Source organism: Mirounga angustirostris, unplaced genomic scaffold (assembly GCF_029215605.1).
Source record: "Mirounga angustirostris isolate CCGP_5_RB_7025 unplaced genomic scaffold, mMirAng1.0.hap1 SCAF_3, whole genome shotgun sequence".
NCBI classification, from domain to species: domain Eukaryota; kingdom Metazoa; phylum Chordata; class Mammalia; order Carnivora; family Phocidae; genus Mirounga; species Mirounga angustirostris.
This window is the reverse complement of record NW_026991711.1, coordinates 24,091,929-24,164,017: the sequence shown is the minus strand read 5'-3', so window position 1 is coordinate 24,164,017 and position 72,089 is coordinate 24,091,929.

The following is a 72,089-nucleotide window of genomic DNA, read 5'->3' as shown; positions in this document are numbered from 1 at the left end:
CCATAGTATACCATCAGCTTCCACAGGTTATTGTCACAATCTTACTCACTATACTATTTTTATCTTATCTCCCATATCCCCAGAATTGTTATAGAAGGCAAAATAAGTTGGTTGGATTTAATAATCCAGGAAGAAAGAAAACATGAAAAAAATAAATAATGCTAGTATTGATCTAATAAAATGAAAATAATAACTAAACTTTTGTACAACTAATAAGAATAGCAATCATATGTATAATGTTAAAAAAATCAAAATAATTGAATTCTCTATGTGTTGGCCATGCTGGGCATTTATGTAATTTTTTTGTAACAAAAGCTTCATTATAAATCTATTAGGTTTTAAATCTCATCACAAAATTTACACTAGCTTGGCAAGAGAATGCTTTTAATTCATTTTACTGCGATGAGTGTGGTCCAGGTTCTGATACTTCCTATCATCCTTATCATACAAGTTCTACTTTTTTTGTCATTCTTTGTTTACCTCCTTTGTTTCTCATTTCCTCTTTGTTTTATCCTCCTTTTACATCCTATCACTGATGAATCTCAGAGAGGTCAAATTACGAACTCTGATTTTATCATAATAAAAAAATAAAGTCTAAATTTCTATGCTTGGCATTGGCATAAATGGATTAATAAATGTAATCTTGTGACCAATCCTTATTAATGATAATTTATCAGACTAAAAATTTGAATCCATTACATTTTTTTCATATTAGGAGAAGAATTATTAACATATGAGTTAATCATTGGATACGAACTTCAAAATATTCATACAATTATATTTTGAGGATATCAAAGATCTTAAAGATTATTTAGTTCTGCCATTTTGTTGAAGAGGAAAGAGATAGTGGAGACATCTTTGAGTTGTCAAATTATAGATTTTTAGATTTTTTACAGTATACAGAATTTTAGTATAATTATTTTACTCCACAAGAAAGAAACTGAAGACTGGACATGTTAAATATCTTGTTATAGGTTACTCTGCAAATAATGTACAAACTTGGCCTAGAACATTTGGTCTGTTTGACTTCTGACATTTATAGTGGGGTTGTTTTGAGAACAGTTCTTTTATTACATTTTTCGAGAAGACAAATACAGATTATGAAACATTTTTAAAAAAACACAGAAAACAAATATGTAGAATTCTCCAAAATCATCCATTCGGATAGTACCATAGTTCATATTTATAGCATTTTTTTAAACAGTGTCCTGATAAAGACAAACTAAATTTTCCTATCACCTGGGAGAGACAATTTTTTGCATTTCCCTCAGGTTGGGTCATTGGATATAAGACATTTTAGATATTGACTTATTTGGGTCTAGAACTCATATCTTGCTATGTTTTTACCCTGAATTTATGTTGGCTCATATGGCCAATCTCAGGCTGGCAGTCATGAAGCTTACAGAATGTGCAGTATTTTTAAATGGTTGGTACAAAGTAGATAATTAGACCAGGAAAAGAACACTGTTTGGTTGCATTATTATAAGTAAGCAAAATTTAAAACACTTCATTTTAACAAGGATTATATAAGTAGTTCTACAGTAGATGATTCTTTTAAATGTTTGTATTTATTTAAATGACCTTGCTTATGCCATTACAAGTAGTCTGTGTGCTTAGGTGAGCTTGTTAAAAAAGGGTTTATGGACCTCAAGTTTTGGAATTTTAAACTTTAAATCCTGAAAACAAGAATAGATACAGAGGCAGATATAGAGGCAAATATGCAAAGTGCTGTTCATATTTATAGTAATAATAACATATGATAAATGTTGCACCCCACAAACATGGTCTCATAAATTATTTGAAGGTGATGACATAAGCATAATAAATCATGCTATAAATCACCATTTTTCAGACAACATTTGAAATGTTAGTGTGGAGAAAATTTCATGATATCTCTTATCTCATGAGTGATGTCTCATGAATAAGGAATGATTTAGAATGCTAAATCTTAAGTATTTCTTTGTTTTTTTAAAGATTTTATTGGTTTATTTGAGAGAGAGAGAGAGAGAGAGAGAGAGCAGGAGCTGGGGGGAGGGGCAGAGAGAGAAGAAGAAGCAGACCCTCCCCTCCCCCCACTGAGCAGGGAGCCCAACAACATGGGATCATGAACTGACCCAAGGCAGACACTTGACCAACTGAGCCACCCAGGCACCCAATCTTAAGTATTTCTAAAACTAACACATTAATTTACTAATATAAAGTTTAATCTTGTAGCATTAGAAACTTTAGAAAGTATCTTAAATATTTACTGTTTGTGAAATTCATTGATCCCTAATTCACCTGCTGAGATACTATGATTTGTGGATAACTCAGCAAACTCTTAACAAGTAATTGATTTTAAAGGAGATACATTCATTCAACAAAATTTTTGCAACTATCCATATGAACCAGGAGTTAATGCTGCGGCCACAGGAGTACAGGAAAACAATAGACTGTCTTTCCTGTCCTCATTGGACTTTACTGTAGAAAAGGCTGCCTCAGTAGTAACTTAACAGCCACCAACCTCTGTCTTCCCAAGAAATGCTTCTCATAACTAAATCCTCTACCTTTCTATAGTGTGATTATCTACACAGATGAACTTGATATATTTTTGTTGTTAAAATTATTATTATCTTTATGATGTTTGTTATTGATGTTTGCATATCTCTAGGGAGATTTCTAAAATTCAAGTAGGCAGGAGCCAATAAATTCCATAGATTTTTACATTAGGAGATTTATAATAAAAGGATGTTTTTAGGCATTTGCAAAACAAAGCAGAATACTGTTGCCACCTCCATAAATAAAGAACCCAAACAACTACTAGAGTTGCTGGAATGCAGGGAGAAAAATAAAGGAATACTAGAAGGAGAACTATTTTATTTTATTTTATTTTATTTTATTTTATTTATTTTATTTTATTTTAGGGAGAGAGAGTGCACGTGCTTGAGGGAGGGGTTGGGGGTGGGGGGATGAGGGAGAGCAGTGAATGCAGGGTGGGGGAAAGGGAGAAAGAGAATCTTAAGCAGGCTCCATGTCCAACATGGAGCCCCATGTAGGACTTGATCCCATGATCTGAGATCATGATCTGAGCCAAAATCAAGAGTGGGATACTTAACCAGCTGAGCCACCCAGACACATCTAGAAGGTGCACTTTAAACAAAGGTGACATATAGTCTCTTGCATGTGGGTCCAGAAGAACCTGTTACTGTGAGATAAAGGAAGCACTTGATGGTGTCAGACAGCATTTTTTTTTTTTAAAGATTTTATTTATTTGACAGAGAGAGACACAGCGAGAGAGGGAACACAAGCGGGGGGAGCGGGAGAGGGACAAGCAGGCTTCCCGCGGAGCAGGGAGCCCGATGCGGGGCTCGATCCCAGGACCCTGGGATCATGACCTGGGCCGAAGGCAGATGCTTAATGACTGAGCCACCCAGGCGCCCCTGTCAGACAGCATTTAAATCCAAGTGTAGAGATGGACACTTGTAACTGGTAAAAAGTAAAATAAAAATATGTACTATGTTTATTCTAGTTGAAGAAATATTAATATAATAAACTAGTGTATCAATATAGTCTATAATTCAAAGATATATGCCATTAATGCAGTTGAATGATACAAAGGTGGATAATTTAAATTTTATGAGAAAATATTTTAGGTTAAAAAAAAAAAAAGCCAGCAACAATAATGCATACTTTGGGTCTCTTTAAACATAAGTACAACCTTTAACCCATAAATTCATGTGTTACTTTTAGGAACCATAGATAAGGTTAACCGTCATGACTCGAAGTCTCCTTCATTCATTCTGTAACACTCTGTTATTAAGTTACTAAGAGGAAGAGATGTAGAAAAAGGAAAGGAATATTTGTTAGCACAAACTATTTGAGATTTATGCAAATGGAGAGAATATTTAAGAGCATTGTCTTTGAATATTCTTTTAAAAATGCTGTTTACCATATTGGATGACCTAGGTCAAAAAAGGTCAAGAAAGTTCAAATTGAAAAGTTACCCAGAAGGAAACTTGCTTTCTTTTTCTTTCTCATTGTCTTTACTTTCATTTTCAGTCCTATTCCAGAGACTAGTGAAGGAAACTCAGAGAAAAGTCTCAAATGGCAAAACCACACACATCAACAATTATTTATACAATTATCTTATTAGATTATAAAATAAATACTAGGCAATATTTATAGTATTTGGGGAAATATTATATGATTTGAAATACACAACATAGAACCATAGAATTTTAAGCTGATATAGGATAATAAATAATTAATTACAGAATAAATATTGCTTCAATCAGACTCACTTAGGAAACATAAAGGGAATGGGTTAACATTTTGTTACTTTATTTTTTATTTTTTTATTTTTTTAAAGATTTTATTTATTTGACAGAGAAAGACATAACGAGAGAGGAAACACAAGCAGGGGGAGTGAGAGAGGGAGAAGAAGGCTTCCCGCAGAGCAGGGAGCCTGATGTAGGGCTCGATCCCAGGACGCTGGGATCATGACCTGAGCTGAAGGCAGACGCTTAACGACTGAGCCACCCAGGCACCCCAACATTTTGTTACTTTAATAGAATGATTAAACTGGTGAATTTTAATCATGTACTTTTTGTTCTATTTCAGTCTTTAGTAATTAACCATAATAATGGAGGAGAAATTGTGTAATTTAGGTCTTTCTTCCTGAAATGATAGAAAATTAGGACAAAAAGCTTTATGGCCAAGATCATAATGTCTCTCCTGAATGGGATTGCCAAATAAAATAAAGGACATTCAGTTAGATTTGAATTTCAGATAAACAACAATTTCATTTTTTAGTATAAGTATGTCCCAAATATTATATGGAATATTTACAATAAAATCTTATTTGATGTTTATCTCAAATTCCAATTACCTGGGTACCCTGTATTTTTATTTGATAAATTCTAGAATCCTTACTCCTGAAGTCTCTAGGGAATGTTTGTTTCAAATACATGCTTTTCTATTTATATCAAACTAAAATAAATATACTGGCTCAGGATTTATGAATATGCCTTCATAATGGTTTGTCTTTCACTATTCCTAAAATACCAAATTAGAAGTAAAAAGGAGAAGGAATCCCAGGTTTTATCATTAACATGGGAAAGAGGGGTGAAATTATGCCTGAGGTATAAGGATTGGGAGCAATAGGAATATAAAGTAATATAGGAAAAACATCAGCAAATATAAAATAGATAAAGAGGTGCAGCTTTTTACATAGACTGTGTGACATCTTTTCTGTGATCTTAATCAACAGAAAAAATAATTTCAACCACCCCGCTATTTTCTCTCAAAAGAACAAGTTCTATATTATAATGAAATCACATTGGCCCCATGTTCTAATGCATGAAAATGAAAACACACATGCCATCAATGTGACTATTAAGTGAAGGATTTCAGTGGAATTCATTTTGGTTTGTTTGTTTGTTTGTTTGTTATGAGTGAACAAATAGGTCTTTGTGTACTGAATTGGCACAGCCAGAGATGACCACTAAACCTTTTTTGTTTGCAATACATCCATTGTGGGGACTGGAAGCTATAATTTGTTTGCATGTCTTTTTTATTTTGATTTTTTTTTTCCTTTTTCAGGTTACTTCACCACTAACAAGAACAATAATGCCAGAGGAAAAGATAGCTTGAAAGAGGCTGCATGATTGCTTTTCCAACTAAAATGAGTAGAAAATGAAAACACTTTAAATGAAGTGCCTCGGATAAACATTTAATTTAGGATAAGACAGCAACCGCATATATACCACCATATCAAATATTGAAAGAGCATTTATTGAGGAGTTGAAAGACTCATTTGTGGAAAAATAAATGTAGCTCTAAAAGTGAGCAGCTGAGAGTAAATACGTAAAATCACATTTAAGCGGCATGCAATTAACATGAATTTATACTAAAAAAATGAAAAACATGATGAGATTTTGGGGAATTACATATTTGAACAAAAAACTATTTCGTTTATCATCAAACACAAGGCAGCTATGCAATGGATGCTCTTTAATGAGCTATAGATTTCAAACAAACTGGAAGGTTATACATTCATACATTAGGAAAAGTAGATGCATTATTTTCTCAATGTCTTTTATGTCTTTCTATAAATATCCCATTCTTATCTACTCTACATGCTTAAATACCACTCTTTCCAGCCCTTATGATTTTACCCGTCTTGATTCTCCTTTCTACTTTATAATTCCTGCATTTATTGTCTTCCCCTCCACCCTGCCCAATTTTCATGTTTTCTATAATTAATATTTGTTTCTGTTCCTTGTCCTTGTCCATTGTTTCATATCAATCTCACCTCACTTGATCTCCATATTTATTTCTAGCCACATAATTTACTTTTGCCATAATATCTGAGTATTAAAGGATTTGGGTATCTACTCAAGGCTATGACTCTAATAGGGAGACAGAAAATTTTATATTTTTAATATATACAGAAATGGTATTGTTGTAGAGTGCTTTGGTAGAGTGTGTTGTAAATCATAAAGCATTTAAAGAAGTTATATAATAGTTGCTTTTATTAGGAGTATTATTAAAAATATTGATGTCATATCACACATAACTAGAATAACTTTCTAACAGTTACATTATGTAACAAACTATACTTAATTATATATATTATAATTATATGTAAAATGATTTTAGTCACATATGTATACACAAATCAAATTAAAATGCATAATAGTTCCCAAAAAACTAAATAGCGAACACACTAGCGAATGATAAAGTTGTCAAAATGTTAAGCAATTTTTCCTTCTTTTATTAGCACTATTTTTATCAAATAGGGAAGAGGTGATTACCAATATATATATTTATAGAATAAAAATGGAAGCTGTACTGATTGCTTCTAAAGCCAAGACATTAGCAAAACAGAAATTCCAAATGATTTGCATCCATTGCCAACTGTTTTCTTGTCCCATATCGGTTATTTTATTTTCTGCTGATTCAGCATTCAAAAGATCAATTAAAGAAATGGAATTAAAAATGATAAAGTGGCTTTAGTTTTCTTTTTTTTTAAAGATTTTATTTTTTGGGGTGCCTGGGTGGCTCAGTTGGTTAAGCAACTGCCTTCGGCTCAGGTCATGATCCTGGAGTCCGCATCGGGCTCCCTGCTCAGCGGAGAGTCTGCTTCTCCCTCTGGCCCTCCTCCCTCTCCTGCTCTCTCTATCTCATTCTCTCTCTCAAATAAATAAATAAAATATTAAAAAAAAAGATTTTATTTATTTATTTGACAGAGAGAGACACAGCGAAAGAGTGTAACAAGCAGGGGTAGTGGGAGAGGGAGAAGCAGGCTTCTCCCTGAACAGGGAGCACAATCCCAGGACCCTGGGATCATGACCTGAGCCGAAGGCAGACGCTTAATGACTGAGCCACCCAGGCACCCCATAGCTTTAGTTTTCTGATCTGATGTTAAAAAGAGACCTTTAGGGCGCCTTGGTGGCTCAGTTGGTTAAGCGACTGCCTTCGGCTCAGGTCATGATCCTGGAGTCCCAGGATCGAGTCCCGCATCAGGCTCCCTGCTCGGCAGGGAGTCTGCTTCTCCCTCTGCCCCTCCCCCCTCTCATGTGCTCTCTCTCATTCTCTCTCTTTCAAATAAATAAATAAAATCTTAAAAAAAAAAAGAGAGACCTTTAGTTACTTCTTGCCTAGTTTACACAGAGTCCTCAGTCAAAATATGATTTATTTTATTCTTATGTCTTCCTACATAAATTTTTATACTTTGCATCTATATGATTAAAATACCTAAATCTTTTAAATTATCTTTAGATCCATGATCTATTTTCCAGTAGTTTTTTTTTTTTTTAAGATTTTATTTATTTATTCATGAGAGACAGAGAGAGAGAGAGAGAGAGAGAGGCAGAGGGAGAAGCAGGCTCCCAAGGAGCAGGGAGCCCGATGTGGGACTCGATCCCAGGACCCTGGGATCATGACCTGAGCCGAAGGCAGACGCTTAACCATCTGAGCCACCCAGGCGCCCCCTATTTTCCAATAGTTTGCAATGGAAAGCAAATTACCCATTAAAATAATTTTCATTTCTGATGATAAAATATAAATTAAATTCTAATTATGAAGCCTAGATCAAAAGATTATTCTGTCACTTAATTCACTGATTTAGTCTTCATTATTCCCAAACTTTAATCATCTCTGTATCAAGCAATGAAAACATAAACAAATCCTATGGACTGAAGGACATATTAATGGTAATCAGATTATCATAGTACCATACCTTAAAGACCACCTTATTTCACACCATGATATGATCTTTCTACTCTGATTACTTAATTTTACCCAGCTAAATTTTGTTATTGAGTTGTAGCAAATTTCATCTCACTTAAATTTATTAAAAATTGCCTGCTCTATTTAAAACCCCTGCTAGCATACAGAACATCCTTTTCCCCATTGCAAATGTTTGGGAATCTGTGTTGAGGCTCCTTTTATGTTTCTTTGTATTTCAATAGAACTTGTTTTAATAGCACACTTACACATATAACCATATAAATTTAAAAGGCTAGGTTTTCTTTGAAAAGCATAATAATACATTGGAGATCTACTCCCTGATGACCTTAATAACAAAACCAATATAAGCATGAACAAGCAGCATTTAGTTAAATTTAAATCCAAAAACTGTATAGGAAGATCATACTATCCACCGACTTCTAAAGTTCAGTAGAAGTAAATCTGTGTTAGGGATACTCAGAGCTGTGTGATCTGATGATGTCAGAGTTTGGAGAGAAAAAGAATCAAGGACGTACTTTAGTAGACCAGTCCATAGCCTTGCAAGATCTTTCATCCAAATCTAATCACACCAAAAATCATACTGTGGAAAAAGATGGTGATTGTTATGGTCTGAATGCTTGTGACTCCCACCAACTTCATATGTTGAAATTCTAACCCCCAAAGATGATGATGTAGGGAGGCACATTTGAGAGGCGCTTAGGCTATGAAGGTGGAGATTTTGTGTATAGGATCAATGTCCTTAGAAAAGAGCCTCCACAGAGATCCTTTACTCCTTCTGTCATGTCAAACACAGCAAGAAGATGCTGTCTATGAACCAGGAAGAGGATTCCCACCAGAATGAGACCATGCAGGCATCCTGATCCTGGACTTCCAGCATCCAGATCTATGAGAAATGCATATCTGTTGTTTATAAGCTACCCAATCTGTGGTATTTTATTACAGCAACCAAATGGACCAAGACAGTGATCTAGTCACACTTTTCACTATGAAAATGCTTACTCTTCAGAGTTTGTGTATATTCCATTGTGTCACACTTGTTTGCTCTTTCAGTACTTCTTGATACAGATACTCATAAAAGGCAAAACAGCTGATATCATCATTGATATAAATATAAAATAGTACTTTATAACATAAAGTAGATATGTTTCCAGGCTTGGGTCTTACTTTCCCAAGTAGTATCCTCTATACATGGTGCCTGACCAACTGGGAGACATGCTCATGATGGACACACTCTTCTCTCTGCTCTGCTATGGACTTTCCTTTGGCTGTGAAGGTAAATTGCACCTATGTTGCCAGAATTTGACCTCTAAATCTAAGGGTGGAAATAGATTAGGAATCAGTGGCATATAAAGAGATTAGATTCTAATCAGTAGAGACTCTTTGAGCTGCTGTAGTGCCATCCTTAAACCAGAATGTGGCCAAAAGTGAGACTCTATCTGGGATTAAGATTCTCCAGGTATGCCTTCAGATGGACTCTTGAACTCAAACAACCATGGGCCTTGATAGGTCTCATTTTAAGGTACTTTGGGCCAACAGAATATATTATACCGTTATCTACAAATAATTTGATGTATTTCAAAACTAACTTGATGTATTTCAAAACCTTAAGTTGTTAGCACACCTGAATAAAAATAGCACCAAATATACAAACTACCTACTTGCTAGTCATTTTACATACACTGAAGTATGTAAAAAATCACTATAGCACCAGTGATTTCTAATTCACTAGATATGCTGAGCTAGTCAAAGTTGAATCTACCCACAACCTACTTTCATTGGGACATTTTATTTTCCAGAGTATTGGTTTTATAACCAGGTCTGTGACCTGCTAAAAGTCCTGTTCCTTTTTGCAGCAGAAGATAGTGATAACAATATGATAAAGTTAAATCAACTATGTTCTTTTGTGCTAAATCACCTACATATAAACCATCCATAAATCCTTTTGAACACTGCCTTCATGATATATCCAAAATCCTGATACTTACTACCAACTCCAGTGCTCCTAGCCTCATCAGAAACACAGTTGCTTCTTGCCTGTATTACTCTTACAGCCACGTAGCTGCTCTCTGGTTCCATTTTTTGTCATCCTCCATCTTCAGTTCTCAACACAGCAATAGTATTAATTATTTTAAAACTTAAGCCAGATTATACTGCTCTTCTGTTCAAATGCTCCAATGATTCCCATTTTCACTTAGAGTTTAAGCCAAAGAGTTTATAGCTAAATGCCTAAGCAATTCTACACAATCTGGCTTCTGACCTCATTTCCACTTTTCTCACTCTTAATTTTCTGTTCTAGCAACACTCATTGTCTTCTTGCTACTTTAAATATTCTTTCCTTAGATACATTGCTTTCACAATTCCCTTGCCTAAAATCTTCTTCCCTCAGATAGTTGTATGACTAATTGTAGCTCTCTATGTGACAGAATTGTGCTCTAAGGACTGAATTGTGCTCCCTCTCAAATTCATTTGTTGAAGTTCTATCACAGCAATTGTATTTGAAGACAGGGCTTTTAGGAGGTAATTAGGTTAAATTAAGTTTAAATAAGGTCACTATGGGTGGACTCTAATTTGATAGGATTGGTAGTCTTAATGAGAGGAGGAAGAGAATATAATGTCTCTCTCTCTTTCTACCATGTAAGGACACAGTAGAAGGTAGCCATCTGTAACCCAGAAGAGAGCTCTTACCAGAAACCAAACCCTGCCAGCCTTTGATTTTGAATTTTCCAACCTCCAGGACTGAGAGAAAGTAATTTTTTTTGTAAGCCATGCAGTCTGTGGTGGTTTGTTATGGCAGCCTGAGCTAACTAATTCATCAATATGTGCATTGTGTGTGTGTTTGCAAATTTTGAGACGTTGTCACTACCTGATCTTAACTTGGTAGCAGTTTTGGAGCATTGTTTGAGGACTTATATTTGAGATAGAAGAGTATACCAATTTTAGTCTATTATAAGTTAATAAGCCATGATCATTTTAAGTATGCTTTTTTTGAGTCTGGAAATATCATTATACTACCCAAAAGAAACTCATAGAGTCCCCAAGGAAACTCATACAAATGAAAAAGAACACACTAAGGAGAATAGAATGGTTGCCCTGAGGAAAGGAGAGATGGAGGCTATAGTGCTAAAAGGGAATAGATACATAAAATAAAAAAGGCAACTGCACATATCAATAATAGTACAATGTCATGCAATCTAGCTTTGATTATCTCAGTCCTCTTCACCTGACATTAGGCAACATATTTACATTTAGCATATTGTTAAACATAAAGGGTTTGAATAATTTTAAGAAAAATTAAAAGACTTAATCAGTATTCTGATGAGCAGTCATCATGAGCAACACCTATGTGAATCACTTAATTAGTACATGCATTTCTTCACTTACGGTACCAATACTATGTATTTGTGCTTCCTTACTCACTGAAAGTGATAGCATAGGAACATCCTTATGCTGCTCGACTCTTCTCTCGATCCACTCACAATTATGACTTTAATTCTGGTTGGTAATTGTGGAGCCAAATATGGGGTGAGAAAGAAATAAAGTTAAAATCCATTTCACTTCTATTTTTCATCATACAAAGTCACATACCTGCTTTCTCCCGCCTCCCATACTGTATGTTGGAAACATGAACAAAGGTGAAAAGATGAGAAAGTCCTCTTTTTTATTTTCTCTTTTCTTATCCCTTTATGTCCATCCTGTTCTCTACTCCTATCCTAATGAGCTCTCCTGAGCACCAATCTTTCAAGACATAATGAGGGTAAAATGTGGAAACAGTGTAAAAGTATAAGAAGAAAAACAAATAGCAGAGCCGAGTGGGGTTCTGATTAGTTCCAGTCCTGCATGCCAGTTGATTCAAATCGTTTCTTCTCCTTGACCATTATATTAGTTAGGACAATTAATGCATGTTTTGTAATAAATGAGTCAAAAATCTCAGTGGCTTAATAAGATAAAAATTATTTATCATTCAAACAAAGTTCATCTCAGATGTTCCTGGTTGGGAAATTCATGGTTCTACTCTAATAAGTAATTCAGGAATCTAGACTTTTTCTAATTTGTGATATCACCATCTTTTACATGTGGGCCCCAATGATTCAAGAGAAGGTGAAAGTTTTTTGGAACAGTTTCAGAAGAATAGGTATTAATTCTTCTTTAAATGTTTGGTAGAATTCCCCTGGGAAGCCATCTGGCCCTGGGCTCTTGTTTGTTGGGAGATTTTTGATTACTGCTTCAATTTCCTTAGTGGTTATGGGTCTGTTCAGGTTTTCTATTTCTTCCTGGTTCAGTTTTGGTAGTTGATACATCTCTAGGAATGCATCCATTTCTTCCAGATTATCTAATTTGCTGGCATATAGTTGCTCATAATATGTTCTTATAATTATTTGTATTTCTTCAGTGTTGGTTGTGATCTCTCCTCTTTCATTCATGATTTTATTTATTTGGGTCATTTCTCTTTTCTTTTTAGTAAGTCTGTCCAGGGGTTTATCAATCTTGTTAATTCTTTCAAAGAATCTGCTCCTAGTTTCATTGATCTGTTCTACTATTCTTTTGGTTTCTATATCCTTGATTTCTGCTCTGATCTTTATTATTTCTCTACTCCTGCTGGGTTTAGGTTTTATTTGCTGTTCTTTCTCCAGCTCCTTTAGGTGTAGGATTAGGTTGTGTATTTGAGACCTTTCTTGTTTCTAGAGAAAGGCTTGTATTGCTATATAATTTCCCTTTAGGACTGCCTTTGCTGCATCCCTAAGATTTTGAACAGTTGTGTTTTCATTTTCATTGGTTTCCATGAATTTTTTTTAATTCTTCTTTAATTTCCTGGTTGACCCATTGATTCTTTAGTAGGATGCTCTTTAGCCTCCATGTATTTGAGTTCTTTCCGACTTTCCTCTTGTGATTGAGTTCTAGTTTCAAAGCATTGTGGTCTGAAAATAGGCAGGGAATGATCCCAATCTTTTCATACTGGTTGAGACCTGATTTGTGACCTAGGATGTGATCTATTCTGGAGAATGTTCCATGGGTACTAGAGAAGAATGTGTATTCTGTTGCTTTAGGATGGAATGTTCTGAATATATCTGTGAAGTCCATTTGGTCCAGTGTGTCATTTGAAGCCTTTATTTTCTTGTTGATCTTTTGCTTAGATGATCTGTCCTTTTCAGTGAGGGGGGTGTTAAATTCCCCCACTATTACTGTATTGCTGTCAATGTGTTTCTTTGCTTTTGTTATTAATGGACTTATATAATTGGCAGCTCCCATATTAGGGGCATAGATATTTATAATTGTTAGATCTTCTTGTTGGATAGACCCTTTAAGTAGGATATAGTGCCCTTCCTCATCTCTTATTACAGTCTTTGCAGCCACTCTGGAAAACAGTATGGAGGTTCCTCAAAAAGTTGAAAATAAAGCTACCATATGATCCAGCAATTGTACTACTGGGGCTATTTACCCCAAAGATACAAATGTAGGGATCCGAAGGGGTATGTGCACCCCAATGTTTATAGTGGCAATGTTCACAATAGCCAAACTGTGGAAAGAACCAAGATGTCCTTTGGCAAATGAATGGATAAAGAAGATGTGGTATAGCTATACAATGGAATATTATGCAGCCATCAAAAGGAATGAAATCTTGTCATTTGCAATGAGGTGGATGGAACTGGAGGGTATTACGCTGAGCGAAAGAAGTCAATCTGAGAAAGACATGTATCATATGACCTCACTGATATGAGGAATTCTTAATCTCAGGAAACAAACTGAGGGTTGCTGGAGTGGTGGGGGGTGGGAGGGATGGGGTGACCGGGTGATAGACATTGGAGAGGGTATGTGCTACGGTGAGTGCTGTGAATTGTGTAAGACTGTTGAATCACAGACCTGAACCTCTGAAACAAATAATACATTATATGTTAAAAAAAAGGAAGAAGATAGCAGGAGGGGAAGAATGAAGGGAGGGAAATCAGAGGGGGAGACGAACCATGAGAGACTATGGACTCTGAGAAACAAACTGAGGGTTCTAGAGGGGAGGGGTGTGGGAGGATGAGCTAACCTGGTGATGGGTATTAAAGAGGGCACGTTCTGCATGGAGTACTCGATGTTATATGCAAATCATGGAACACTACATCAAAAACTAATGATGTAATGTATGGTGATTAACATAACATAATAATAAAAAAAGAAAAAAGAAAAAGAAAAAAAGCTGCATAGACCAAGAAAATAAAACCAAGAAATTTAAAACATCAGTTTTCAGGTCTCTGAAGCATGAACACATGGGCAACAAAAAATCCAGTCTTTTTTTTTTTTTCTTTTTCATTTGCCCATCCACAACCCGAATAAATCAAAATTACCAGCAAATCCAAAAAAAAAAAAAAAAAAGAGAGAGCAGGTGAAAGTGTATAAGGGAGGTATATTGTGACTAATGTCATTTAACTTTACATTCTATTGTCCAGAGCTGGTCTCATATGAATGTAAAAACACAACCACTGCCCATCAACTGCTTTACAGGCATGTCTAAAGTCTTAGATATCTCACTAGCCCTCTGTCTCTGCCACACACCCCACCAGTGATTAGCATTTATCTCTATGTCAAGTGCTTGTATATTTGTCCATTTGTTCTCAGTCTTTTCATCAACCCACAATTTATAATAAGCTAATAGTTCCTTATGAAACAGTACATGATCTTGAATGTTTGCATTGCATTGAAGAAGTGTATTTGTAAAGTTCCAAGTCAGGCTCTGAACACACTTCTTCAAAGAATTATTGGTGGGTAAAATTATTTGGTTTTATGCTTTTATGAGGACAATAAAATACATCAGGGACATTATGGAACAAACAGGATTTCTTAGAGAGGAATTAGAACTAAATCATCACATATAACAATTATATGGAAAATGTTTCCAATGAACATTTGTATTTAATGTTAAACAAAGTATAAAATTGATGCCTGCACATAATATTTTTTGTAAGAGGATCTAAGTGGAATTATGTAGGGACATGATGATGTTTTTTATTATAGGAGCAAAGTGATGGCTGGGAGAACACATGTTCTTTTATAGTGTGATTTTTTAAAGATAATTTTCTGTTTGTCTATGAATTTCCCTTTGGGAGAACAGACATTAGACCCCCCCCCCAAGACTGCAGTATTTAATCTTGATAATCTCAGGTCATAGCACAGTATATGCCATATCTTTGGAGCCTCAATGCTTACTAATTTCTATTCCACAGTTGAAAGGGGGATTTTAGTTTCTTTCAACTCTGTAGAAAACAGTTAAGAGTTACTGTAGAAAGGTCATTGATATTCATAGTTATAATACAGAAAAGCATTTTGGATCCATTTCTCTGATGGGGTGTACAAACAACATATAGGAAACTCACTCTGAAACCAGTAAAATGACCATAGAGATTATTTTAAGGAAGGTTTTTTAGAGAAGCAAAAAATAAATTTTGCTGGATTCATTTTATCAAGATAAAGTTCGAAATACAAATTCTTGGTTGTTATAGTAATGTTGAAAGCTACCATATACATGTTATAAATAACAACTGGGAATTTATTAGCAGAAAAATATATGAGTTAGACTGCTTTAATATATTTTGGCTTTGGTATTTTTATGTTTATTTCTTCTAATTTTATCTGATTAATTTACTGATAAATGTGTAAATTATTTCTTGTTCTTATAGGAAAAATTTGATTTCATGGTAATCTATGTTTTAAAAAATTCTCTGTAACAATTATTCAGAGCTTGTTTTGTGAAGCATTGGAGACTGAGAGGAAAAAAAAAAAGTAATATTTCCCGGCCTCAAGAATGTAGGGATTAGTAACAGAGGGAAATGAAAAAAAAAAAAAATACAATATGTTAAGAACTTGAACACACATATACCAGTGGAATATAAGAGTTATATTCAACATGGGGAAGACAGAGTAATGTTGGAAAAATGAAAGAAAGTGTTCCAAATGGAGAAAACCACATACAAAGACACTATATCATAACTTAACCATATTATATAGTATATTTGTTATGGTTTATTATTTATCATTCTTAACCAACTGAACTAATTTGGGGTCAACAATATGGCTTATTCATTTATAAAATCCTAGTGCCTCCATGTCTGGCTTTGATTTATATTGTTGCTCAGTAAAAGATTATGGGACTGTTGAACTGGCAAAAAGAAATAATCTGATCTATGTTGATGTCTCCCTTGATCTTCTGGTGGATGCTCTCAGGACTATGGTGCACTGTGTTGGTGAAAGTGTTAAAGAGAAGATATATGTGTCTTGCCAAATGGTAAAGTAAGAAAATAATATAAAGTAGCTTTAGAAAAAAATTAAATAAAATGTATCATTTACTGTGATACTTATTTTATAATAGGACCCATGAGTACAAATAGAATAAGAAATCTGAAAGAAATCAGGACCAAGAATTATAGAGCTACTAAGAGCACTTTTCATTAAAATTTGACCCACATTTGCTTAAAATCATCTCTCTTTTGTACGAGTTTTTCTTCCCTATCTCTTTCTATTTAGGAAAATGTCTTCACCTTCTGTAATGCATGTATATTAGACTGTCTAGCATTTACTGAGGCCAATTTGCTCTCTGACAATCCCACTTCAAATTCTCAAATTTAATGGTCTCATGATTAGTTCAAATGTACTTCCAAAGAACATTTAGTCACTCAGTCATTAGAGAATAAGGTCACACAGTACAAATATTGCTGGTGTGGAAATACCCTACTATATGGAGGAAGCAGTACTCAGAAAATCAGAACCTAGTGATAAAAAACATTTTCATGATATTATATCCCTTGACTAGTCAGTGTACAGATATTTTCTCCCAAATACATAATTCTAATGATAAAATATTTTATCAAAATATAACCACTTTAAGTAAAATGTCAAGAATATTCCCCCCCTCCATTTTTGGGAAGCAGCTTAAAATCTGATCAAGCTATTGCATTCACAGTCATGATATGAAGCCCCTCTTCTTTGAGTCCATGACACTAAGGTGACTTCCATATTTCCATTAGTGTATTCTCATTTTAATACAAGTGTGACATTTTTATTCTGCAGAATATAGATTCTTCGAATAATCCCAATATAATCGTTAAAATATATTAAAGGGATGCCTGGCTGGCTCAGTGAGAAGAGCATGTGACTTTTGGTTTCCAGGTTGTGAGTTTGAGCCCCATGTTGGGTGTAGAGATTATGTAAAAACAAAACCTTAACAAATAAAGAAATAAAATGTAGCTTCCATTTAGAACTGAGAATGTACTGAGAAATAAATTTCATATTATAGATTGATCAGTGATCTAAAACATGTAATATTTCCTGTATTAGATGGAAAATGATATGCATGATAACATCAAGTATCAGCGTGTTTGACTCCTTTGGACTGCCACTCTGGCTGTTACAGTATGTTTCTCATTTTCCTTTGGATGATCTCCCTGGCCCAGGAGTTTTTAAGGCCACCAGTGAGAAAGTAATTGGGGATAAATTCTGTGTGTGTGTGTGTGTGTGTAGCACATGTAGGGTGTGATATGGTTAGTGTCTTTATCTTGCTTTGAATCAGATGTCAAAAAGCTCTGAGCTGTGCTGGTTTTGATAATGGTTTGTTTTATTTTTCACTCCAATTTTTCTTTTGTTTGGTTGTTTCTCCCCATTTTGGACTAACTTAAATTGTGATTAATTATAAGAGAATTTTCTTTGGAAGTAGAGGTCAATTTGCTAAAAGCCAATAAAACTGCAATCACATGTAGACACTAACCACGGTTCATCCACCCAATTTTCAGGTTACTGAAAGCAGAATCTGATTGGCCTAGCTTAGGTCAGCTGCCCATCCATTTTTTTCCATCAGCTATTTTTAGGAAGGCAGATTTGACATCACCACTGTGGTTGTTAGGGACCTAACATATAAGCCAGTTGGATGCTTTCCATTAAAGAATGAATGGGCAGAAATTTCAGTATATAAATCCACTCAAAATTTCATTACTTTATCCACCAAACCAGTATAACTATTGATTAAATGTGCGATTGAAAGATGTAACTCTGGGGCTCCTGGGTGGCTCAGATGGTTAAGCGTCTGCCTTCGGCTCAGGTCCTGATCTCAGGGTCCTAGGATCAAGTCCCGCATTGGGCTCCCTGCTCCTTGGGAGCCTGCTTCTCCCTCTGCCTTTCTCTCTCGCTCTGTCTCTCATGAATAAAAAAAAAAAAAAAAAAAAAAAAAATCTTAAAAAAAAAAAAGATGTAACTCTGCATTTCCAATGAAGAATTTAGCAAGAAAACTACAACTTTTTATTTGATGGTACAATTTTCTACTTTTTCATGTAAACAAGAAAAATCATTGGGAAATTACTGAGCACTCTGAAATATTACTGATAGTCTCAAAAGGGACTTTCAGTGTTCTTTATGGAATCAAAGGAAAAATGGAAGAACCAAATTGATGGAGATGCTGACAGTAGGATTGAATTAAAAAGAAATCATGTCTGTTTGGGGACAACAGAGAAGAAAAAGTGTGGTAGAAGATTCTGAGAAAACTATCAAAAATATCAATGTGATGTATTCTGCGTCCTTAGGACTTTTAAAGTTCAATATTTGAAGTAAGCAAAACTATTTATCTTTTTTCTTACTCTTTTGTCATCTCCTCTCCTCTCTATTTTTTCTCTTGTCAAGAAAAAAGTACTTCTGTTTATTGACAATATAGAGTTTAAACTATCTGAACCCAAAGTGCCCATTGTGGAAAGCTTTATGTCTGACAGCTATATTTTAGCCAATGAAATAAAAATCAAATAATGGTTTTGCTTCCCCCTTTTTGCTTCTTTGATGACCATGCACACTAAAGACTGAACAAAAACCCACCATACTTGCCATCATTAAGTACAGTTACTTGGTGCTAACTTTCACTATCCTTTGGTCATCTTTCCAGTTATATATCAGGATAGTAATATTAATTATATGTACTCTCCTACTTAATAAATGATGGCACAATGAGATAATGGAATTGTATAAGACTACTAAAAACACTGAAACAGTTCTGGGGTGTCTCGGTGGTTCAGTGGGTTAAAGCATATGACTCTTGATTTAGGCTCAGGTCATGATCAAAGGGTGGTGAAATCAAGCCCCATGTGGGGCTCTGCACTGGGCAATGAGCCAGCTTAATATTCTCTCTCTCCCTCTCCCTCTGCCCCTCCCCACTCCTCTCTCTCTCTCTCTCAAAAAAAAAAAAAATGTAAAAAATATTGAGACAGGGGCGCCTGGGTGGCTCAGTCGTTAAGCATCTGCCTTCGGCTCAGGTCATGATCCCAGGACACTGGGATCAAGCCCCGCATTGGGCTCCCTGCTCAGCGGGAAGCCTGCTTCTCCCTCTCCCACTCCCCCTGCTTGTGTTCCCTCTCTCGCTGTGTCTCTCTCTGTCAAATAAATAAAGAAAATCTTTAAAAAAAAAAAATTGAGACAGTTCTATAGATACTAACAAGAAAAAACTTCCAGGATATACTGTCCAATGAGAAAAAATATAGTATGCTGTAATTTTTTGTACATATACATTTAGGGTGCTTTTTGCACATTAATATACATAGAATTATATATCATATTTAAACACATGTCTCTGGGTGATAAGATGACACAATACTTTTACAATCCTGCTTTATATGTGATTCTCTTTCTCTCTGTATTTATATGTAAATGAAGTCTTTTACTGTTGTAGTTATTTTACTCTGAGTGGGTTATGCTTTTTGAATCCAAAAAATAATTTTTAAAAACCCAACTAGTTATAATTTTTGTAAAAGTTGTGCAACTTTTCTGCAAAATATATTGGTAAAGGTACAGTGGTATTGTTATATATGGGCAATAAAAATACAAAAAATTAAAAGTAGATGTTTAATGATACAAAATTTTCATTATATTCATATGCTTAAGTTTATAGTATTATAGAATCACAGTCCAGTCTGAATGAAATTCTTAAAAACATAGCTACATAATTAATTTAGCACCATTTGATGAATTGCAATATAAAATATTTCAAAAGATATTATGAATAAAATACAACTTTAAGAATATAAAATCATCATAAAAATCATCTTTATGTGAATTGTTTCCCATTAATATTTTGGTTCATCCTTCCAGAATAAAAAACACATTAGGCTGTATATTTAGCTATTTCTCATTTTCTTTAGTGAGAACGTGAGAACTTCACCTATTACCTTGTTACTTGGGAATATAGACTATGTCATTTGGAATAAAACCGGTGATTTATCTAGTCTGGCATTCTCTGTTCTAAAAATAATTTTGAAGATCATTCTCCCCTCTGCGCTTGTGAAGACAACATGGTTTAGAATTTACAAAAAAAGTTAGAGATTTATCTTAGGCAAGAGTATGCCAATTGCATATGACATTTATCCTCTCAAGCCAGATGGCAGTGGGATGGAATTTGGGTCTTTCGTTTTCCTTTATATATTATTCACAAGCTAATTCAATGTTCAGATGATAAAATCAGCAGCAAACCTGAGCAATTCCATTGTGTAATCAACCAGCTCTTTTAATGAAAGGAAGAAAAGTTTCTATTGATTATTATTAGTACATTATATTTTGTTTAATAGCTTTAATAGCATTAATAATCAAAACTTGAAAATATATAATTTATATATTATACATGTATACACATATAATGTAAAATGTATAGCTCATAAACAAATTTCCCATGAGCTGTTATATGAAATTAATATTGTTTAACTAAGGATCTTTGAATCTGCTGATCACTTTCCTTCCTTTCTGCCCCTTTTCTAAAGAAAAATAACCTTTTACTTCTGGATGTTTTGAAGTATTCCAGAAATGATGTGACTAACTGTAGAGACCGTTCTGACCTAGGAGTAATATCACTGAGACTAGAGATATACAGAAGCAATAAAGAATGTGGCATCCTTAAAATTGAAATTGACCTAGAATATATGAAAACCAGCATGAGCTAAGTAAACTGTCAGCACAATTTTCCTGAGAAATCTATATTTTTTGCCATAATTATTTAGAGAACTCAAATGATTGGTTAATATAAAAACATCTACTCTGCAAAAAAAACACCAAAAACAAAACACTTTAAATTCCTCTTTTAAAAATAAAGATTTGGTAATAATACTTTAGAATAATAACAAACACTTGCACAGTTCTTAATATTGCCAGGCACATACTAACTTTTTCAATATTCAGTGACTCTATGAAATAAAGACTGGAATTATCTCCCCATTTTAAAGAAGAGTTTAAAAAACTTCCTCAGGGACACTTATCTAGTTATTTGAAGAGTCAGGTTTGAAATCCAGCATATCGGGTCAGCATTTGTATTCTCACTGGTTATGTATTGTAGTTTTTCAGTGATGAAAGTACATTAGCTCCTGTTTATCCATAGGGAATAAGCTCTAAGGCTCCCAGTGGATGCTTGAAATTGCAGATAATACCAAACTCTATAAATACTATGATTTTTCTGTACATATATACCTATGATAAAGTGTAATTTTTAAATTAAGCACAGTAAGAAAGACAATAACTAATAATAAAATACAAACTTTATAACTATATACTGCAATAAGTTATGTGAATATGATCTTTCTCTCAAAATATCTTACTATACTTACTCAACCTTCTGATGATGATGATGTGATATGATACAATGCTAACATGATGAGACAAAGCGAGGTGAATGACGTAGGTTCTGTGACATAGTGTTAGGCTATTAGTGACCTGATGATTCATCAGGAGGATCATCTGCTTCTAGATCACAGCTGACCTGACCATAGGTAACAAAACCGCAGAATACAAAACCTCTGATAAGGCAGGACTACTGTATTTCTTTAAGGAAAATACATTTTCAAAAGTAGAAGGCATTATCATTAGTTAATTGTGCCTTTAGGGAAATCAGAGGACACTTGAGAGTTAAATGGCCCCTTAGATACTAAAGAAAAGTATTAACTTGTTTAGACAAGATCAAATTCCAACAAAGCTAACCTGTAACACTGTATATATTGTGATATCTAAAATGAAAGAGTCACTTCAAGAGAATAAAGTACTTCTAGAAAATTAGAAAGGTACAATGGGGAGGGAGAAGTAAGAGGTAAGTGAAGGTGTATATGATCTAGTTTTCTACTCTGGGAGATGTGATCAGACAAATTAGAGAAACTTCTACCTGTGATTCTCTGCCTACAGAAACTCAACATTTTAGATTGGATATTTGACAGAGGTCTTAGTCCTTTGAGGAAGTAAGTCAATTGTTGGTATATTATGGAGAGACAAATTCCATTAAAATTCATTTTCATAACAGTTAACAGTTTTGAATATTATGTTCTTTTTACTTGATTGAATATATTTTATGTATGTATGTATGTATTTATTTTGATTGAATACATTTTAATCATTCACATGATAGGCCATGGTCAGGCCAATGTATTAGAGAAACTGAAAGGATATGTGTGTATTAAACCTAGAACTTTTCATGTTATGGAAAGTCTACCCTTGCCTTGTTCATTTCTTCACCCACATAAAATGTCTATATTCTTTACCTCATCTTCCACATTTAGTTGCTCTAGACCTTAATTTCTTCCTTTAATTTTTTACCAACAGCAATAGCTTCCTAAAATGGCATAACTGAGTATATCTCAATTCTAAGAATAGCCTCCTCTATACTTTGGTAATCATTCCTATTGGGAAAGATCAAGGAAGCTATTTATTGGTTAAGAAAAACCCTTCATTTTAATTAACTGCTGAATTATATTATGTCAGCCTTTCCTACATAAACTGTGAATTTGCCTGACTTTGAAATTCTAAAATTTCTTAGCTTTGTGACTATTCCTATAACAGCCTTGATTCCATTGGTCTCAATGTCATGTATAACCTCTGGATTAGATGCTTTAAGGATTATAAACAAAAATAAATACAGTAGGATAAACATTAAAGGATGAAATTAATTTTAAGTGTATAAGATTGACCTGTTTATGAGACAACTGTGTAGAAAAGTTACTTAGTAGAAATGCAGTTTTAGAAAAGATATAATGGCAAGAAAAATATAAATCAAAATCATCAGCCTAAAGATTTTGTCCCAAGTTAGAGAATTTACATGATTATCTAAAGCTCACATCATATGTTTCTTTCCTTTCTTTCTTTTGAGGGACCAGTAAATGCACTCCTTTTCCCTATTCAAGTTATGAATAAATTTAGAAATAAAACAGCACACTCACCACATAAGACAACAAAAGATAATTTTTATGACTGGTAAAGCTAGATTGGAAGACACAGTTTGATTTTAGTGTCAAGTGGACCTGAGGTCTCCCTAATTATACCAAACTCTACACAAGATACCCCAGTCAAAGGGAATGCAGTGTCTGCCAAAAAAAAAAAAAAAAAAGATGCACTTCAATGTTTTCTGTTGATTTTGTTTGAGGGACAAGAAAAGAATGGGCTGAATTCCCTGTGCATTGTTGTGTTCCTATATTAGCTCATTTCAGAAATGTAAACCCATTGCTGTTATTTTTTCACGCAGTAATAATTAACCTCCTTTATAATAGTTAGAAAAAGAGATGGGCAACAAACAAGGAGGAAACCAGAAACTTATGGTAAGTAGTGTAGGATTTATAGCCAGAAATCTCTCTAATGGGTCAGAGTAGTGACTCATTTAATTAAGTACACTCCGAAATCACACATTACTCCAGATTGAAAGTTTCTCAAATAATTTGTAGTCAAATTGTCCAATATGGTCTATGAAAATTCTGCAATTAAATCAAGTAACATAATGAGAAGTACTGTTTTGTTTTTTTTTTTAAATGCTTGTTCACATATTCATACTGTATATTAAGACATTTCTTGGAGGGAAAATAAATATCCACAAACAAAACTGTCTTGCAGGTTTAAGTTAAAAATATTAAGTATAAGTATTTTTCAAGTTAAGTCTGGCATAAATTTATCTTATATTTGTTTGTCAAAAATCTCAAAATTTGAAATCATCCCGATTTCTTATACAGATTAGTTTTAGTCAAAAAGATTTTTCAAATTTAGATAGAATTAGGGATCATTCAATAGTTTTAGCCTTTGTGTTTCTCACCCAAAAGTTGTACTTCCTTTAGGAATTCACAAATTGAATTAGTCTGGTGTCTGATCTTTTATTTCTGTCACATCAAATAGTTCAAAGAGTTGATAGAACACTCAAGATTTTTTTCAATGTTGGTTCCTCTAAATCATTTAAATCACCCTCTAAATCATTTATTCTAGGCAAAATTATATTTTCAGAACATAGTATTATTAAAAAAAATCTATTTCTTTCAATTTCTAACTGAAAACTGGCCAATTCTTCCCTGGGATCATTTCTTTTGTGTAAGTAACCAAAGGCAATCAACACACCAAGAAACACTGTTTCAGTTTTCTAACCTTCTCCCCCAGAGCTTCTGGCTAAGAGGACTTGTAAGAAGCATTTTGAGTTACTAAAAGCTATAGTTTCAACAAAGACTTTGCCTCCACTTCCAACTTCTTGAGGTTTTGTTATGGCAGAAACCTGCTTTGAGTTATAATTCATAATAATTCATCAGTATGTTAAGAATAATCTCAACAAACTATTCTGTATTGAGATGGAGATGACCTTGAAAATTGGATGGAATTGTATTTAAGGAATTTGTGTTTCTGGGCTTTTTCTTTTATCTATTTTGAAACTATCCTATTAAAATCTACAAGTTTGTTATTTCTTTTTCTTCCTGATGAATTGAAAGTTTTAACAGGAAAATGGTGACTCTATCTCTAGTAATATTTTCATTTTAAAACTTATTTTATTTATTATCAAGTGACCTTTATGAACTTTGATTTGTATCATTATTATCTTGGTATAATTCTTTTCCTGTTTTTTATGGTTAAACTCTTTGTGTCCTTATAATTTAAGTAGCTTTGCTATAGACAGCATATAATTTTGGTTTTCAATTCAGCTGGCGTCCTCATCTTTTATTTCAAAAATCAGGGGCGCCTGGGTGGCTCAGTCAGTTAAGCATCTGCCTTCTGCTCAGGTCATGATCCCAGCGTCCCAGGATCAAGCCCCAGGCCTTGGGCTCTCTGCTCTGCGGGGAGCCTGCTTCTCCTTCTGCCTGCCCCTCCCCCTGCTTATGAGCTCTCTCAATCCCTCTCTGTCAAATAAATAAATAAAAATCTTTAAAATATAAACTTAAAAAAATCCTCAACTTTATATGATGTTGGTTTCTCTGAAATTGCTTATGTTCAAGAGAATATCATAGATTCTCTGTTAGAGTTAGGTCAATTCTCTCTTGAAAACAGCCAGATGATTTTATTTTTCCCTCAGTTCCTGCCCTTCTTAGTTATAGTTTAAACTAAAGACTAAGATTAACTTCTTTGGGTATTCAGACAATACTATATCATACTGTATTATAATCATCAAACTTGCTAACAGATTAGAACTTAATTACTCCAACCACTAAAAGGAAAAGAAAAGGGTAATTATGTAACATGACAGAGGTGCAAATTATTACTAAAATGACAATCATATTACAGTATCAAACTAACACTTGTACACCTTAAATGTCTATAATGTTACATGTCAAATATATTTCAATGTTAAATGTACACAATGTTACATGTCAAATATATTTCAACTAAAACAAACAAAAAAGCCCAGAATTTTTTGTTCAGTGAGTCACTGGTTTTAGATGGGAGACTATGGGTTACTTTTAATCTTAGTTTTAGTGCCAAAACTGTTTTAACATTATTTCTTTTACTTTCCTGTCATCTTTTAGATGGATTACAAAATTTTATTCTATTTTTTCTTTAATTAATTTGGAATTTATGTTTCTACATTTCTAATGATTCCTTCAGAAATGTGAATACACATGTTAAAAGTCTAAATTTGGTGCATATTTTATCTTATAATTAGCATTTTATTAAAGATATGCTCTGCTATTATTGTTCAGAAAATTAGGACTGATTTAATTTATTTTATTTTGGTCTATTTGTTGTCCTCATCACTTATCAGGGTCTCAAATTCTCTATATTTACTTATTTATTTTGTCTCCACTATTAAAATATTTACTACATTAAGGTAGGATTTTGTCTATTTTATATTTTCTCCTTAGTACTTAGAACAATGCCTGAATCATAATAGGCACTCAAAAATACTTGAATAATTGAATAAATGAATGAGTAAATTAGTTGTCAAGTTGCCTCTATATAGAATTATGTCTGGGAATAAGACTCATCAAAATTTTGAAGAAAGATTACCATCTTCTAACTTACAGTATTGGGTAAAGTAGAATGTGTCTTTTTTTCCCATTCTTTGGATGATGTGAGGACTCTCTTCTAAAATTTGGATGATTTAGGGCTTTAATCCTAGTGTTCTAATGTTTTGTATCCAGTGTGGGTTTTCTTTGTTTATCCATTGCTTGCCACTTAGCAGAGGACAATTTCAATCAAGAAACAAATGTCTTTTTTTTTTTTTTAAAGATTTTCTTTATTTATTTGACAGAGAGAGACACAGCGAGAGAGGGAACACAAGCAGGGGGAGTGGGAGAGGGAGAAGCAGGCTTCCCGCTGAGCAGGGAGCCCGATGCGGGGCTCAATCCCAGGACCCTGGGATCATGACCTGAGCTGAAGGCAGATGCTTAACGACTGAGCCACCCAGGCGCCCCCTAAGAAACAAATGTCTTAATTCTGGTAAGTAAAATACAATCCCTTGAAAGTCATTTCCTCTACTCCCTGTTTCTGGAACTCTTATTAACCATATGGTATAACATGCCCTGGTTCTCTAATTTTATCTCTTTTCTCCTGTTTTCAGTGTTGATGTAGTTTTGTTCTCTAATATGGAATATTTTCTTAACTTTATGTTTCAATACTTATCTTAATTTTTTTTCATTACTGACATCATATTTATTTTCAATGATGTCTTTAAGTGTTCTCTGAATATTTTACTTTATACAGCCTTTAGAATAGGCAGGATATCATTGCACTTTTTTTAAGAATACCAAATATACAGCAGTTGGATGTTTTTTAAAAGATCTTTTCTATCCCATGCATAGTCTGTTTCCAGAGTGTTTCTTCATTATATTAATTAATCTTTCATATCAGGAAATTTTCTCAATTGTCTAATGATTCCTGATTCTCTGCCCATGGTCAAGAATAAAGAACAGTAGAGTCCAACAAAATCTCTGTGCGACTAGGCATGGTTATAGATTGGAACATATCTATAGACTGAGCTGGCTAGGCCTCTGACTAAAAATATTTATAATTTATTACCCCTGATTAATTTCTTAAAGAGGAATTTTTTATTGCCTTTCCTGTGGGTAAGAACAGGGGTATCTAAACCTCCTAGGGGGAGCTAAGCACATACTTGCTAGCCCTTTCAACTTTCAATTGTGCAAGTTGCTACCTATCTCTGTTTTCAGCATGTGTTACTGCCAAAAGCTGTGTTTAGTGCCTCCGTGACACATGTTGTTCAAACCTTCCAGAGAGTAAACCTGCAGTCTAACACACCAACTTAAGTCTAAGCTTTTTCTTGTCTGATAGATCAGTTACCACTTGCGCATTCACACCCAGCGTCTAGGATTTTATGTTCTTCTTTCTCCTGTTTCTTTGGCTTTGTGAATTTCATCCCCCTACTGGCCCCCCTGCTTTTCTCTTACATTACTGGGATTTCAGGAGACAGTAGATAAAATCTATGTATTAATTGGCTACATTTTACCAATAGTTTGTATCACTGATAATCAGGAGACAAAATGCTTATTTCCTTCCTTCATGCCCAAAAGAAAGCAGTGATCATATGGAAGAAAATAGGTTAGTCAGAAGTTATATTTTTAAATCTGAGTTCAAAGAATTAAAGTTGTATATTAATATATATTGTTTTACTTGAACAAATAACCCTTTTTTTCTTTCTCAGGCATTATGGTAAATTTATATAAATATTTTATATTTTCTTTAGTCAAGTGCAATAACAACAACAGCAACAATCAATATAACATGCAAACAAATGAAAAATGTTTTGCTTGGGTTAGTGTTAATAACATAATATAAAAACACAGAAGCTGATAGTTTAAAAAAATAATTCTAGAAAACATTTTTTTATTTGTTCCCATAACAAACTGTGGGCCTTCATTATAGATTTTAGATTTTCAAGTGATTCTCTTTCTTCTATATGCAGAGTGAATTAAAGTCCCCTTTATAGCACATTTTGTTATGGTATTACCTTAGATAGCATGTCTTTGTGTAGATTGACTTTAATTTTGGGAATCAATCCCATTAATTCATTAATGACTAGGCAGAATTCAAAATTTAATTCAGTACCAAATATTCTGACTGTGTTAAATACAAGTTGGCAAATAATGTTGTTTGTATATTGAGAACAGTTTTTAAAGTTAAATATGAAGGTCCTTAGGTAACTGTTTAAGAGTTCATGCTCTAAATAAGATCTGAAATTTGTTAACAAGGATAAGAACTTGCTTATCAATGTCATCAGGAAAAATTATATCCTTTAACATCTATAGGACATAAGTGCCAAATTGTATTTTTCAATATAGTAGTCCAGTTTACTATATGTGACCTTAAGACACAATAACATTATTATGAACTAAGAAGCCAATGGAAGAAATAAAGAAAAAAGGAAGGAGGTAAAGAAGGAAGGAAAATGAAAAGCTCCAATTTCATAGTTTTTATGAATTTTTATTTATCCTGAAGATAAGACAGCTTATTTCAAAGTTCACTGACATGAAGTCATTTTTTTTTTTTTTGGCTTTAAAACAAGACTCAATAGTTGGCAGAATATTTAGAATATGTCCTAGTTTATAGAAAAATAAAATGTATTTTATTTATTTATAAAAATGAATCACATTAGTCTAAGGTTATATGAGAAAACATGGCTAACTCCTATTAGAGTCAAATTTTTTTAATCGATTAGTCTTTTTTTTTTTTAGTAATCTGTGAACAACCCTTATTACATATTTTAATGTGGATAAAATACATAAAGGATAAGGTATGCTTTTAGAACCTTGAATATTCTCCAACTTCCTAAATATCCACACTTACATGCTTAGCAGTTTGGTTTTTAACTTTATCAGCTTTAGTCACCAGTATATCAAGCATTTAAAACAGGGAATGTTTTGATGTTTCAGAGAAGGTAGAATTTTAATCAAAATTTCATTGAATCATACTGTAAGTTTCCTTCTCAGATCATCTATCTGCCTTATTGCCATTCTAGAGTAGCTTAAAAGGCAAGGTGAAAACAATTTCCTACTAGTGTAGTGACTACATTTATTTGAATTCCGCCCCCCCCCCCCTTTTTTAATACCTATGGTAGCAGTGACACACCCAGGCTCAAGTAGAGGTTGCAGCCTTGGGTCTGATGTGGAAACGGCATCCTTAGGAATCAAAAAGAAGCAGCCCACCCATAGGTTCTGATTTCTGTGTATTTCTTCTATTGAAAAGTCCTTTTACCAAATAGCTATGGTAAAAAGAGAATTGGGAACATACAGAGCATTTTTTTCTAACACAAGCCTTTAGCCTGACACATTTGAGTAGCTCTGGAGACTGAAGAGTCACCGAATGGAGGAACTTTGCAATGTGAATTATCAGGGGCAGCTTAGAGAACACTGAACACAGAAACCATTTTGGTTTTACTGAAGTGTCTGCTTAGCTCCCAAACACTTCTTATCATCTGAGTGAAAAATAGTTCAAAGTGAGTCAAGGAGAGAATAGCAAATAAACAAACATGAAGTGAAAGGCTCAGTAAAGCATACCCAAGATAGGCTGAAATAGGAAACCCATTATGTGTGCCAATGTGGCCCTCTGCATCTCAGTGAAAAAATGTTTCATGTAGGTCAGCAATTCCATCGGTAGTTTCTGTTTTTCTCTGGCCACAAGCTACCTGACATAAATGCAAACGAGTCCATCAAACATTGTAGAAAAGGTAAAACTTCAAAAGAGAGAACTGGCAAAATTTTTACAAAACTTCATTTTACAGGTGGGTTTAAAAGGCTGAACAGGGGGTGGAGGTAATCTTCCCATGTTGCTTTGAAAAGCTTAAATAGGTGAAAGGAAAACACTTCACTCAGATGCATATGGAATCCTTGCTGCTGTCTTGGTTATTTAATGTCTTCTTCAATACAAATCATTTAAACTAGTTCACATTTGGTTACTTCTGAAATTCACTGCTTTGGATTACAAGAGAAAATGAGAGAGAAAAGAGAGAGATGCTTTCTTTCTTTCTTTCTTTTTTTTTTTTTTGCCATCTCTCCTATATATGATGTGTGAAATTGTTAAGATTTTCCAAAACTCCTTCCTTTCCCCACCATTTTCTCATCTAAATGATACAAAATATTGATGCCAGTGTTTGCATTGACTTAATTCATCAAATCATTTATCTTCAATTACCATTTGAGTTTTTTAATGGAGGACTGAAATTTGTAGAAATCAAAGATCAGTTAAAATGACCCTCATTCCTAGTTTAAAGATTCTTATTGCCAAGCTATAGCCACAAATGTTTACATTTTAAACTTTTGCAACATCATATAATGTAGTATAATATTTATTACCTATAAAAATTTCTGGGTGTTTGTTCTAAATGAGTAAAATATGCTATGCTAGAATTATTATAAATGCCTGTTCTACTTCCTTTTGAAAGATTGGGGAAAAAATCATGTTTTATTAATCAATCAACTATTAATTATCCTCTATTAGCATGTGTCTATTTTGTAACACATTACAACAATGTCTTGGAAAACCTCACTTCAAATATTTATTATCATCAGGAAAAATCTTTGTTCTTAGAGACACTTTCAGTAAAACTCCGATGGGGATAATATATTTTACTTATCTTATAGTTATTTTGTTATCATTAGATAAAAGGAGAAAAATATCATATTTTCCCTTTTGCTATTATTGATTGTATTTTTTTCTTTTTTTGGCCTACTATGTTATAGCTTTAGGCATGGTGACCCTTGTTAATTTAAAAAAAAATACTCCTTGGTGAGTCAGGTAGCTCAAATGAAGTGACTCAAGGAAGTGAAAAATGTTCATATTGTATTTGATGCTTTTGAAATTTTCTATGCCAAGATGGTTTGCCCAAGGACATATTTTCCCATTTTCAGTAAGTTGTTTTGCCACACCTGACAACTGATTCCTTAGACATATTTCCCTTTATGGTGCGTTTTTGGAAATGCTTTGCCAAGTTCACTTGAAGCTTGTTAAACCTTTTACATTTTTTTAAACCAACCTCCTTTCAACTTGATTTTGTTTTAGAGTAAAAAAAATGATATATCACTTTATATATTCCAGATGCCATCAAGCAAAAATTCTGTACTTCCCTCATGACCATGTGAATTCACTCAACAAATCATTGCATTTGGAAAAAAACAAGTGATAGATAATAAGATTTTTCTTTCTTCTTTCTTTTTTTTTTTAAATTTATGCTTAAGAGATCTAAATTAATTACCTTTTAAGTTTTTAACTTTTTGCAAAGTACACTTTATTTCCTGTGGTAAGAGAGTGTTTTTTGTATTGTGACTTTTTATAACTATAATACATTTTTATTGTATAGGAGAAAGTATAACATTTATTTACTGCCTGCTCTGTGGTGGGAGCAATGAATGGTTTAAAATATATATTCTCATTAAATCTGAAGGACATTATTGCAAAATGTTAAGCCTATTCAATAATTAGAAATTGAAGGTATTGAACATATAAGCCAATATTTTAAAGCTGTAGAGTTAGTAAATGTCAGGCATAAATTTTTATTTGAAGTTTACATAATTGCCAAAAGTGTATTATTTTCTTGACTTCATATTGTTACTGATGTAGTGTAACCTATATAATACTGAGCATAAAATGTATATAAGAACATTTCCTGAGCTCCAAGACTCAATGGGAGACTGATGCTTGGTGGTGATAAAGAGAAGTGGTGTTATGCTTTGTGATGAGCTGCCTTTCTTAGCTTGGACAAAAATGAAAAAACAGCTCTTCTCATTAAAATTTCACTTAAATAGTTTCTTCTTATGCCAAATCACCATAAAGACCAAACACACATAAAAATCAAGTAGTCACAGAAAACATCTGAATAAAGCAAAATTCAATTTTCAAGGAAACAAATAGTCATTTTAGGGATAATAAATCAAACAGTACACCATGGATTCTCCTTTTTCACAGATTCTGTATTTGAGAACTCCCCTTTACACTAAAATATCTGTGTGACCTCCCAGATCAATACTCATGGTGCTTTTTTAATTATTTGAGGACATGTACAGAGTAGCAAAAAATTTGAATCACTCAACACATCTGTTCCCAGCTGTTGTCAAGCAAGATGATGCCCTGCCTTCTTGTTTCAGTTCTTATATTACGAAAAAGTGTCCTTTTCCTGGTCTATTTAGTGTCACATTTTTCCCACTTCTGTTCTTTTTGTTGATGATTTCACTTTTAACATGGCCCCCAAACATAGTGCAGAAATGCTGTCTAATGTTCCTAAGTGCAAGAAGGTTCTCATGTACCATATGGATATAATACATGTGTTAGATAAGCTTTGTTCAGGCATGAGTTCTAGTGCTGTTGGCTGTAAGTTCCATGTTAATAAATCAAGTATATATTAAATAAGATGTCTTTAAAAGAAACACACATAAAACAAAGTTATGTGTTGATTTGTTGAAAAAAATGTTATGACCAGAAGCTTACAGGAACCTAATACTGGATTTATCCTAGGAACAATGGTTCAGTATTTCCTAATTCAGTTTTTGTGGTGACTTCATAGAACATAATACTGGGAATGACAAAAATCGACTATAGTTGGCATTTTTCCAGAACATCAGAATGAGTGAATCTAGGTTTAAATGTGATGATAAGGACTGGAAATTTGAGATTATACATTATCCCAGTCCCAAAACAAGTACATTCTATTAGCTGTAACAGTCTAGAGAAAGAAAACAGCACGCTAGTGAAAAAGGAAAGAAAGATAAAGATCAACAAAACATGAATAATACAAATGCAGATCAGTGGCTACATAATGACAATACAACATTTTATTTGCAAAGTCTCCTCCCTGTTATCTTCTTTCCCCCTCATTCTCTATCCTTGTCCTCTATCTCTTCATCTCACGGTATCAGTATTCATTAGAACTTTTTGATTATTCCTTTATAATGTTGATCTTTTCTTCATACTTTTAAATCTTACTGTATATAAGCTATATCCTATTATTTCACAAAGATTATTGAAATAGATTCTTGCCCTAAATATTCAATTAAAAATCATTCCTCATCCCATCTCAAATTATTTGCCATTGTGGCTAAGAAATTTAAACCCCAGAACATGATTTATTAAGGCCATACACAGAAATCTAATATGTGCACATCTATATATTTGTAAAATGCCACCTTGTTTATGTTATCCCTTTGGTAAGAAACCTCAATGATTTACCACTGCATGAAGAATGATCTTCAAAACTATTGAACAGTGTGTCAAGTGCAGAATAAATTGTATCCTTGGTGATAACGAACCAGATTCTCCAAATGGTTGCTTACACTGTATGGAAACACCTGTGCTGTTTCCTGGTGAGATGCGTGGAAGCCACAATTACCTGGAGGGGGGAACTTTGCTCACACTGATAGAAATTAAACAAATTCCAGCTATATTTTAATATGAAGGACCAGAAACAGTCAAAATAAAAATCAGTTTAGATAATCTGCTTAAAAATTTTAACTAGAATATCTGAGTCAAAGTTAAAATTTCAGTCCTTCATCAAAATATTTCATAATTTATTTCATACTTCTCATCCCTGCCTCCTGACAATTGAATCACTGCAGTTGAAAAACACATACTGTCGTAAGATTGATTTAATATGAATACCAGATACAAGCATAAGTGAAATATATTAGAAGCCTGGTTCCCTTTGGCAGTGATTAGCCTGTTTGCCCATTTTTTCCCAGAGAGAGACACTGAATATTGTGATTATTTATGACAGTCACATCTTACATGAACTATTATAATTTATTTATGCTTAATCTTTAAAGTAGCTCATTGAAACTTATATTCATTTTAAAGATTTGAAAACTCAGGTTTAGAGGCATTTAGGGACATAGCTGGTAAGCAGCAAATTTATGATTAAACTTGGCTTCATTGCTTCCACAGATCATGATTTATCAGCTTCTTTTCCAAATTAGAGGGTAATATGTTCTAAAGCGTGGTTATATAATGAAAAACCACACGATCCCAGATAACTCCGTAGATGAGACAGTGTCATGAAAAACATGTATTTGAAATTGAACTTCTCTCACCCTTCGTTTTCAGAACCAGGCATTATTATATGATTAAAACTGTGACTTACATTGAATACTAATACTTATTTTTCTTTATAATAGACAAACACAAAACATGATCGCCAAGTGTTCTGCATATATATACATATATATTTTTTACGTACTTTTTTTTAAAGATTTTATTTATTTATTTGACAGAGAGAGTGAGAGAGCACAAGCAGGGGGAGCAGCAGAGGAAGAGGGAGAAGCAGACTCCCTGCTGAGCAAGGAGCCTGATACAGGACCTGAGCCGAAGGCAGACGCTTAATGACGGAGCCACCCAGGAGCCCCAAGTTATATACCTCTTAAAAATCTTTATAATCCTTCATAAATCCTGAAACATCACTCAACTGTTTGGTAATATCAAGACTACTATTTCCTTTCTATGCTGAATTCAACTTTCAGTTAAAACATTGAATAATTAAGATCCTGATTTTTAAAAGGGAAATACTTTTATATAGGAAAACAAGCCCATGCAAACAAAATATAGGAAAGATTGAAGATCAGATATGATATTATTATGTGTATATTTTTAACATAAATTGTTTCTCCAGAATGAAAGTCTGTTTGTAAAGAAAAGCATAAAATAAGAAACATTTCTAATTATATTACTAGTTAGCACATGTACAATATATAAACAGTAATTATAAGTCAGCATAGAAAAATATGGAAATATAACCATGGCTTTTGGTCCTCCTTACTCAACATATTTTAAATGTTATTTTTTTTTGTTTCTTTCAAAATTATTTGTGTACATGTATATAAAATTCCTATTAATATGCTACATATTTTACATCATCTAATTTTCACAGCAGAAATTTGTATTCATTTCATATTTTCTTAACTTGATTCAAGTTGACATTCCTTAACTATACATATTAATTTAGTGTGATTTGATATATCACTATTTCCACTGTCTCTTTTGTCCCATAATCTGATCTCCATATCCATATCCATATTTCCCCAAATTAAAATCCTTCTTATTATTTTATCAGATTTTTGTTCTATTCAACATGACAAGGTTATAGCAGTTATTATTCACCCTTTGACAATTGGACCCAACTTCTGTGTTATCTTTTATGATCTAGTCTCAGAAATCACATGGCAGCTTATCTTTTAGTGGAAGCAGTCACAAAGGTCCACTTAGATTCATGAGAAGGCATAGATTCTTCTTGATAGGAGGGTGGTAAAATTCTTGAAGTACATGTGCAATGGGGAATAAAGCCAGTTTTGAAAAATACATTCTGCTGCAGGTTTTTTCCTACTAAACGGGACCACAGAGATCAGCTGTAATTGAATATGGGTATCACAAGTGTTGTTTTCCTGTTTTTGTTTTTGTTTTTGGTGTATGTGTGTGGTTTTAATTTTTTTTTTATATGGTTCTTTGTCACTAGCTGTTGGGTCATAGTACGTTTTCTTTCTTTGCTTTCTTAGCATTTTTCTTTTTTGTAGGCCTATGATTTTCCAACTCTTTGTATCCTAGTGAATTAAAATAGAAGTTACTACATGTTTGAAAGTCAAATATGATTACTTGAAAAATATTCTCAAGGTATAACTCCCTACAATTTCACTGTTATATGTTATTTAACTGATCTAGCCTCAAACTTTTGAAGGATTTTGCTGCATTTAGTATAATCCCTATTCCACAACAAACTTTTTTTGAAATTATGTTCTTTTAACAAATGTGGCTACATTATATACTAAAAGTGCATGATTACTGATATTAAATATACCTGAGTGTATGACCTAACCAATCTTTTAAATTGACAGATTATTAAAATAAAGTACTAACAGACTAAACTAGATGCCAAATGTTGTCTAGCTAGTTAGTAGCAGGAAAAAAAAGCCATTAATTAAGCACCCATTTTGTTATAGGGTTGGTGCTACATGCTGTGAACATAAATAATGTATAAAATATTCTTCTTTTGTTTTTCCTTCCCTCCCTCCATCTTTCTTTCTCTTCCTTCCTTTTTCCTTCCCTCTCTAGTAGATTTTTAAAGATTTTTTAACTAAAAAAAAATAAGCAATCATAAATATAATTATTTTATGAACCAAATATAAGTGATCGGTTTTAAATAACCAGATTTTTTCCTCTAAATTTAACTGTTGACGATATTATCATTTATATGATTTGTTGCTGTATGAAATTTGAATCATTTATATATACAGTTATAATAATAAAACCTTAAATAAAAATATTAAATTAACAAAAGCAATGATACTTAAAAGGATAATTCTCAATTTCTATATCCATGGGAGAAATTGCTTATCAGTGCTTCCTTTGCAGATTGTAGTTGAAGAAGATAATAAAAGTCAGATAATGTATCTCCTTCTAGTTCTGTTGGTAGAACAAAATATTTAAGACAAGTCTACTGTGATGCATTAAAATTGCTGAACTAGTGCAATTTTAGATAAGCTAGTCATATCTATTTGGTAATTACATTATATTAACCATCAATTCTTGGTTCTCTTCAGTGTGTTACATAAAATTGACTAAGTAGAAGGATTAGTTCACTGCTTGCAGAAGGAAACTTGAGTAACTAAAGGAAACAAATATTTGGACAAATGCATACAGGGACTTCACAAAATTTATGTACAAGATTTATTTACCTAATAATTCCATTCATGTTTTATTTATAAAATTTCCAAACCAATATATTTTGAGGCAAAGCCATTTCAACAATTACAAATAGTTGTTTTATATTCTCTATACTTAAGTCCTATGGAAATATAGAAAGATATATTTTGTTTTCCTCTTAAGGTGTGAATTTTTTTGGTTGAGGTAAAGCATAGTTACAATTATTAGCAAGGCGTTTGGAGTTAAAGTGACATGGAAGATTCAAGTTTTGGAAAAGTCACTTAACTTTTCTGAATCTTTGTTTTCTCATCTATAAAATGAGGATGATAAACATAACTATTTCCCAGGGCTATAGGAAGCAAATTGATAATTGCTTAAAAAGCGGTTTATATTCTAAGCCATGCTATTGTTGTCAATACTGAATGCTATTTAATCCAAAACAAATTTAAATTTAACATAACAATGCAATTTTTCTGTAAGAGGCAGAGAAGATGACCATCCAATGATGAGGGTTGAGCTGGGTATTAAACTGTCACCACCCGAAGAGTAGGTTGGCAATATCATTTTACATTAAACAAAATTTTTGCAATGATAATGATTATAATTATCTGGCCTAGGAGTGAAACCAAAGATGGCTTTTAATAGAAATGAGACATTTTTGGAAGATTATTCTCTATCCACTATGGCTCTTTGACCACATTGTATGTATTGTATGTATTGTATGTTGGAGGATAAAATAATAAGAAGAAAGGTTGAAAAGGGACAGAGAAAAGATGATTGTTCTTATGTATATTCAGAAATCACACTGGTTCAGAAAGGAATAGACTGATATATAGAGATGTAAGTAGAATATACTCAATAACTTTTCATTCCAGGAAAATAAATAGTTGAATTTTTTTCTCACTGTATAGAGAGTGTTTCAACTTATCCAATTGGCTGCAGTCTTGAGAAAAATGGAACTACATGAGCTTCATCTTTCTACCTTAAAGAAATGCAGACTTAAGTTACTCCAGCATAAACACTTTTTACTAACAGCTTATTGCTCTCCATGGGTTCTATGAAATGATGAAATGATGACAAAAAAGTAAAATAATGGTAAGATAGTATGTTCAGTTAATGAACCTATGGAAATTATATAAATAGCAAAGCATTTCAAACCTTTGTATTTATGAATCATCTGGGGCTGTTGCTAAAATACAGTAGGTTTGGTTTAGGACCTGAAAATGTGCATTACTTACAGGTCCCCAGGTGGTACATATGCTGCAGGTTTGTGAACGAACATTTTGGTCAGCAAGAGCTTAGGAGAGACCATCAAGAAGTGGAATCACATTAGTCTGAGCTCCAGTACTATTTTCCAATTCAAATCCTTAGAATACACATATTTTTATTTGATTCCCATATTCTTTTTTTTTTTTAAATCATTCATGCATCTTTTTAGTTTTTGTATTTCTTGATAAAAAAAAAAAGTGTGTCCTAAGATTGGTAATCTCCTGGGTAATTCTTGCTAAATGAAATAGTAAGTAAACCAACAAGTCACCAAGCACATTAGCCAATGTTTATTTTAAAGCAAAAGATACATGTAGTTGCTTCAAACACATTTTGCAATAAGCAGAACATTTTACATAATAGAGTTACTTGCAACAATTTAAAATAATTCAAAAACATGTTTCCATTCTATTTCCTGAAGAAGCTAGAGTTAATCTATGTAATGAATGCTTGGTCATGGTTTCCAGACATTTCAATTCTAGGTCTTCTGCCAAATAGACAATTGACAGTAGGATTGTTTGGGCATTATTTTTTCTTATTTTAAGATGAAGAAGCCTAGGCTTAAAAGGATAAATCACTTGTCCAAGTTCCCCAAACTAGCAAGAACAAAGTCAGGATTCAAAAATAGTTTGGCTAATTCCAAGTACCTTATTCTTTTGACAAATGTGGCCGAGGTTATTGGAAAGACTCCTGATGCATTGATGCATCGATTGAAACATCTGCAGCTTCCAATCTGATATGTGTGTGGAATTTGGGATCAAAGTTTGTGTTTGTCTTAGGTATCTTTTTTAAATTTCTATTTTCTGACACAATTCTTTATTCTTCTTTATTTTGGACCATTTGGATAACATACTTTATTCTTCACCAATGCATTTTAACTTTATAAAGCTTTTGTTGCATCCTGTATCAAATTTTATAAATCTAATATTCGTCAGTAAATATTTGCCTTAAATTTTGTTCTCACAAGCTATGTATAACAATATATTTCCCTGAATTCCTGTTCTCATTTTTTACTACCCATAATAGACCAATATTGACAAGATAACTTTTGATTTCAAACCAAATGAAACCTTAAAATAAATTAATTTTCTTCATATTTTATAATACATTAAACATTTTGGGGGCATTTAAAGGAAATCACAACTCTCTACTAAGATTATTTTATCTCTTATGCAATATGTATTTCATGTATCTCAAAGCAACATAATATTTTGCCTTCTTCTTTTATGTCACATTCACAGTAATTGATTAGCAATATAAATATTAAAATTTTACCTATTTACCAGTGTTAACAATGATCTATTTTTTCCTTCATTTCACATTGTAAAGAAATTTATGCAGTAGAAAAGAAATTATGCTACAATGCAATATGACTCTACTTCTTTCTTTCTTTCTTTTTTTTTTTTTTCATTTGTCCAGAGGGATTTTATTTAAAGATCTCATTCTCTGATGTGGAAAGGAAGACTGTAACAGTCATTTTCCCACATATCTGACCTAGAGATTTAAAGAGTCAAACTTTAGTGTGCAATCAGAAAAAGAAAAAAAAAATCAGCAGTCATCAGCAAAGCCAAAACCATTCAGAGTTCATCCATTTTTGCATAATAATTGGAGTCATGACCTTCGCATAGAATAAGAGATAAATATATTGACTTTCATCCATAGAAAATGCTGGCTTCTAATATAGAATATTTCTAAGTGAGTACTGGCTATCTTTAAACGCCTGCCTTTCTCTAACAGCGACATTAGCCCTGCTAGAAGTGTTCCCTAATGTGGTCTAATTGACAGTCTGAATGTGAGGCCGAGCCACCTCACCGCCCCTTATGCTAACCATCCGGGCCGCTGTCCCTGGACAGGGAACAGTTGACGGTTTCAATTATGCCAGGGTCAGAAGGTCACTGGCTGGTTACTTTTCAAATCCTCATGATCACATTTCCAAAGATTCATTTTTATAATTTCATATGGGATGTCATCACTTACATGAGAGAAAGATAAGAAAGCAGTTGGCCTTTATATGAAGCTAAAAATCTCTATAGAAACTAAGAATTTGATGAACTTAAGCATCTGGAAAAACAGGAATCATGCACGATCATCTTGTATTTGAAGCAACCCACAGAGTTATATTTGATTAGGAAAGCATATTTTAACAGAATTACATTCATTTTTATTGTTTCAATCATATTTGTATATCTATGAATAAAAGAAGTAATTTTTAATAGGCAGCTTTTTAAAAGGTGGGAAAATCATTTTAGATTTACAGAAATAAAAATGCTTTAAATATTTCTATATTCTTGGATATATATATGTATATATAGTCCTAAAATGAAAAATCTAAAAGAAAGCTTAAAAAGTTTGTGAGAAATATTTTCAAAAACCATAATATTCTCTTTATATTCTAGTCTTTTTTAGCTATTATATTGGCAATCATTATTTTTTTTTAATTAAGTACTGTAGGTTTCCTTAGTTATTGCTGATAGATAGTAGAAGAAATAGAAACTTTTATTTGGGGAGGAAGTGGATTATTTATTTCATATGATGAATTCTTTATAAAACACAAGTTGAGTAGCTTCTAGTTGAACATATATTACAGTCTAAATTTAGAGTGCCATCTAGTGATGAATAAGAGTTACATCAGATAAAGAATTCAAGAAATAATGTTTGTATAACATTAACTTCAACGTAGATTTCATTATGAATATGGTCAACATGATTTAGAATCTTCAATGTGAATCTAGTAGACAACATGATAATTTAAGAAACTTTAAATCCTAAGGTTTTTCAACTCATTCAATATGTCTAAACTTAGTAACAGAAAAGTTATTTTTATGTAGATAAATAGGATACAACAGTGTTTGCCTTAAAATATTTGCTGTTAATTAATACTAACTGACCATATTTAGGGTCTTTTTGGTACACAATGGTCCCCAACAAATTCTTGTTGATGGATTAAATCAAAAAACAAATGAACAAATGTTTCAAAACACAGTTTCAACAATATAAAACAGTAATAACAACAGTTTTAAAAATACAACTCCTCTTTCATAAAATTCGACATCTTTGTGTATTTGCTCCTTATTTTGAGTGATTAAGTATTTTTTCTAGAGCATTAAACTATGCATTGTCTTTGAAATTAAATATTAATAATTCTTGAAAAAAAGCAAGGAAAATAAAGAGGGTTGGCAAGAAAAGAAAGAAAGGAAGAAAGAAAAAAGAAATGAGAATAAAAGAAAGATCAAGGAAGAGAGGGCAGGAAAAGACAGGGAAGGGAATACAATTTTATTAATGATATGCTATGTGCCAGTTACTGTAATAAATGCTATGCTGCATGTCACTCCATTTCTTTCCCCATCACAAAGTTCATTTAAGTAAGAGGGCAACTGAAACTTAGTTGGGTCAAGTAAACTGTTCACCTGTTTTAAATGTTTATTTTTTATTTAATTTTATTGTTCTTTGCAAATAAGGGTTGCATAATGCTTATAGTCAAAATCTATACCATGAATATTTTTATAAATCAGTTGTACCGGTATTTTGCAAGTTTTACTCATCTAGAGGTCTAGATTCAGTTTCAGATCTACAATCAGATCTTGAGTTTATTATTTATTTTTCATGGGATTTTGGCAATTTACCAAATTGGGAAAAATAACAAAGGTGACAGTTTTCAACCATGTGTCCACCTTAGGTTTAGCTTATAATATTAATTTAGTATTTTAGCCCATTCACTGTGGTCTGGCTGACCTCATGTTTCTTAATTATGGTATTTATCTATGAACAAACAAAATGATTGCTTTGCTATAGATTAAAATCAATGAGCCAACCAAAGCAACAAAAAGGGATCTGAACCATCCTGGAAAGAGCCAGGACTGGTTTTTCTTTAAGCTACAGGATCCTCTTATAATAAGTGTCCTCTCTTTAAAATCACTCAGGTTCCTATGTGGTGAAAGAGCAGCAGGTTTCAGAGAACTTCCAGAGGTCTTAAAGACTCTGTGGCCCTTTAGTTCCACCTGACTCAGTAACTGGTTCTTAAGTCAATATTCTACCACAATCACTGATGTTAGTGCTCTCCAGTTATGCTCATTCATGGATTCTGACCACTGTCAGGAGTGATTTTTCTTAACCAGTTTACTATTTTTTAAAACAAGTAACATGGGATTCATGTCACAAATGAAAGAATAAGCTTCCCTACTACTTTTAAAGAGTTCCTTTATCTGACCAAGTTAGTGAAAGAATAACATAGTTGATGCTTTGGGGGCACTTTCTTGAAGGGTACTGATATGAGATCTATTATATGCCAGAAAAATGGCTTCAACTCCTATCAGGCCAAATAGCATTGTTCTAATTTAGTATCAGCCTCAATGTGATGATCATTCTGTGGAGATTTGCCAATAACCTGCTGTCATCATAGGAAGTGACTTTGGCTCAGGCATTTAGTCAGTGAGCAAGTCACAGGGGACATTCCAAAATGAGCAAGGCAGTCTCTGCCTTCAAGGATATGGAGAATTTTCTGTAGAGTATTACTTTATTCATTCCACCTTGATTAAAAAAAAAAAAAAGAAAGAAAGGTCATGCTAAACATGTTTTATTTTAGAATGCACTGTTTTCAGGAAATAAATTAGAGAAAACTTTTTACTTGTCAGTAAAAGCTGGCCTTGAGCAAATTTTATTCACTAGCAAGAGTTGATACTTGTTTTTCAGTTCTCATTTCTAATTCTACTTTTCTTTTGGAAATCACGACTTTCCACGTTGTGTGACTTTGATAGAGTTGTAAATCTAGCTGCCTGACCTACAGTGCAGAATTCTAGGGGAGTTCCTAGAAGGTCCCTCTGTCCAATCAGGTTTTTCCAATCCCTTCATCCACTCTCAAACTATAATTAATGTTTAATTAATTTGATACCCTTTCTAAGGATCTTAATTACTTACAGTGTAACCATAGACAGAGGAAAAAAAATGGTCTTGAGATCATCGTTCCCAAACAAGAAACTCTGAGCAAGCTTTTTGTCTCAGCTGCATTATGATGACTCCTTGGAAATCACACAGAGCTGACATGAGGATTGAGACTTGGGAATGATGTTTTGCATTTCATGTTTAATCACAAATACTCACCACAACCCATGGAACCTTACTTTGAATAATCTGTGGTGTGCTTGTATATAAGCAATACATCTTCTAAGGGAAGGATATGGGCATTAACATAAAAGTATTTTCAGAGAGGTAGCCTTAAGAATTTCCTGCTGAGTATTACTGACTTCCAGACTCCAGAAACATGGTACGATTGCACTCAGCTCCTTTAGAGTTGAATAGGGTCTTGTGGCTAAATAAGACTGAGTGAGCAGAAAAGATAAGTGCCATTTCTGGGCTATAATATTTAATTGCTAATGTAAGATCCTTCAGGACATTCTTTGCCTCTCACATAGTAACCAGCAAAACTAAAATGGTAACTGTTTTGTCAGTACAGTTTCCTCAGGGACTATGTTGAACAGTGATCTCTGATACTCCATGGAAGATGTGTAGCCAGCATGAGAAGTAAGCTTTTACTGTTTTGGCTATTGAGATTTGAGGATTCGTATTTCAGCATCGTAACATTACATAGCTCACTCTGACAAATACAATTAGCTATCTTCACTATTAAAGTATATGTCAAGGGCTCAGCTGAACTGGAGAGAAAGAACAGAGCTGTCAATTACCCTTTAAAACAATAAGCCAAAATGAGGGTGGTGGTTAAACCTTTAATCACCTACCATGGTAGTATAAACAAGAAGTTAAACAAGAGAATGCACAGACCCCCTGTGTCCTATTTTCCCTCAGTTGAGGATTAGCTGTATCAACCCAGTCATGGGGATGGTATCACTGCTGAGGGAGGCTCTAACAAAGGGCTTCTAGGGTTTTATGGACCCAGGTGCCAGGGGGAAAGGAAGTAGATGGCCAGGAGTGGAAAAAATACTGGGTATTGAGTCAGAATGGAGAAAAATGACTTCACATTTTCCTTCTTTCCCCTATCAGGAATTCTCCTCAAAAGTGACTGAGGAAAGCCTTAGCCAAAGGATCTAGATAAAGAGGCTTCTAAATGAAGGCAATTGGATGAGGAAGGTGATATGCCTAAGAGTAAGGCCTGCCAGGGGGTTCTGAGCTCTTAACCGAAACTCCCTCAGAGACTGCAATGCACTGGTTGTGCACCAAGCATGTTGTGGGGAAGGCAGATTTTCTGTATGAGACTTGGTAATTGCCTGTGGTCAGGCCTGAAACATCACAGAAGATTTTTGGCCAGGAGCTGGACTCCATAATGTAGACTCAAAACATCAAGAACGTATCTGCTTTGACACCAGAGGTAGAGGATTGCTGGTTATTTATTTATGTATTTACTTATTTTTTAAGGGTCAGAGTTTTTGTTGTTGTTGTTGTTGGTTTAATCAGTTTATTTCAGTTATCTGTGGTTGCACAACAAACTGCCCCAGAACTTAGTGGCTTAAGCAACCATTTTTACAAATGCTCACATTTGTAGAGTAAACAAATTACAAAGGGCTAAACTGAGCCCTTTTGGTATCATCTGGAGTAGCTGTGACTGGAGGTGGTCCTTCTCAGATGGCCTCTCCATTCACATATCTGTGGCCTCAGTATTCCTTAGTCTCTCTCTTTCTTTCTGAGTCTCTTTCCACAGTTAATCCTCTGATTTTATGGTGTCTCATCTTCAAGTGTCTTCCCATGTGACTAGGGTTTCTCACAAATTCATTGTCCCAGGGTAAATTACATTTCTTCTATGATACCTGGCTTCCAAGTGGCAGGAAGTAGAAGTTAACAGGTCAGATAAGGAGCACACCTAGAACTAACCCCTGCCTTGTTTGTTTCGTTTGCCAGTGAAGTCACAAAGCCCATTCAGTTTTAAGTGGGTAGGGAATTAAATTCTACCTCTTGCTGGAGGAATGGCAAATCACACTGTGGTAGCACATATGGAATGGGCGATATTGTTGTGGTTATCTTTGGAAAACAAATCTGCCATATATCCCTTGTTGGTAAGTTTAGGAAGACTGGAACACTAACTAGCTCAAAGAACATCTGCAGCAAGGTATTTATATGTCCTAAGAGTAAAAAAAATATATATACAAATTACTACAAAGTAGCATATACACATAGTACCTTATGTAAGAAGGAAGAGGATAAAAAAAGTTTATTTTTAAGGCACAATGTTTGTTTCTATGGGAGGCTTTATATTAGTTTTTTATTGCTGCTATAAGAAATTTTCATAACCTTAGTGGCCTATAGGCCAACTCCTATTTTTTATCTCACAGATCTCTAGGTCAGAAATCCCGGTGGGCTTAGTTGGTTTCTCTGCTCCAGGTCTTAGAACGTCAAAATCAAGGCAACCAAAAGTTTGGGTTTGGGGAATGATCCATTTCCAAGCTCATTCAGGTTGTTAACTGAATTTAGCTTTTTGAAGTTGTCGGACTGAAGTCCCTGTTTCTTTGAGGGCTGTTAGTTGAGGTTCAGTTTTTGATTCTAGAGGCTGACTTATTCCTTATGCTTTCCATGTGGACCCCTCCAGCAACAAGGGGTTGAGTCATTTTTATGATTCCAATCCCTCTGGTTTATTCTGTGCCATATCTGTCTAATTCCAGGAGAAGATGTGATTTTAAGGGCTCAGGGAACTATAGTGCACCCACCCAGATAATCCAGAATAATCCCACTATTGTACCATTTATAAATTTAACTTCATTTGCAAAACCCCTTTTGCAATGTAACATAACATATTCTTAGATTGCAGGAATTGGGGCATGAGCATATTTAGAGGGATACTCTGTCTACTACAGATTAACAAAAAGCATTTGATCTGTGTTTTGACAGATGAAGAGGATATCTCAGGACCACAGAAGTTGAAGATATGGCAGAATGTGGACTGTCTTGAACTTATGTTAGAAAGTTTAAATCTGTTTCTACTAGAGTTAGATCCGTGGTATTGGGGCAGACAATAATATGATTTTCTTTGTGTTTCTAAGAAGTAGATTTGCTGCAGATGTGGAAAAGTCTTTAGATGCAGGTAGTTGGTTTGAGGTTTAAATACCAGGAAGAGATGATATTCTATATTGTGGCTTACACATAAGACTAAGAATAGAGGGCACCTGGGTGGCTCAGTTGGTTAAGCGACTGCCTTCGGCTCAGGTCATGATCCTGGAGTCCCAGGATAGAGTCCCACATCGGGCTCCCTGCTCTGCAGGGAGTCTGCTTCTCCCTCTGACCCTCCCCCCTCTCATGTGCTCTCTCTCTCTCAAATAAATAAATAAAATCTTAAAAAAAAAAAGACTGAGAATAGAAAGAGAGAAGAATTTCAAGGGAATAGGAATGCAAGTATTTGGCAATCAGCATTCTCTGTTATAAAAGGGGCTTTATTAATTTCTAAAGTCTTTGTAAGTTTATTTGGAAACATGAGGGTGGTATTTTTTTCAAAATTGGGGAGAACATGGAAAAATAATACTTCTGGTTGGAAATACAATGATTTTAGGATGTGTTTAGACTACCTTTAAGGAGATATTCTTGAGGTAACTAGATGTATTCATAGGTTAAAAATTCAAGAGAGAGATAAAAATATGCAGGCATACTTGTGATTTTCTATTTTTTTTCTTTTTTTAAAAAATATTTTATTTATTTATTTGACAGACAGTGAGAGAGAGAGAGAGCACAAGCAGGTGAAGTGGCAGGCAGAGGGAGAAGCAGGCTTCCCGCTGATCAGGGAGCCCGATGCGGGGCTCGATCCCAGGACCTTGGGATCATGACCTGAGCCAAAGGCAGCTGCTTAACCGACTAAGCCACCCAGGCACCCTTAATTTCTTTTAAATAATAGAAATAATGATTATGTTGATATTTGGAGGATGCATGTCTTCTAAGAGTCCACAAGGAAAACTTGGAAAACATCATGCCTCTTGTTTTAGTCCATTTGGGCTGCTATAAGAAAATATCACAGACTGGGCAGTTTATAAGTATCAGGAATTTATTTCTCACAGTTCTAGAGGCTAGGAAGTCCATGATTAGGGTGGCAGCATGGTCAGATGAGAGGCCTCTTCCTAATTTTGCTGTGACCTCACAAAGAGGAAGAAGCAAGGGAGAACGGTGGAATTTTTTTTTTTTTTTAAGCACTCATCTCATTCATGAGCACTCCACTCTTCTGACCTACTTACTTTCCAAAGGCCCCATCATTTTAGAATTTCAACATATGAATTTTGCGGGGCCACAAACATTCAGATCATAGCATACCTTTTTCCCTAACATACCCCTAGAGGCATGATATATACTTTTTCATATCATAATAATAGATTTGGTTTGGTTTGGTTGGTTTTAAGAATGCTTGAACAAAAACATGTCTTGAAGTTTTTATAATTTATCTTTTTAGCATTTAAAGCTCTGTCTTAATTGACAAGATCTTGACTATGAAATCAACAATGTCTCTGGATTACTTATTTTGCTGCATAAAGGAAACTTGTTGTCTATTAGAATTTGTCCCCAAATGGAATGAACAATGTTAAAATACCTAAGTGGGATAAGACTAGAACCTCAGTATAGTTTGGGAGGTAAGTAAAATTTCAAGAAATAAAGTTTTATATTTATACTTAGTAACACACACACACACGTCCCCCACTATTTGAATTTCAAATTGTGAAGAGGTAATGAAAAGTCACAGAATTAATGGTACAAATACAATTTTGTGGACAACAGAATTTTGCAGCGGGGAAATTCTTCTTTTAACCCTTATTGCCTACTCAAACAGTTCTCTGACACTAGGGTTACTCAGCATAAATGCTTAAAAATAAATGTTCTAAAGGAAGCTGTTGCACTTATATAACTAATAATAATGTTTCCATGTCCCATTACTCTGTCTGATTCCACATTGTGGAGCAATTATGGCTTTGTTAAGCTTTTCCACAAGACTTTCTCTGAGAAGAGTATAATGCATAGAAAAATGATCTTCGTCTAAATATATATATATGTATATATCATATATATGATCTTGAACAATATGGGTTTGAACTGCACAGGTCCACTTACAAGTGATATTTTTTTTAAATGGTGTAGTCCTATAAATGAATTTTCTCTTCCTTATGCTTTTTAAAAATTAACATTTTCCTTTCTCTGGCTTACTTCATTGTAGGAATATAGTATATAAAACCTGTAATACAAAATATATGTTAATTGACTGTTAATGTTATCATTAAAACTTTTAATAAGAGGTTATTAGTAGTTAAGTTTTGGGGGTGTTGAAAGTTACAAGTGGATTTTTGACTGTTCAGGGTGTTACTTCTATTCTATCATCTATCTATCTATCTATCTATCTATCTATCTATCTATCTATCTAAAGCAAGATTTGCACCACTATTGGACAGTTTTACCTCAGAAAAGAGATAAATTAAAATATGGGTATCGTGGGAAATTTTTCATAGTGGGGACATTTGATTTATTTTATTCCTGTCTAGTTTTAGTACATTCTTATGTTATTTGAATTTATTTGTTTTCTTTCTGATTTTTGCATGTTTTTGTTTTAGAGAATTACTATTTTGCAATGTGAAAAATTTCGGAATAAATATTATGAAGTTTATAAGCAACAATAAATTAGTTGATTGTTGGGGTTAATGTAGAGCATGGAATCAGTCACAGTACCTGGCTTGCCAAAATGTAACATGGAGGCCACTGAGGGCAGAGAAGGTTTCGGAGAAGGGCGTAGGCCTTTGAATGCCAAGGCCTGCATGACCACTCCTTGCCACTGTAGGGAGTTGCCTTCCCTGAAGCTTTTAGCCCAAACAGCCACCCTGTGATGTAAGAGATGTATGCATTGTCCCCTGGGCATGTTTAGTAGAACACGCAGATTAGCATATTGTATCTTTCCAGTAAACAGATCCTCCTAGTTTCAGTAAGACCCCTTGTCACACATCACGTGCGTGTGAAACAGTGATAAGGATTTGTGATTATCCTGAAGGACCAATTAAATTGGGAGCAAAGAAGAGCAAAGGGTCTTCGTCTCTGAGCGTTGACCCCCTTGCCTTCTCCTCTCTTTCAGAGCAAAGTTTGGAGTCATCTTTCTTCCGTTGGTACAGGAATTGCTGGCCATTCCCCGCACTTGATATACCCTGCAAGTGTCTGAAGGTTAAATTAATATTTGTAAAGTTAGGACTGAATAGATAAGGCCACTAGGGACCCAGAAGAAAAATAATGTTGGCATAAGCCCATCATTGTTAATAGTCTGTTAAATGTCTCTAAATCTTTGAGCCCCTTGAACAGACCTTGAGTTTGGTCTATACCTGGGTATTTTCATTAGAAATATTGTAATATGTGAATATTGATTAATCGCAATTATTTGGTATAAAATAATATCAATCCTGGACACATTGTATGATTTTCTTATTTCTGGTATTCACATAATGCTGCCTAATTTTGATCACAGGTTTGCAATTATTAATCAAATATGGACTGATTCAAAAAATACCTTAAAATTTTTCTTACATTTTATTCTATAACATTAGGGTTTACTTTTACTTTTTTACCTCATTCTCTGAAAAAAAAAGGGGGTAAAAAAATCAGGTGACTTCTATATCATAATAAAGAGGACAATCCAACAAGAATATCGAACAGTGGTAAATATTTATGCACCCAAATATATAAGGCAATTAATAACAAATATAAAGGAACTAATTTATAATAACAAAATAATAATAGAGGACTTTAACACCTCACTTACAGCAATGGACAGATCTTCTAAATAGAAAATAAACAAGGAAACAATGGCTTTGAATGACACACTGAACCAGATGGACTTAACAGATACACTCAGAACATTCCATCCTAAAAGAGCAGTATATACATTCTTTTCAGGTGCACAGAGACATTCTTCAGAGTAGATCACATATTAGTCCACAAATCAAGACTCAACAAATACAAAAAGATTTAAATCATACCATGGATCTTTTCTGACCATGATGCTATGAAACTAAAATTCAACCACAAGAAAAAAATTAGGAAAACCACAAATATATGGAGATTAAATAGCATGCTACTAAACAATGGATGGCTCAACCAGGGAATCAAAGCCAAAATTAAAAAAACAAACAAACATGGAAACAAATGAAAATAGTCAAAAACCTTTGGGATGCAGCAAAAATGGTCCTAAGAAGGAAGTATACAGCAATACAGGTCTTCCTCAGCAAGAAAAAACTAAAAAAACTAAACAAACAAACAAACAAACAAAACCCAAATAAAAAATCTAATCTTAAACCTAAAGTAGCTAGAAAAGGAACAACAGTTGAGCCTAAAGCCAGCAGAAGGAAGGAAATAATAAAGATTAGAGTAGAAATAAAGAATATAGAAACTAAAAGAAACAACAAAATAAAATCCCAATAGAACAGATCAATGAAACTAGGAGCTGGTTATTTGGAAAAATTCATAAAATTGGTAAGTCTCTAGCCAGACTTATTAAAAAGAAAAGAGAAAGGATCCAATTAAATAAAATCACAAATGAGAGGAGAAATAACAACCAACACCACAGAAATACAAACAATTATAAGAAAATATTATGAAAAACTATATGCCAACAAATTGGACAACTGGAAGAAAGGATAAATTCCCAGACACATATAAACTACCAAAACTGAAACAGGGAGAAATAGAAAACTTGAACAAGACTAATAACCAGCAAAGAAATTGAATTAATAATCAAAAACCTCCTAATAAACAAAAGTCCAGAGTCAGATGGCCTCACAGGCAAATTCTACCAAACATTTAAGAAGAGTTAATACTTACTCTTCTCAAACTATTCCAAAAAATAGAAAAGGAAGGAAAACTTCCAAACTCATCTATGATGCTAGCATTCCCAAAACCAGATAAAGACTCCACTAAAAAAGGGAATTACAGGTCAATATCCAAGATGAACATGGATGCAACAATTCTCAATAAAATACTAGCACACCAAATCCAACAATACATTAAAAAAAATCATTCACTACAATAAGAGGGATTTATTCCTGGGTTGCAAGTGTGGTTCAAAATTCATAAATCAATCAACATGATACACCACATTAATAAAAGAAAAATATAAGAACCACAAGATCATTTCAATAGATGCAGAAAAAAACATTTAACAAAATACAACATCCATACATAAAAAAACCCTCAATCCTGGAGGGGAAGTGTGTGGGGGGATGGTGTAATTGGGTGATGGGCATTAAGGAGGGCACTTGATGTAATGAGCACTGGGTGTTATATGCAAATGATGAATCACTACATTCTACTCCTGAAACTAATAATACACTACATGTTAAAAATTGAATTTAAATAAAAATTTAAAAAATAAAACAAAAAAACCCTTAACAAAGTAAGTTTAGAGGGAACATACCTCAACATAATAAAGGGCATATATGAAAAACCCACAACTAATATCATCCTCAATGGGGAAAAACTGAGAGCTTTTCTTCTTCAGTCAGGAACAAGACAGGGATGTCCACTCTCACCACTGGGATGATACTATTTTACAGAGTACTGGAAGTCCTAGCCACAGCAATCAGACAGCAAAAGGAAATGAAAGGTATCTAAACCAGCAAAGAAGAAGTCAAACTTTCATTATTTGCAGATGACATGATACTCTACATAGAAAACCCAAAACACTCCACCAAAAAATTGATACAAATTCAGTAAAGTCTCAGAATACAAAATCCCAAAGTACGTAAATTGTTTGCATTTCTAAACCAATAAGGAAGCAGGAGAAAGAGAAATCAAGGAATCAATCCCATTTATAACTGTACCAAAAATCCTAAAATGCCTAGGAATAAACCTAACCAAAGAGGTGAAAGATCTATACTCTGAAAACTATAAATAAACACTGATGAGGGGCACCTGGGTGGTTTAATCAGTTGAGTATTGAATTCTTGGTTTTGGCTCAGGTCATGAGCTCAGCATTGTGAGATAAAGCCCCATGTCAGGTTCTGCCCTGAGCGCGCAGTCTTCTTGAGATTCTCTCCCTCTACCCCTGCTGCTCCCTCCCTTCTCTTCCACCTCTAAAAAATAAATATAGAAATAAATAAATAAATACTCTTTAAAAAAAAAAAACAACACTGATGAAAGAAACTGAAGATGACACAAAGAAATGGAAAAACATTCCATGCTCATGGATTGGAAGAACAAATATTGTTAAAATTTCTACCCAAAGCAATCTACACATTTAACGCAATCCCTATCTAAATACCACCAGCATTTTTCACAGAGCTAGAACAAACAATCTTAAAATTTTTACGGAACCACAATAGACCCCAGTAGACAAAGCAACCTTGAAAAAGAAAAGCAAAGCTGAAGGCATCACAATTCTGGACTTCAAGTTATATTACAAAGCTGTGGTAATCAAAACAGTATGATACTGCATGAAAATAGACACATAGATCAATAGAACAGAATAGAAAACACAGAAATGAACCCACAACTGTTTAGTCAATTAATCTTTGACAAAGCAGGAAAGAATATCCAATGGGAAAATGACAGGGTCTTCAATAAATGGCATTGGGAAAACTGGACAGCAACATGCAAAAGAATGAAACTGGACCACTTTCTTATGCCATACATAAAAATAAATTCCAAGTGGATTAAAGACCTAAATGTGTGACATGAAACCATTAAAATCCTAGGGAACATAGGCAGCAACCTCTTTGGCATTGGCCGTGGCAACTTCTTACTAGATATGGCTCCTAAGGCAAGGGGAACAGAAGCAAAAATAAGCTTATTAGGGCTTTATCAAAATAAAAAGCTTCTGCAGAGTGAAGGAAATAATCAACAAAACTAAAAGACAACATATGGAATAGAAGTTATTGGCAAATGACATATCTGATAAAGGGTTAGTATCCAAAATACATAAGGAACTTATAAAACTAGACACCCCCCAAAACAAATAATACACTTAAAAAATGGGCAGAAGACATGAATACACATATTTTCAAAGATGACATCCAGATGGCCAACAGACACATGAAAAGATGCTCAACATCACTCATCATCAGGGAAATACAAATCAAAATCACAATGAAATACCACCTCACACCTGCCAGAATGGCTAAAATTAACAACACAGGAAACAATAGGTGTTGGCAAGGACGTGGAGAAAAGGAAACCTTCCTATACTATTGGTGGGAATGCAAACGGGTGCAGCCACTTTGGAAAATAGTATGGCGGTTCCTCAAAAAATTAAAAATAGAACTACCCAGGATCCAGCAATTGCACTACTAGGTATTTACACAAAGAATACAAAAATACTAATTCAAAGGGATACATGCACCTCGATGCTTATAGTAGCATTATCTAGAATAGCTAAATTATGGAAAGAGCCCAAGTATCCATCGACTGATGAATGGATAAAGAAGATGTGGTACATATACATAACAGACTACTATTACTCAGCCATAAAAAGAATAAAATCTTGCCATTTGCAATAACATGGATGGAGCTACAGAGTATACTATTAAGTAAAATAAGTCAGTCAAAGACAAATACCATATGATTTCACTCATATGTGGAATTTAAGAAATAAAACAAATGAGCAAAGGGGAAAATGAGAGAGAGAGAGAGAAAGAGAGAGAGAGAGAGAGAGAGAGAGAGGCTAACCAAGAAAGAGACTCTTAACTATAGAGAACAAACTGACGGTTTTCAGTGAAAAGGTGGGTGGGAGCATGGGTTAAATAGGTGATGGAGATTAAGGAGTATACTACTTGTGATGAGCACCTACATGGAAGTGTTGAATCACTATATTGTACACCTGAAACTAATACTACACTGGATGTTAACTAACTGGAATTTAAATAAAAACTTAAAAAATATCAGGTACCTTATTTTTGTTAACCGGCTAATCCTGTTTTAGTTTCTCATCCTTTGAACTCCACTTATTTACTCAAGTATTTTCATAATTTATTGCAAAAAGAAAGAGAACAGAGACTAAAATGACTTGCATCATACTGATGTATTAATGTCACACTCGATATGTGACAGTTTATTTGGTTTACTAATGGATATAAACAATAACATCAAAATGCAGAGTGTAAGAATTATTGGCAATATTGGCCATTATTTATACTGAACAAAAGTGTTATTTAGAAGAAGGAAAAAAAATCAATAACTTACTTGAATTCAGTGGAATACATTAAATCTTTTTGTTTATTTTGACAGTAAAAGTAAATTGCAGAATAAAGAAAAAAACCCTGCAGTCAAACACTAATCCACTTGCTATCTAAATTTATACATATGCATATACACAGGCACACAAATCAGTCACACATGTTAAGATATCTAATGATTTTCTGTTGCTTAAAAGCTAGAATCTTATTTAATTCATAGACCATTAGAGCTGGGCAAACCTTAAACATTACATCATTTGAGGCTGTCTTTTTATTGCCAAGGTCATAGAGTGAAAGTGCTTAAAATGAGAGTCAATTCGTCTTCCAAGTCCAGTTTCCTTTTTGCTATAACACTTTGTCCCATCTATCTAGAAATCCCAGAAAGAATATAATAAAAGCACATTTCTAAAATCCCAAGATCATTTTAAGGGATAATGCCTTCTTCCACCTTCATGTTCCAGAAGCTTGTTATTCGATTTTTGATCCCCAACATATTAGAGGCTTTGCTAACGGCTCTTTCTAGTGCTGAATCATCCAACATAAGGAAGTTTCTCCATTTAGTGTATGAAAAGGTTAGAATGAGTTTGGAAACTTAAATGCATTTGATATTAGTGACAGTTATTTGTTTAATATTTTCATTATAGACAAATCTATCTTAAAGGTTTTAATTTTCTATCTGTATTCCTAGACTAGTAATTACCAGTACAAATTGCTGAATTGTATAGTATGGGAAAGCCAATGATAAACAAGCTGAACTCCATTCTAGAATATTATACTTTAAAAAAGTCTGATATAAGTCCCTAAGACTTTTATATTATTCCATGATATTTTTTGAAATTAAGAAATTTAACTTTGTTAGATGAACGCCATTTTTGATCATCCTATGATTCATTATTCATCTACTCATTAGTTTATTCAACACATATTTTTGAGTGCTTTCTATGTACCTGATCTTTAATGGGTTATTTTATCTAATAGAACTCTTTCTAACTGAGGATTCTGTTTCTAAGTTTTAGAGACTCAAAACTGCAGTTTTCATAAATTGAACAAGAGCTAAGTAAATCTTCAAATAAAATGCCATTTTGGTTAATTAATTTTTTCCAAAGGAGTATTCCATCTGATGTAGACAGGGAGATAAAGGAGTGTGATTTTCAAGTAATTATACTAGTTGAAGGGACACAGAATAGAGCAATTAGAAATGAAGGCTCTTGGTCCAATCTGCCTGGGTTCAAATTCCAGGTCTGCCACGGGCTAGCTGTGTGACCTTGGCCAAGTTACCTACTTCTTCATTTTAAGTTGCTAATAATGAAGATTAAGATCATAATATTGAGTTAATTGATATAAAGATAAACAGAGAAAAACCTGGCACATGTTAGATTTTATCGCTAGCATAAAAGCTTTTGGTAAATAGGGGCGCCTGGGTAGCTTAGTCGGTTAAGTGTCTGCCTTCGACTCAGGTCATTATTCCAGGGTCCTGGGATGGAGCCCCGCATGCTTCACCCTCTCCCACTGCCCTTGCTTGTGTTCCCTCTCTCACTGTGTCTCTCTCTGTCAAATAAATGAATAAAATCTTAAAAAAAAGAAGCTTTTTGTAAATGGTATTTTAATAACAGTTACAATTTAGGCAAGAGCAAAAAGGAGACTATTCTACGCCCAGGAAAGGATGTCAAGAATAGTCAAATATTCATGTATAAAGCACCCAGAGAGGTGAGAGCAAAAAAAACAGAGATTGTAAATTTAAGATGCAAAAAGAAAAATGAGAAGAAATTGTCAAGAAACACCAGGATAATGAGAGCAAACAAAGAGTACAGACGAACAAGGGGTTAGAGTTCTGCAGTGTTGATAAAACCAAAGAATGATACAGTCATACAGGGATGGAAATGTTTTTCATTAAATTTAGAACCTAGGAGGCTTTTAATTTCTTTACAGAGAATATTTTGAATTCAGGCATGGAGAAAGAAATTAAATTGTTGGATTTTAAAATGTCAGTAGTGAATGAGATCCAGGAAATGACTCAAAATATAGAATACATTTTCTGTAATTCAAATGAAAAATGAAGGAGAAAGAGAGTTTGAGGGTCAGAAGCATAGAGATATTTGTTCTGTATTTGTTGTCCTTATTGCTATTGAGATGGATACATACTTAAATTGGGAGAGGATGATTGTCTAATAAAGATAGGAACCTTTTCATGGAGCAATGTCCATGAGAAGATGGGGAATAAAATTATCAAAAGCACATATATCTGGAATAGGCTAAAAGACAAAAGGGGGGTGACATCTCAAAGCAGGTAAATTTCAAACTTCTGGATCTATTCTCTTTCATGCTTCACCTACTTATTGCTTCATAGATAAAATTCAATTCCAATGAGCCTGAAAATCCTTCACATTCTCACTCTTCCTCTTATGGTGACACTGAATGTCTTGCCCAGAGCCTTGCTTGTGCTTTGGGATTTCATTTAACTTTTGAGAAAACAGTGTCCGAATCATCTAGGTTTTTTTTTTAATTGCTTCAATATAACTGTATTTTCCCCCATCTTAATATTACGCATTATCTGATTTTTTATTATTTTGTCTTTCCATGACAAGGAAAAAAAAATGGACATTACTCAATGTTTTAAATAAAAAGTGACAGTGACCTTAGGCAGTTCAAAGATGAAAAGGATAGGCATTAAATGTATTTTCACTGGAAGTATTTTTGAAATAGTTTCCAGTAAACAAAATGGCTAAGTATTCTCTCTTTCTCTTAAAAACAATTCCAGAAGACAAAGCATATAACAAGCCTGAATGTCTCAAGGATCAGCCCTAGAACTTCTGTCTGTCAACATTCAATTTTGTTAAGGTACCGCTACTTGCCTTAACAGATAAATCTTGATTTCTCAAAGATTTCACAAAAAATATCTTATTGGCAACTGGAAGGTAAAAGTAAAGCATAAGCTGTTTTGTAGCTCACGTATATTGTTGCTTATCTGCTGGCTTAATTCAATGACATGAGGCAGTGGCTGGGCTTGGACGGCCTTCACTTTCCTATGTTTTCTTTCTTAGCTTCCCACACTTCTGGGTTCAGAGAGGGTGTTTATCACATGCCAAAGGACCCAATTTCTACAAGTTTCCTCCCCCATCAAGATCAGAGGCAACAAGAACTGATACAGGTTTTAGAGTCCATCTTAATGGGAGTCCAGCTCATGCTAATTGGTTCCAGCTTGATCTTTCATGATCTCCCCCACTTTGCATGCAGCTTTCTTTCTTGACTTGCCTGCCCTGTTTGCTTTTATTTCCAGCATCAGACTTTATTAGAAGAGTTTTAGGGACTACTTAATTAGCACCCCAAATTGCTTAAAGCTCAAATTCCTATAACCAAAAATAAATGCATGAATGAATGAATGAATGAATAAAGGGTGTATGTGTGTATATGCAACACAATATATATTATGCTAATAGTTTTGCTTCTCTAATTAAACCTTGACTGATAAATCCAGTTTTTATCTTTAGCATAAACTCTCCTCTGTAATCTATACTGATATGCAAACTGCCTGCTCCAATAACTTTAAATTTATCATACTTTATTTATTTAAATTAATTCCTTTATTTTAGAGAGAGTGAGCAAGCATAAGGAGGGGACCCTGAGATCACTATGTGAGCTGAAACCAAGTTGGTTGTCCAACCGACTGAACTACCCAGGCGCCCTTATCATATTTTAAATTTATCAAACTTGAAGCAAAACTTCTAAATCCCACTCCAAAACTACTATTGCACATACCTGCTCATATCAATAAACAGGTATTGCAACCTCTTCAGTTCAGGTTTGGGAACATCTTCTATGTTGCTCTTTTTCTTATACTGACTATTCACCTATGACTTCTTTAAGAAATAAAATTTGAAGCTCATCCAATTATTTATTTCACTTCATATACTAATAAAACAATAGATTAATTAATGTAATCCATACTTTCTTGACTACAGAATGATCTTGCAAGTTTACAATTATATTTTTAAAACAATAAGACATAATACTTTTCTTTAGTAGTTTAAAATCTAACTGTGGAAGAAAAGATCCAAATAATAACAACAGCAATTACCAATCTTTGGAAGGCTGATGATGAGTAAGTTTAATTAAAGATGAAGGAGAAGAGGAAAGAAGAGAAAGAAGTGGAGAAAGAAAAACAAAAAGGAGAAGAACCACATTTGGGCACATTGACATAGAGCTGAATGAAAACAGGCTGGAGACTTAGAGGAGCATATTGTGGATTTTGAGCTAAACCTAGAAGAACAAATATGGTTTAGATGAAAAGAAAGATGGGGAAAAGGAGTACCATCCTAAAGTGCTCAAAAAAAGAAAGTGCAAGAAGGACAAAGACTGCCATTATGTTTGGACAGTAAGCAAGAGTAAATGATTAAGTTAATATAGTACAGTAAAATCAAGGTGCTAATGCATACTTCAGGTCACGATGTGCTCTCCCTACCACCCCATTTCCCATTAAGTTGATATTTTAGAAGTAATTATATATTAAAGGTCATTTCATTCTTCATTTATTTTAAATGAACTTCTAATCAGTATATTTATTTTTATTTTTAACAGCACTTCTTTTCAGTATATTATAGGGTATATTAATACATTTAAGATAATGTTTACATTAATCATTCCAGATAGAATCAATGTGATTATTTGGTTGTTTTGATATATTTTAGATGTTCGGGAAATGAATATTTAAACAAAACAGAAAAGATTTTGAAGTTTATAAATAAATGCACTAGGCCTTTGTAATCATATAAAGGATTAGCTAAAATGATAAATTGGCTGATAAAAAAGTATTTATATGTAAAGTTGCTGATTTTTGAGTATGTTCACTGAAGAATTATTTTTAAAAATCGTAATAAAAATTCAGAAATGTGTGCCTCTATAAATTAGAAAGCTGAATACAAATAGTAAAGTATTCAAAAAACTTCTTTCTCATACATATAGTTTCATTAATCCAAAGTTCACACGCTTTTAAGAAGATGACTTGAGTTTTCCTAAATTTCCTATTCAAATTTGATAAAAGCAAAGATTTAGGATGGTTCCATTGGAGGAAAGAGATATCAGGTAGAAGAATTCTGGGACATAAGCTGCACTTCCTATGAACAAATGAAGTATTTGTACATTTATATTGATTTTATGATTTTAGATTTCATTAAATGCTTAGTTCTCTGACCAGAGTTAGTAAAGACTTTGGTTTCTGTGTAATGTTTCAAAGCTGGTTTAGTGCACCTTCACAAATGATGTCCCAAATTGAGCTAGCAAAACTATAGATGTTATGACTGAATAGAGCCTTTCTGGCCTTAAGAAAGCTGGGTTTTCATAAAATATGTGTTGTTAAAAATCCCTCAGAAATTATTTGTTTTATGTATATTTGTGAGAAACATATTATCCATTCAAAATTTGATTTGTGAACTTCTGCTTGACTAAAGTGATCAGTAATTATTTTTTTACTTAATAAATTTGCTTTTATTTATAAATGGATTTTTGTAACAGGAATGGGGATAAGACAAGAAAGAAGATGTGCAATTTCACAATAATTTACATTCAAATGAACTAAAATTAATAAAGAAATTAGAAAAAGTCTCTTAATAATCCAAATAAAATGTCAGACTACAACTTTTCTTGTTAGTAATGGGGGATGGTGAGAAGGAAGAAAACAATGGTTGACTAGTGAAAAAGAAGGATAGAAGACCTATATTCTTGAGTACTTAATATGTGACAAACATTTTATGCATCATTTCTTATTTATTATATTGATCTTTAAGTTCATATATAGAGTGGGGCCTCTAAATCACTATGGTAAGAAAGCTATATGACAGTAGAGCTTAAATCTAAACCTCAATTTGTTTGATGCAACTATAATATTATGAAGGATACTCAAAGACATTGGAGGATGCTTAATGAAAATGAAAACAAAATATATTCTTAATAAATTGGGAGATCAGAATCAAAACCAGAAAGAAAGAAGAACAAAAGAGCATCCCCCTTCATTCTGTCACATGCAATATACTTACAACACGTGGACTGGACTAAAAACCATTAAAATATTAAATTTATATTTTTGTACATAAAGTATTACATATCTAAAATGTATGTGTGTGTGTGTATATGAGAGAAAGACTAACACAGGATAATTGATAGTTTCAATATTTCAACATTTTCTAATCATTTGGAATGAATTTAATAATATGACATTTGCAAAATATCAGAGGAAATCTTTAGTGTGTTTAGCATATTTTCTATTTCACTAGGCAGCTCTTTCTAAATGAGCAATTAATATGTTATTTGTATATAGCTGAATACATTATTGTGAATCATCTCAACTAGGAACTTTCCACACAATGATGAAGGCTATAAGTCCAACTTAGAAACTTCAAACAAAATGCTTGTGCCTTCCTATATTTATATATGGGTTTCTCTTTTTTTTTTTTTTTTTTTCATGAAATAGCCCCTGTGCTCTGATTGACATTTTAGGCTCTTACAATTTAAAATTGCACTTTGGAAACAGGGTAAAATTTGGGGAAATTAGGAATTGAGTAATAGTCACTTGAAGTAGTATTTTCCTCAAAAAAAAATTATAAAATTTTTGTTAGTTCTACTTAAACTCTTTAAATACAAGTTTCTGAATTTTTACATAACTTTTAAGAGGGGGAAAAAAGAAAATTGCACTTTGATACCTTTAGCTGCAGTCAGATTCAGGACATAATATCATAATAGAATTACTATAAGAAATCTGACAAAAATGGCTTAAATCTGAAGGCATCTGTTAAGGGAAATATATCTGAAAGAAGCTAGGCCATGACAATATTAGCAAATTTATTGAGCATTTACTATGTTCTAGCTAGCTACCCACACACTCTACATACTTGACTCATTTTACCTTCATTTTGGAAATACAGAAATGGAAGCAAAGATGAGTTTATAAACTCCTCAAATAAAAGTCACAAATTTAATAAATGTTGGAAATTGGATTAACATCCAACCTCTGATGTATATATTGCAGTGGTTGCCTTTCAACGGGAATATGGTGACCAGACCTAGATACAGTATTATCCAAGTTGAAGATGGTACTATCTTCCTTTTTCTTCATACCCTCTGTCATCACTTTTCCCAGTCCCTGCTTTCCTGTTTTTATTTTTTCTTTCCAATTCACTCTAGGTAGAGCAGCAATTAAAACCATAGTTCAGGGTTATAATCTTCTGATTTCTGTTTTTAGAGTAACCAGATCTGTGAAAGTTTCCACTTTAATGAATATGTTAGTAGAAGTCACGATGAAAAGAAATGAAAAACAAAAGTTCTGTAAAGATATTGATTTCTCCCAATGAACATAAACTGTGTCAGGAGATAACAGGACATTCTCATTGTCTATATTGTCAATATCTAAATGGGGAGGAGTGTTTAAGTAAAAACAAGGCCAGTCTTTGTCATGTCTTTGATATGCAAATTGCCATTACTTTTAGTATCTTGAAGTTCAGACAGGTAACAACCTGCTCTCCATTTAGGTAATTTAGTCCTTGTGAAAGAAGTTTGGTAGAAGGGGAAGAAAGTGAAGTATTCTGTTTATCCAAAGAAAAAGAGATCCTGGGCACTAAGTGCACAATCTTCTCTCATGTTATCCTGACAAGACACTTTTCTTTATACATAGGAAGAATCATTTACAGGACAAAGGGTAATTGAGATATTGACTTTAACCACTCTTTGATCTTAGAAACCTGTCCATTTGCTATACAATCCCAAGGCAGCGGTGGCTACTTTACTGTCCTTTCAAAAAAGAAATTCTCTTTGAATGGTCAAAGATTGAATGTCTATACAATATAACAATTATAAATACATACTTAAATTCTGAACTAGTGATGACCAGCTTTTAACACATTTAGCAGGTGTTAGAAATAAAGTAAAAGCAACATGGGGTTACTATTTATGAAGTTTTGCTTAAATCATTATCAAGTGATCACTAACTGATTCTTTCACTCCTGTTTTTTGATCCTCAGGTAACAAAGAAAGTGCAGTTCTAGTGTCATATGGAAGTCCTTAAGAATAATTTAAAGATTGTAGGCCACTCTAATGCCATATAAAATTTCATTTTCAACCCTGGCTCGAAGGAACAAGATTCTACAGTATTTAAAATAGATTTCTCCATCATTAAGTATCCATTAGGCTAGAAGGAATGAAAACATACACATTGGTTATTTATTTATTTATTTATTTATTTATTTATTTATTTATTTATTTATTTATTTTAACGATTTTATTTATTTATTTGAGAGAGAGAGAATGAGAGACAGAGAGCATGAGAGGGAAGAGGGCAGAGGGAGAAGCAGACCCCCCGCCGAGCAGGGAGCCCGATGCGGGACTCGATCCCGGGACTCCAGGATCATGACCTGAGCCGAAGGCAGTCGCTTAACCAACTGAGCCACCCAGGCGCCCCGCATTGGTTATTTAATAATTAGACACCATGTCCATTTCTAAAAAGCATGGATTTTTTTTTTTCTTCTCAGAGTTTTTTTTTAGTCTTATGTTAATCCCCATACATTACATCATTAGTTTTAGATGTAGTGTTCCATGATTCATTGTTTGTGCATAACACCCAGTGCTCCATGCAGAATGTGACTTAATAGCTTGAAGGCTTTCTTTAAAAAATCAGGAGAGAAAGCTATTTATAACAAAGATAGCATTCTGAGACCCTAATTATTCATGTAATATTTACAAGAAGATCAAACAAACTGTGTGTGTTTGTACACGTGTGTGTTTGAGTGGGGCTGAGAAAGTGATTCATATAAATGCGGTTGTGGCTAACTATTGATTGAGGTTTTACTCCAGGTGCTAAGCATTTAAACGGAATTTAATGTAGTTTTTTTTTTTCTTATTAAATCTTCACAGAAGACTGATGGGGGACTGTTTATTATCTGACTTTTATTAATGAGAAAACTGAGTCTGAAATATTAAATGTATTTTTACAAATCACAGATCACTGAAATTGAAAACAAGAGACTCTCACCTGTAAGCCTGTATTCCTTCTCTGGGTCATGTATCATTGCCTGTGTCAAGTATCTTTCATACCACCACTTCAGTCATATCCCTACATCATTGTTTCACTGTTCCAAATCTTCGAAATAATGCAGTGTTAAGAAAACTGATGAAATTGTATTTCAATCCCACCATTTCTCTTACTATAAAATGGAAGTAATTATCCATAACCTGTCAATATCATGTGTCTCTTTAACAACTACTGTGATACAGTTTGAGAAAGTACGTATTTTACAAATTCTAGGATGATAGAAAGTACAAGATGTCATATGTAAATTGTATTCATCTGTTGTAATATTTGAAATTGTTTTTATTCCTTAACAGAATTACACAAATGCAATGTTGTGTGATTTGTGTTCCTGATCCAGGTTCATTCAAATCTTCTTTGGGTAAGACTTTTCTCACAACATAATAATCATAAATATAAGGCAAGGCATAAAGGAGAAAATGGTTATCTGGTATTATCAACAAAGACTAAACACTTTGGATGTATTATTTAGAATATATACCTTTAACTTACATGCCAATATGTCAAAATCAGATAAAAATGATGACTTTTTCTGCCTTTTCCCAGTATATGAATATTTTAGGCATGATAATTATCTTTACTGTTAGACTTCTGTGGTGTTGGATATCATGAAGGGAGTTTTATATTTTTAGATTAATTTTTATTTTTTATTTATTTGAGAGAGGGGAGAGGGGCAGAGGGAGAGAGAGAGAGAGTTCTAAGCAGACTCTGTGCTGCGTGCAGAGCCCGACGCGAGGTTCCCTCTCACAACACTGAGATCATGATCTGAGCCGAAACCAAGAGTCCATCGCTCAACTGACTGTGCCACCCAAGTACCACTCATGAAGGGCATTTTATATCTTACTATTGCAAAAGACAAAACTCAAAAATGTTTTGTTGATAGTATACCTTACTTTAAAAGGAAAATAGTATATTTCAGGTAGAATATTAATGTTTTTGACATCCCAGCTTCACACATACATTTTGACTTGTATTTCATTAGCACAATATTTATTTTGAATATTTATGAATCATATTTCCTTGCTTGCCAATTTTTGACTTATGTTCTGAATAGTTGGTAATCATGTAATAATAACAATTAATAATAATAATAATAACGTGTTGGGTTGTTTTGGGTTGCTTTGTACCCATTATATTGGGGGGAGGCTGTGTGATATCAGATGATGAAGATTGTTTTATTGCAACTGTATTTTTTTTTAAAGATTTTATTTATTTATTTGTCAGAGAGACAGAGCACAAGCAGGGGGAGAGGCAGGCAGAGGGAGAAGCAGTCTCCCCGCCGAGCAAGGAGCCCGATGTGGGACTCGATCCCAGGACCCTGGGATCATGACCTGAGCCGAAGGCAGCCGCTTAACCGACTGAGCCACCCAGGCGTCCCTGCAACTGTATTTTATACCTGCTTAAATTTCAGTTGATTCCTATGTTTAGAGATTAAAAAAAAAACAACGGACAGATGTTGGTGAAATTCTGGTAGGAGATGATGGTTTGTAGCTGATGGAACTAGTATGGCAAGGGTATCTTGGTGTAAACCTTTGTATGCAGGGCCACAAATGAGAAAATTTTGCAGAGTGTCAGAAATAAAGCCATTATTCCTACCTCTCCATAGAAGTTATCAATGTTTGGGTTCCAAGAATACTTAGAAATTTTTGTAGCATCAGTAAAAGTATGCTGTACATGAATACTAATATGCCAATAATGGACATCAGTAAAAAGGAGGCTTCCCAAATAACCTTGTGAGCAGTAGACACAAATAAGTGGAGTCAAAATTAGAAAGAAGACAGAAAGCAGACATTAAAGTGAATAGAAATGACAAGGTTTTGTTTTTGTTTTGCTTTTGAGCATACATGAGATACTTCATTGTGAACTCTCATAAGCTTGGGAAGAACACAATGAAGGATGTATAATTCCCAACAATAAAGTTCCAGAGGCCACCATAATTTGGGTACAAAAAGGGAAGGACATACGGCCTTGCTTTGTGGTCACAAGCTTGGGGAATTCTAGCTAAAATTGTAATAATAAGTATACTGTATTTGGCAATAAAATGCCTGTGATTAAAAAAAGAATCGGCAGTTCTGAAATTGGGGTACTATTTGTATTTCTTTCAGTTGAGGTTCTTTCCTCAACTATTAGAGGCTGTTTTCAAATGCAGTGTAGGGAGCTGTCTTTACATCTCATAATAATTTAAATGACAATAAAAAGCAACATTCTTTTGATCTGTAACTTAAATAATGTCTCAGAGTTCACATTGGATGTAACAGAAGGTAAGGCAAGATATCTCAGCAACTGAGAGGCATTTTCAGGCTTCACTTAATTATATATTATATATAAGTTTTATATATTCATATATTAATACACACATATGAATGATTGAATGAAACCTGAAAATATATCTATATATTTTATGTATATTTATTTATCTATCCTCCAAAGTCCTTTAAAGTACCTAAAATGTTATAGTTATTTCTACTCCTCCAGTGCAATGAAAAAGAAGAAAAGCCATTCTCAGCTATTAGGTGGTTGAAAAGAGCACTTTGTCCAAATCTCAGTGGGGGAGTGTGAAATTCCTTAATACCTAAGTTTGCAACAGCAGAGCAGCATCAAATCTTGACAACAGTAACTGAGAACATAGAAGTTGAGTGTCTTTGTACTCTAAGATTTATCAATATCAATATCAGAAAGATTTAAAATTAAAGGAGGAATTTTTTTTTTAATTTTATTTATTTATTTGACAGCGAGACAGCGAGAGAGGGAACACAAGCAGGGGGAGTGGGAGAGGGAGAAGCAGGCTTCCCACGAAGCAGGGAGCCCGATGTCGGGCTCAATTCCAGGATCCTGCGATCATGACCCGAGCTGAAGGCAGATGCTTAACGACTGAGCCACCCAGGCACCCCTAAAGGAGGCATTCTTATTCTACTGAGGAGACAGAATAACCCAGAACCAACATAATAGAGAAATAAATAGGCCTTTGCAAGAAAAAAAGAGAGAGCTTTTTCCTATGCCTTATAGCGCTAAAATTTCATATGAGTTCATGTTTGAGGATTTGTATTGTGATCACAAGTTTTTAAATTTAAATTTTGCTGAAAATAGTCATATGGTAAAATAAATACCATAAGTTAATACAACACAATTCCTTTACCCATTCAATACTTCAAATGTATTTAGTTGTTTACAGGATGTTACAATAGTAAAAATTCCTTTTTTGAACATTCTTGTAACTTGGTAAGTTCAAGAACCAATCTTTTTCATCTTGGGACATCTTTACAATTTAAAAAATTGATTAGAAATTAAAATTAAGATATTTCAAAATGCTTGCTTATCAATTTATTTCATAATAATAATGATAATAATAAGACACCATTATACATTAATGCATTTTATTGAAAATAATGTTATCCAAAATAAGTAATGAGAAGGATACCATTACTTTACACCTTAATAGAAAAGAGCTGGATTCTCATTTCTAATCCTGCATTCAATCTCTTGCAATAAGTTTTTCTGCTTGAAGAATATAAAGAAAAGTTGGCCTTATACAAAAATGATGTTGGAAAAAATTAGCAGTATTTTAGTAGTCTTTATTTCAGATAATTTGTAACTTTTCTTGATACTATATTCCAACTTGATGAGTGGTAGTTTCTTAAAGATGTAGAATCTGAATCCACATCAACAAATCTTTTATATTTTAGTATTGTAAAATTCACTAGCCTATCTTTTATTGGATATTTTACCCATATATGATTTTGTATCATATTTGTTCAATGAATTATATAGATATTCCCAGTGTTGACACATTTTATTTTTCATATTAAAAGAAATTATAATCATTAATATCTCCATCTATCTCATAGAAAACCTTGAAGTGTTGGAAAGGTACTACAAGTTTCTGCAAGTCTAATACTTGCTTATAACTGACATCTTCTTTTTTAAATTATAAAAATGAAGAAAGATGACTATTGGTATAGTTTGGTGTGTATACCTTCATAAGAAACCAGAAATGTTTTTCACTATTGTTTTTGCATGAACAGTGTAAATGTCAATACAACTGTTCCAGGATTAAAAAAATGACCATTCAAAGGGTTATTTGGAACATCGCGTATTTCAGTACTACTTGTATTTTTGGCCAAGCATTTTCATAAATTATCTTCTATGATAGTTAGTTTACACTAACTTTGGACCAATACAGGTAAATAATTATAGCCACATCTGTATATTAGTGCATTTGTAAGTCAAAAGTACATCCTGAAGACAAGATGTTAACTCAGTCTCATGTTCTCAGCTAAATCATTAATTTGAAGATTTACTGTATAATTTAAAAGTAAATTGACATGACTTTTTTTTTTTTTTTTACTAACTTTTCTTCTGGTAGGTATTCACCAGTGTCGACTACACAGGGCCTTTTCAATTTCTCAGCCATCATGTCCTCTTATTCAAGCAAAGAAATACAGTTCACCCAGCAAGAGACTCTATGACTTTTTCAAATAACTTTCAGCTCTAAGAGAGATCATCATGTTTACCTTTAAAAGATTCAAGTATTTTTTTCTTTAAAATCATAGTGATTGGTTTCAAAATGATGCCACAGTTTAACTGAAACATAATACTATTTAAAGTATCTGTGGTTTAAGAAACAATGAGTCAAATGATTAACATAAAACTGAGAGAAAGATGGTCTTTGTCATATTTTCCTTTCTTAGTTACAGCTGACCCAGTTTATTTGGACTAGTTTCCTTGTTCATGAGTCAGAATGCTCACTGAAATGTCAAATTCATCTTTTTCAGCAGCTATAATCATAGATGGTGAAGCTGTGGGTTGAGACAACATGTTGACTCTCCCTTTTTTAGGCCAACATTCCAGCATTAACCGTAAGAAAAATATATTGTAAATAAATGTTATTTTATTTTGGAGACAAAATATTTTTATTCTAAATACCTGTTTCAAATGAAATTTAAGCATTTGGAAAGGTTTTTAGGTAACATTTAAAAAAAGATAGGTACAAAGCAAGAATCCAAAGTGTACTTAGTTGTGTTTCCACATATTTACATTTACAGTGATTACTCAAATATTTGGAGGAATTTCTAGCATCTTGCTATCTGCATTCTTTCTTTCACCTCTTTTCTAATTATATTTTACTCTTTCTATATTGTCTTCTTTTTGAATGAGATATTTTGTTGTTATTTTATCTTCCTTCTGATTCATTTATTGTTTGTTCTAATATGTTGCAAAGCTTTCTTTAGATATTCAAAAAGAATCATTGGACTTTCTAGCATATACTCACAAAAGGCTTTTATATAAAAGCAAAGTGATGGTTGTGGCAAGAGGAATAGAGCTGGCAAGCACTGAGGACTAAGACAAAGGACTGTAGAAGCTCTCAGGGAAGTAGAAGTCCCTTGGCCAGGTGATACAGCTAAGTTCATTACAGCAGTTAGGCCAGCAGCAAATCATTAGTAATGAAAGTGATCGCCAGGGGATATTTGGACCTTAAACAGCAAATCATAGATAGATCCCAAAGCCCTTATCTTCTTGGCCAGTAGTAAAAAACTGGACATCCAGATATCCTCAGGTATGAAGATAGAACTTTTATCAGTCCATTTGTAAATCAACTCTATATTTGCAGATGCCTTATTTAATTCTTTAATAGTTAACCTACTTTATCTTTTCTAATTTAATAGTATATAAACTTAATATCATTATTCTCCTCTTGAAAAAATATTTTTTTCTTTTTTTATTACATCCTTTTCTGCCATAGATTTGACACTATCACTGTTCTCTTATTTTGGCATAGTAATTACAATTTCATTTACTATAATTTTAAGTTAACTATTTCTACAGTATACTTTTCAATCTATGTGATGGGTTAGGCATTTTCAAAAAATCATCCCTTTTGAAATTATTCTTTTCTTACTTAAAAAACTTCAGAAAATTCTGAAAATGAACCTAAATGTTTCAACATTACCAGTTTCACTCAAGTTTCTGTTCTTATAATAATTTTTAAAGTATTTCTAGAGAAATCTATCTGAATAAGACCTTTTCTACTCTACTACAGGATATATTTATTCTTTATTAAGGTATGGATATAAAAAGCCAAAGTGCCCTTGCCATGTGCAGTTGGCTTCTGATTTGTAAACATTCATTTTATACTTGATGTCAATAAGTATCATTAAACTGGCACTTAAAGATTGAAATTGTTTTCTATTTTTTCCTTTATGTGAGTTTACTTAGACATCTACATTCATGCTTGAAGCTTTTGAAATTCCAGTTGATTATTATTTCCACCTTACTAACTTTCATTATATTATCCCAGGTTAATGTACAGCAGTTAGATACAAAATACTTTGTTTCATCAGTTATCTGCAAATACATCAAACTTGATTATATTTATTTACCATAGTCAATGAGCTACTACTTATGTCTTCATACTGGTCATTTATTTGTCAGGTAGTGGTATAACTAAAATCAATCAGAAATCCACATGTGTAATCGTCTTTATCATCTAGAGATGGTAAGAAATTCAAAATATTATGATTTTCCAAGACTTGCCTTAAATTTAGCAAACCATCAAGTGGCCACAGATGTGTGTTATCTATGAAGTGCCAAGGCATTATATTCATCTTGTTTTTATCTACATTATAAGCAGATATCAATAAACTATGGAGCATGGTATTACCTGAAAATATTTTAGTTAGCTTGATATGGGCAGTAGATACTTTGATGTTAAAGCTTTCTCCTTTCTCTTTTCTCAGGCAATTAAAAAAAAATAGTGGTGGAACTGTCAGGACATATCTTGGATGGTTTGAATAGACTTGAACATGAGATACTTTTCTAAAATTTTGTGCTCAGGTAAGATAAATGTCAAACACTAATTTGAATAGAAAACTTAAAAATCAAAGTCATTTTATGACCAAGGTCATACAATGAATGAGCAGTGACTAAAACTCAGGGGAACAAAAACACAGGTTGGGTTGTAAACTAGTCAAAAGGCTTAATTACTCTAAAATTTGGAAACTAGAGAGGACCTCTGATAACACCTTTGTGAAATGTATGGATGATGGTAGGGTAATAATCTAGCCTTAGTTCCTTTTAAAAATCACTGGATTCTATTAATCATTGAGCCTTTGAGTTTTTCTGCCTATAGGCGTCCCCTGACTAAGTAGAAGATACTTAACAGATATTCATTATTTAACTATGAGCCAGATAAAATTTCATAATTAAAACTGATGTATTTAAGGTTACAAATTTATTTTTCTAAAAAACAAACTTAAAGTATCATCTCATGTTCTAATCTTCTGGCTCCAGTAACATAATTTAATCACTTGAGATAATGTCAATGAATTGAATAATTTTTCATTCAAGTGCTGTTTTAGCCTAATAAATATAGAGTCATATGTGTCTTCTACATATTATTCCCCCTATGACTTCTAAATTCCAGGTGACATAGTGTCTTATGTAGCATCCAGATTTGGGTGGGGAATAGGTAGTAGGAGCTTACTTGGTCCATTCATCTGCAAGTGTTTTCAGAAACACACTTTACCTCATCTTGTTATTAATCATAAGCTTCTACCTTTGTTGCATCTGATGAGAAGTGTTTAGACCCATGAACCTTCTAGTCACCTAGGTAATTTAGATTATTTCAAACACCAGGTATTTTTCAGGTTCGCTTGCTCTTTATCAGATAGTTCTTTACAAATATTCAGATGAAGGTAGGGAATAATGCAAACTGAAATTCTCTCCAAAATTCTTTTTGGGTTGGTCCTAAGACCCTTAGCTGGGGAGGGTTGCATAAGCCTTATGAGTTCATCATTCTCATATAGTGGATTTCTTTATGGGTTTCATTGAGCTTAACCCCATCAGAAAGGCACACACTATAGGCAATCTTTAACAAGACTCCAGGGGCAAGGAGGAGCAGTTCTTCTCTGTTCTTGTTCCTATTTCTTTTCTATGGCAAACATCTTAAGCTTGAAGTCTTTCAAATCTTAGTCTTTGATTCTTTAAAATGAGAGACTTGAACATGAAGTCTTTCATTGTCCCTGACTTAAGTGTAAAAATCTAATTTGAAACACAAAGCTAATTTTCTGTTGTCTCTACATTCATTTGATCCTCCCTTTACCTCATATTTTTGAAATCAATGAATGTTGCTGAACTAATTGCAGGAAGATGGAGGGGGAGAATAGATGTTTGGTTTATAGGTCCAAGTTTTATTTATTTATTTCATAATTGAAGTGTTTTAATTTTATGTACAATGAATTAGCATTAAGGTAGGTATATGGAATATCTGCAGTTGAGGTAGGTATCTCGGATGACACATTCAAGGAAGTTCACTTAATCCACCTTAATGAAGCCTGTATCTTTCCCATACTGACAGAAACACTGGTGGCACATATTGAGGCACATTTTTCTGGACCAGACTGTGCCGTTTGAACAGACATGGCAACCATGAGAACCCTGGCCAGATTTCCTCAGATGGCTCCAGTAGAGCTGCTGGTGACCCATCTTGCTCTTTCAGATGTAGTGAGGCAAAAGGTGGTCCGAATTTTATTATAGCATATTTCTACTTGCACAAATTTTCTTATTTTTTCAAC